We start from the raw sequence: 63,436 nt of genomic DNA, 5'->3' as shown, positions 1-63,436 counted from the left end.
GTATTTTTAACATATTATGAAAGAAATAAATGTAAAGAAAAAATATTTAAATCTAAGAAAGCAAAATTATTCAAATTGTTTTTAGTTTTTTCGAAGAATTTTTCACGTTTGATATATGTACTAACATATCCTTTTCAAATGTTCTGTATCTATCACTATTGCATGTACGAAAAGCAGATGTTCTCAGTAGGACATATGTCCATTTCACGATCAACTTTATTTCTTAAACGCGTTATTTTAAAAGATGTTCTCAATAGGACACGTCCATTTCACGATCAATTTTTTTTTATTTTTATAATAAACAATATTATCTAAATTAAAATGAAATAGACTAATAATTACATTTAACGAGAATCAAATCTAAGTAATGTTTTTTAAGGCGAAGGAGTAATTTAGGTTTCGCAAGGCGATGCAGAAGCTTTGAGGCATTGATGCGTAAATCTTTTTCTTATTTAAAAATAAAAGAGAACTCTAATTGGTATTCTAAAATTCTCATTTTGCACTTTAAAATTTTTATATTTAGAAAGAAAAATACACTCGTGAAGAGTAAATGAAATTTTTAGAGTGTTTCCCAAATTAAAATATAACATATAAGATATACAAATAAAAATGTAAAATTATACATTTTGAGTTTATCTAAACTACATACTAATAGAATCTTCTTTGTCAACCAAAAGAGGGTAAAATGATTATTTAGTCTTCTATCACAACAAAAAAATTAAAGACAGTAGTGTAATTTCACAAAATAAAATTTTTCTATTTTTTATTAAAACCTTACATACAAATGATTTTAACATCTTTAATTTTTAAAAATAAAAAAATAAATAATAAATAAAAATAAATCGCTCTCCCTCTCTCCTCACTCTCACGCTTTTCCTCTCTTCTTTAATTTCAAAAACAAAAATTAAAAATTTCACATACTTTGTATGTGGGCATATACTAGTTTTTAATAATTCTTTCAATTTTAACGGGCCCAAGTATATTTCTTCCTAATTTAAATCAGTTGTTTGGGAATTTTTATTAAAAAGGGAGGTGCATTTGAGTTTTCAGTAAAAGAAAGTCATTGAAACGGCAATGTTACACGCTACGGATCATCGTCTTCTTCACAACATCGTCTGCTTCTGCAACTCACTCCCTCTCCCACTCTTCAGATCTGGTGCGAGTGCCTTTGCGCTTTCTCGGTGAAAGCGTGCGCTTTTTCCGGAGTTACGCACGCCTGAACAGGTAAAGCATGTGCGTTTTCTGGCTGTGTCCAAGGCGTTCGGGACGCCTTGCCGCAAGGCGCACCTGAGCGCAATCGCATGCTAATAAAAACAATAAAAACTAATCGAAAATAGTTTGAAACCTTTGAGTTTTAACGATAATGATAAAATAAAGGGTAAAATGAATAGTACCATGATTGACCTTTTAGTGTAAAAATATGGGTTTCCGTTAAAATAAACAGTACCGAAAGCTTTTCGTTAAAATTCCCATAAAAATGTGGCATGCTAAGGAAATCATATTTTGTAAACCTATCATCAACTGCCACATCATATTTTTGGGCGCACCTTATTGTGGTGGTTGGTGGTGGAAATCTTTTGTTAATGATTTAAAGAAGAAGTCTAACTATTAACTGAAACATATGATTTACAAAATATAGTTCAAGTAGATCATCTCTCTAACATAACCCTAAAACAATTGTTTATCGAGACTACTTCAAGACTTCAACATTTCGCAAAAAGAGTTCCATTAATAGATATTTTAGATATGGAAATTCATATAGATACTGTTGAAGACGTGTAATTTTATCTTGCCATCATAATTTTGAATATTTTGTGGACCAAAGAAATTATTTGTGTTTTGGTCTTAAGTTTTAGGAGTGTTGCGTACACAACTAGTCACACGTAGTCGTTATAATAATTAGTCTTTGTGTTGTGGATCAAAATGCTTCCTATACTTCATAATACTTGTATTCATTACATATTAGTCTGTATCCAAACAAAATGATTGCCTACCAAAATAGACTTACGTTTCCTAATAGTCACCTCTCGACTCCCCGTAATGAGTTAATTGCAAATTACAAAAGTTCACGTATGTACTGAAATGAATTATCAACATCGGAAAAAGAAAATTTTATGTCCACTTATCAAACTATAGTTTGTCAGAAAAAGAAGAGTTAATTGCAAGTTTGCTGATTAAAAAGGTCAGCTACGATGCTCTAAAATTATCAGATAGACGGGCCAAAGATCTACTTCAAAAACATTGATATATTGTTCCCAACTTGGTAATTATCAACTACACAATCTATCAGGTATGAAATTTTATTACAAAAGGTCTTGGTATTAGTTGGAGTGTGGTTAAGATATTTAAACTCTTATTTTGTCAGAGATACGGTCAATGTGGGATATTTCAACACATCCCTTCATGTGGGATATAAAGAAAAGAAGCCAAGCCTCGTGGAGCCAAAGAGACTCACCCTACAAGCGGGGCCAAGAGACCCACTATTATCGCACAGAGCCAAGAGGACCCACCCATCGCGTGGCAGTACAGGGCGGCTCCCTGACTTTGATGCCATGTGAAATTATCAAAGAGATGGGCCAAAGGCCCACTCTAACAACATCAATATTGTCCCTTACTTGGTAATTGTCACCTACACAATCCATCAGGTGTGAGGTTTTATCACAAAATGTCTCGGTATGAGTTGGAGTGTGGATATTTAAACTCTTCTTTTCTTAAAGATACTATCGATATGAGATATTTCAACAGATGCTACATCCTACTTAATGGTATGAATTTTATGCTGGATTTGACTGTTGTAAAAAATCATTAAATCACTATATATAAAATCTAACAATTAGTTTTTTCGAACCACTCAGTATTACTTAGTGTAAAAAAAATATCGCGTATAATGATAGACTGATATTCCAGTCTGTTGTAAATATGGTGGATGTCCACACTAACCACTAATCCACTAAGCTACAAGTGGGAATAAGAGTTGTTTTCACTGTTTGCCGAAGCTTGCCTCATATGACTCCTATTTTCTATATAAATACAAACTCCACACAACATCAAAGAGATAAGTTCACGGAAGAGGAAGAGAGAGAAAAGAGGAAGAGGAGAGGAAATAATAGAGAGAGTTATTTTTGTACTCCCATTATTCTAAATCAAATTATAATGAAAGCACCCTTTCTGCCCCAAGGATGTACTTTAGTCACACTGACTGTAGAGTAACCTTGTAAATTTTGTGTCTTATTTATTTCTTCCACTCCACACACATAGTCGATTTTACAACATGTTATCAGCACGAAAAGCTCTCATGTCAGTAGACAGTACAACGCCATAAATCAGGTGAAGCACTATTTCCCTCTCACCTCCGTCAGCTAAAATCTCACAGAAAAAGGTATGTTCATTTTCCATCTCTCCCACCGCACCAGAAGCGTCCCACCGAATTTCGGTGAGAATTGAAATTTACAACCTGTAGTCGTTACGAAATGAGAAAACTTGTACTTGACAATTGGTTTCCAGAGATCCAGAAGAATCTCATCAAACTTAGAAACCCAGATCGCGTTGTTTTCAACGGATCTCGAGGACTCCCATGAATCCTCAGTTGTCTGAGATGGTGATGGCAGGACTAACTCCACACAAGCCTCCCTCTCTTGTGCCTCCATCAATCTCATTGTCATCTAGTATGGAGGTTCTTTCTTCGCGATGCCATGTTCCCTGGGCCATGCAAGAACAACGCCAATCTCTGATAGCCTTTTGGATTAAATTGAATTTGGGCGACCTCCACTACAACCCAGCTAGCCCTAGGATCAAGACTGGCAGAGACAGAGAAGGAAGAAAAATAATAAAAACAAATATAAAGGTTTCTGATGGTGCACGGAACCATGTGGAAAGAAATATATATATATATTTCATGTTATTGTTATGTGAATGGTGTTGGTTTAAAACACTTTCACAAGTTCTATTTACTTTAAAGCAATTTATTTATCATGGACGGTTTTACCGCCTACTGCTTTAAGTTTTGATTTTTGTGAATGGTGTTGAATTAAAGCCCTTGTCACAAGCTTTATTTACTTAAATGCAATTTATTCACTATGGTTGGAATTACCGCCTATTGCTTTAATTTACTTATTATACTTTCTTTTGTTACAATAAGTATATATAGGACCTAAAGTTCCCTCATCAGATCAAAACCTGCAGTTTCTTGATACTCATCATAAAAAAATGATTGGACCCGAAGTTCCATTATATAAAAAGATTGGGCATGAAGTCCCTAGATTCTCAGATTCGGACATGAAGTTCCTTAATGAGTACAATAAGTTTGAAGTGCCACAATGCCTTAACTTAACTGTAATAAAGGCTAGAAGAGTCTCAGTCCACACCAGAAGTTCCTTATATCCATACTCAAAATGGTTTAGCAGAAGCATTTATTAAGCGGATGAAATTGATTACCTGCGCTTGCTCATGAAAACAAAATTGCCAATTTTTACACGGGTACATGTTATTTTGCATGATGCAGTCGGTTGAAATTTGTTACCAACCATCAATACTTCTCAGTACAACTCGTGTTTGGGAACCAGCCAAACATTATACATTTACAAGTTTTTTGTTGTGTTATCTATGTGTCTATCGCACTGCCACAACGTACTGAAATGAGGCATCATCGCAGATTAGGCATTGGTGTTGAACACCATCTATCATTCAATATTTAGAACCCTTGACTGGGGATATGTTTACCACGTGGTTTGCAGACTATCATTTTGATAAGACAATTTTCTCGCTGTTTAGGGGAGAAAATAACATCATTCCAGAAGAACGATGAGAAAATATCATTCCAAAAGAATGATAAGAAAAGACCGTTCCAGAAAAATGAAGAGAATTTGTCTTGTTTTGATTCACGAAGCAATCAATGAGAAAATAAAGTAAGAATAATTGAATGATGCAATGATGTGTCAATCAAATGCCAGATGCATTTAATGATGCAACGAAAGTGATAAAATCACATATCGTTGCTGCAAATGTGCCTACAAGAATTAATATCCCAGTTGGACAAAATAATGATGCAGTAAATGATTTATCTGTTGCACGCCTGAAGTGTGGTAGACCCTTAGACTCAAAAGATTCAGTCATTCGAAAGAAAAAGAATATGACACTGCTGAACTATTGCAATCCCGAAGCATAACTGTTACATGCCGGAAGCATAACAGCGCTGCATGGATACACGTCCCAGAAAGGACAATCCGCCAACATGGGAATGTTGATGTCTTATGCATGAAGCATGATAGACATATAGGTTCCAATGACTCAACTCCCGAAGTGGAGATTAAAATCCAAGCTCTATAACGCTCAAGATCAGGTTATAATCTGCATTCTCCAAACTATGACTATCCTAGAAAAGATAGTATAATGCCCTTGAAAAGTCAATGGATATCCAAATAAATGAAAAGTTTTTATGCATGCGCATGCATTTGAGAATATGGGATCACAGATTGATGATAACCAATGGTAATGTTGGTTTTTTCAAGTAGCTACTAAATTCATCAATGAGCTATGTTGATATTGAGTCCCGTTCTTTTTCCGTCAACAAAATTATTGGCCAAAATGGAGAAAGGCAATTTCATTACAATTTTGTAAGAACATGGAAAAATAGACCTATATACTTGAATACAATACAAATAGTTAAAAGATGTTGAACCTAGAAGGTTACATATGGGCATTTGTAATATAGTGAAATATACTCACATGATATGACACAAGGTTGTAAACGAGTTCATATGAACGGAGAATTATATATGAAGGGTTGTAAGTCGCCCACATCATATCTCCATAAGTAAATCCCTCAAGTATACATGAGAGCAAATTGCTCTGTATAAATTCCAAAGGAAAAAGTGTCATAAAGTGTATGAAATCCCTGAAGGATTTAGATTGCTTGAAGTAAGCCCTGGAAGGGTAAAACATAAATTATGTACTCAATACCAATTAATGGTATAAATTGCCTTAATGAATACTATCATTATCATATTGTTGCAACATACTAAATCTCTTGCAAGAATTAATAATATTAGAATGGAACTCCTAAAGAGTTTAGAAAGATTATAAAGTGTTTAGAGAAATATTGTCTCAAACTGCAGATCGAACAATTTACCAACACTAATTTTATCCATGATGTTTATCATATTAAAGAATCAAATGGATTGAAGATTATGAGTTGAATACTCAAATGATTTAGACACTAAGAATGATCATTTATCTTCGAGAGGGTAATGATAAATTGATATTTGGTCCAGAAGCACCACATCTTAGTGAAGTATATGCTTTATTGTATTTAGCACAATACATTGAATGAAATAAAGCTTATCTATTGATATCTAAGAGAAATTACAGACATGTACATACACATGAGTTAAAACAAACAAGATGGAGCCTTCACAAAGGTTACTCATGTGACGCCTTAATACTCGGAAGTACCCCAATAAGGGGAGGCACCAAAGGTTGATTATTTGGAGCCTCTATACTTGGTAAAACTCCGGATGACAAAGGCAATCGATGCCATTGGAATAAAGCCTCGAACCTCTGATTATCACTTTGAGTCCAACTTTCGGATTCTAGTAGCTGGTTAAGCTTTCTTTTCATGCTCATTGAGTAAATATTTGTAAGTATGTGTAACACTCTATTCTCGTGCTTGAGTCCTCTGATCTCTTGTTTAAGACTTGCCACCTCAGCTATCAATGATTCAATTTGGCGAGTTTGAGCAAGTAGGAGTTGGCCCATATTGGAAACAGAGCTAGCACACCGAACACTGAAAGCCAAGGAATCTTGAACGGCTGACTCATCAGACCGTTTTGAAAGGATTCTATTATCCTTTGGAGTGAAAAGATTCTTAGCTACCACTGTAGCGGTTATGTTATTCCTCATCACAAAGTCTCCAACTGTAAGAGGGCCATTAGAAGATGAGAAAGACGGGCGCCATATATTATCCTGACGTGACTCGTCGGTATCCCTCTCGAGACTCAAATTTAAACAAAGGTTAGATGGGTAAGCCATTTTCAGAAAATGATGAAGGAGAAGAAGGTTAGATAAATTAAAATCTCAGAAATACAGTAAAGACAATTTTCACAGGTGGGAAATCTTCAAAGTGCAATTTGAATACAATCGATACCTCTATAAAAGAAAAGGCAACGTGGCCACCTGCTCAACAATAGAAGAGACACCGCTCTTCGAATTTCAAAAGCCGGATTTCCCTGCATAAAGTCAGTCAACATTTTTTAGACGCAATCTCAGCTTTTCAGATATCACATGCAACTTTGTCAAAAGATCTTTGACAGAGTTGAAAACGCGTGAATTTCACTATTCTAACTACAACACTATTGCCGACAAGTGTGGATGACAAAGCCACATCCACACCACTACCTGCTTTGGAAAATTCCTATGTATGTCGACTTTCATCCTCTATGGCAAGGCACACATCCAAAATGCCTAACTCTATCTCCTTGCCGAAAATGCATCTGCAACCAAACCTCTCAACGTACTCAGTTTTCTTCCTCTCCAAGAATACCTCTTCAACCAAGTCCCTAAAAATGCCAAACTCATTTCCTCAGCAAGAACCCCTTTCGATCAAAAAGGTTTACACCAACATCTAAATCTTATATTCCTTCCTACAAGAGCAAAAATATCCAATACCATCAGGGATGAAAGCAAGAGTATCTCATATCATGCAATCTCCCTATCCTTTCCTTTGCTCTTGCTCTTACCTACAAGACATGGAGAAAGAAAGCAATCAGTCATAACCTGAAATCAAACTTCCAGTCAGGAACCGACTGCCCAAAATCTTTCCTGATTGCTTACCTAGCATTGCTCTCAAGCAGCCATCTTCTCTTGTAGTATTTGTCACCAAGAAGTGATGGACCAACCAAATTCAAAGGTTGCACACCACTTCTACTATGAAAGAGATTGAAGCCGAAGAATCAACGATGAGCCCATGGAATCTAAAGGGAGAAAATTGGTGGTTGACTGAATGATTGAAAGGCCATGCCTTGCCGGCCCTTCAAGAAACCTTCCAACCCCAGTTCAAGATCAAGTTGTGGAAAGTCAACAACAAGTAAAACAAGTGAAAAAGGTATATCATCTTTGGGGGAAACATCAGCCTAAGGAATTCAAAATCAGGGGGAGAAACTCATCAGGGGGAGCACCCAAAACAGATTAAGATTTTAAGGCTTTCCAAAAGAAGATGCCACATCTTCCTGGGAAAACTAGAGAACATTCCAATTCTACCTGGGGATAGATAAGGCAAGTGAAAATGAGTAGAGTGGTAGCTAGCAGCGGCGTCACAGCTTATGGCCATCCAAGGGGGAGTGTTGTAAAGATGGTGGATGTCCACGCTAACCACTAATCCACTAAGCTACAAGTGGGAATAAGGGTTGTTTTCACTATTTGCCGAAGCTTGCCTCATATGACTCCTATTTTCTATATAAATACAAACTCCACACAACATCAAAGAGATAAGTTCACGGAAGAGGAAGAGAGAGAAAAGAGGAAGAGGAGAGGAAATAATAGAGAGAATTATTTTTGTACTTCCATTATTCTAAATTATAATGAAAGCACCACTGCTGTCCGGAGGATGTACTCCAGTCACACTAGCTGTAGAGGAACCTCTTAAATTTTACGTCTTGTTTATTTATTCCACTGCACACACCGTCCATTTTACAACAAAATATTTATAAAAATTTACGCATTCTTAAACACAGTAGTAAACTAAAGTAGCTATCATACGAACCAATTCCATGCGTTTGGTAAGCTGCCATCGCGTACCTTACTTATCTCCCAACGACAATCGCCTAAATAATACGGCCACAATTAAGAGTGGGCCTTGAGTTAGACAAACCCGACCGGTTGAAATTCAGACCACCTTTAAGTCAGTTTTGAATGATCAGGACGTTTGATAATTTAATATGTATTCAAAAAAATATTATGATTTTATTTGACAAAAAAAAAGTGTGTTTTATTTTACCATAAAAAATAAATAAAATAAAAAAAAGTCATGATTGTATTCTGATAGCAGTTTAATTTAAAAATCTTTGCTAGTTTAGTAACTATTGCAATTAAAGCACAAGGATTTCGGAAAAGGATCCTCGCCAGATCTTCTTTTTAAGGATTTTAGGGATTCTGCAATCATGTTCATTCATCGTAAATCGTGCAGTCAGAAATCATTTAAAATTTAAAATTTAAAATTCAAATATAAATAGTACTTAACAAAAACTAATCGCACGATATATGATGAATGGGCACGATTATTAAATCCCTAGAATCTCTAGGTAAAGGATCCTTGCAGGATCTTTTTCCAAGGATTTCTCTCTTTCCAACACAATTAGACACGTTTGCGGTGTTTTACACTTGTAAATGATCCAATTACCGTCACCTAGAGATGTTTCATTTTTAACTGTTTTTCATTGTGGGATGTTACTGACCTTTTTAATTGCAGTTTTCCGTTTTACCTTCTTGGCTCTCATTTTTATTCTGCATTTTTGCACAATGATCAGAACTGTTTACTTACTAAAATTCACCTTTTAAAGAATCAACCAATAAGAATTTATTTAACTGTAAAACTAACATTGTCAAATTTTTGTTTTTTATGCGAATACCATGATTTGTGTATTTATTAGATAATCGTTAGATGGCAAAACATTTTTGAATTTGATTGATTTTTGAGAGAATTAATCTTTAAAAAACAACAAAAATTGATGATTCTATCATCGTGAAACATTGCAAGATGAGGATGAGAGCTAACATTTCTCTTTTCAAACGGGAGGATATGAACTTGAAATCTCTTAAATATTTTTAAACTGAATAAATTTTTTAATTTTAAGGTAAATCCGTCCTAATCCATTTGAAGTTCTTGCTCCATATCTGAAATCTCTTAAATATGTCCACCATGTCTGATGTTCATCTCAATAATTTTGTAATTATCTCAACACTAACCTCAGTCATCTTTCCTGCTACATTCAATACTTCATTTTTTTTTTTTTGCTCGCCCAGATTTAATTTCACCATTTGTTTCTTCGTCATGGCAACCGTCTCAACCTCCAACTACCATCTCTAATGTCACCAGTATTTATCTGTCAAGTTGGATCGTATCAACTACCTCCTTTGCTTGCTCAGACTGTGCTGGTACCACCAATAAACCCATGAAATTGCGGCTGCGGAGAAGTGGTATGTAAAGTCTGGGCACTCCATAGAGGGTAGTTGGTACGATCCAAACTGAAAAATGGATCTATATATACAATTGGAGACTCTTGATATTGTGCTCGGGCAAGTGGGTTAACCAGAACTACGGATTTGCTTGCAATACGAGTACGAGGAATGGAACTCTTTTTCGAGAACTTGGGCTAGGTTAGCTATCTTGATATTGTGCTCGGGCAAGTGGGTTAACAAAGTGAATCCGAAGAAGATCCTCTTCCTACTTAAAATTCAGTTGCGCACACATACATATCTCTACTAATTAATGAAATCCTCTTTGTCAATCAAAAGAGAGTGAAAAGATAATTTAGTCTCCTATCGCACAAAAATAAATCTTGGGCAATAATGTAATTTCACAGATCCAAATTTTATTGTTTTTTTCTCTCTCTCTCTCTCTCTCATTTTCTAAAAAAATTTGTTCATACACACAAAATGTGTAAGCAAATACTAGTTATATATAAATGCTTCTTGTTTCAGTTAAAGTACTGCGTTAAGAAAACAAATAATCACGCATTTAACTGTATGCATTTCGCCTTGGTTAGAATTTCCCGTGAATCCATACACCACATAGATGTTTTAACCGTTTTACTTCAGAATTATTTTAGACGCACGCCCAAAATCACGTACAGCCATCAGGAAGCTTTGTGGAACTGCTGCTGCAGATTTTTGAAGCTGAAAACTTTTATTATTAACAATGTTGAATTTGAGATCATCATCGTCATCCTATGGTTTTTGGCTACTTTGTTGTCTTTTAGGTGGCCCGATGAACAAATCCGTCTCCACGTCCACATTTGGTGTCTGGGGCTGGAATACTTCACGATCATCTGCATGCTTGCTTTTTCCCGAAGGACCAAGTGGTTGCATGCCACACTGAAACAATTAATAGTCATATAAAATTTATGTATATATTCGAATTTCGATCCTTTCACAAATGTTATTTTTTACTATTCCCAAGTATAGTTAGATTAGATTTTGATTTTGATTAGGTTTATTATGCCTACAAAAAGTTAACCAAGAATATTGTACTTAATTACATACCAAAATTAACACCTACATATCCAACGTCAAGTTTTAATAATAATACTCATCCTATTCAAAGACGACAATGAATTTTCTAGTCAATTTATAACGCTATATATATATGGCATATAAGATGTTTATATTGTCAGATTACGAATCATGGCCATTTGAATTATGTTGATTTTCAATTGAATGCATGTATGATCAAATTTACAGTTCAACAATATAACTTAACCATGATAACAGTAGCCTTTATGCATATCCAAGTGATTCATTTGTAGATATTGGAGATCATGAACCCTAATTGAAAGTGGCCAAGAATCGCATTAACTATAGGAGCGTATACAGTATTGATGTTCAACATTGTTAAGAGAGAATCTGGAATATTACCATTTCCCGTAGCTTTGCATTTTGTTCCAATAGGTTTTTCTCCTGAACATGGCAAGGTTAAGAACATGGCATATCAGCACTTTCAGACAAATAGACATACACGACCGCAAGTAATAATATGTAGCAGAAACTTCTACTGGTGATTACCTCTTCCTTCAGCTTGTCTATTTGCTCCCTCAATAACTGATTCTGATAAAGGAAAAACAAAGTGCATTACATGTCAGTAAGTTTTAGTAATGATTCAAAATATATGACTCAACTCTCCCTTAATTTTCGATGTGAGATTCACTCTCAACACACTCTCTCATGGCACGTAAGAGGTCATTTTAAGATTAATATGTAGACAACACACATTGAAAGAATTTGAGGTTACACACCAAAACAAATTGACAGTAATAAAGGTGGCCCAACTCCTTATAAAATATGCAAGGTCGGTCAATTCACTGGTGTGAGATGATAAGCTCATATTGATGTATATTTTACATCAAAATCACTTGTCTTTTCTTAGTTAGATCCCTACATTTTCGAGCTATTTACTTTCTTTGTCTTTTTAAGGATTTTTCATGCTAAAAAGGAGAGAAAAAGAGCACAAGTAGGATTTTAAATAGCAAATTCGTCAAAACTGCCTGCGCAGATCAGCTGACTTTGTCAGTGAGTTGCGAACAGCTCATAATGAATCAAAGAATGAGCTTTATATGCTTGGAAAGCTACAGATGTCTATTTTCTGGAGCATTTTACGGCTTGTTAATATCATTTTTCTGGAAGAAGTTATGCTTGTTTTAACACTGAAAGGTTCCTAAGAAGCTGAGCAGTTTGTAACTGACAAGAAAGCAATGAAAGTAATAAGCACAATAAATCCTAGCAGCCAAAATTGATGTAGCTGATAAGCTCATATTTATATATATTTTAAATCAAATTCACTTGTCTTTTTTTAGTCAGTTACTTACATTTTTGAGCTATTCACTTTGTTATTTTGTTTTGTAGGATTTTTCAACCAAAGCAGAGGAAAAGAGCACAAGTGGGGCTTTAAATAGCAAATTCATCAAAACTGCATGTGCAGATCAGCTGACTTTGGCTGCGAGTTTCGAACAGCTCATAATAATTAGAGAATGAGCTTTATATGCTTGGAAAGTTACAGATGTCTGTTTTCTGGAGCACTTTACGGCTTGTTAATATTATTTTTCTAGAAGAAGTTTTGCCCGTTTTAACACTAAAAGGTTTCCAAAAAGCTGAGTAGTTTGTAACTAACAAGAAAGCAATGAAAGCAATAAACATAATAAATCCTAGCAACCACAATTGATGCAGCCAAAAAACCACAAGTCTCCATACTAACTAGCTTTAACTAGGATTGAATTGTCATGATGGTGGGAAACATAACACATTTAGAAGATTATGAAAAGAAAAGAGAGGAAGCTAAGTGTAGAGAGGAGGAAAAAAGGCAGCAAGAATGTGGAGAAAGCAAGGCAGCAGGGAGGAGAATCAAAGAAGAGAAGAGACCTCATTCTCTTCTTTCGGTTTTATCTCCTCAAACTCATGAATTTCTTTTAGTTTAATTTAAGAATTATATGTAACTAAATTTTCAAAAGTTAGGGGTTGTTTTGAAGCCTCGATTATGATTGCAAGTTTGTTATGACATTTTGTTTGAATTTCTTTAATGAAAGATGAAAATTAGTTCACTACCTATGTTAGTGATGAATTCTTTATGTGTTTTCTATGGATGCATACTTAGTAAACATATTTAGGATTCCAATGCTATAAATATGTGTGTGCCTACCGTTGCTAAATGAGGACCTCCATATGTTCTAGAGTAGTACTTGTTAATTGCGATTAACATGTAAACCAATTTCTAAGATAAGTAAGACAACGCATGTATTTACGATGCCTTGTGATGACTCAAACTCTTTTTGTTCTTAATGATTTCTACTTGTTAAATCTATGAACACATCATTCTAGATTGCATGCTAGGGACTAAGTTAAGTTGAAAACGTCATTCTTTTAGTACTACGTAAGAAATAGTAGTAAGTTGAGTTCTAACAGTGAGCCAACTTGAGCATCTTCATCCGGAAGTAAAAGGAATTTGAATGAAACATAACATATTTAAATGATTATTTGGTGGTGGATGGTAATTTCCCTAACTCGTTTTCTCAACTTGTGAACTACAATCTATTTTTATTATTTCTTTATCGTTTATACGTTTTTGTTGAATAATTAAAATATCAAATCAACTCCAAAAATCCCAAATATTTGTGAGTGTACCTCTATGTGTCTAGTATCTACATATGAAATTTCGTTGAATTTAGATAAGTGTAACTCGATCTTATAATTAGTTTTCGGTGGCTAGTCAGTAAGAGCAGCAACCCATTTTTTATGATACTTTAAGTAGTTAGGTTTCAATCTTCTACAGGAAAGATCTTTATTTTCATATGCTACAATTCACAAATCCTAGTGTTAATAAAGAAAATCAATAGGAGATATATGTGCTACTTTGTGGTGTGCTTTTAATTCTATCACTAACCAAGAATACGACAACTCTCACTACAAATTGTCTTTGATTAGAATTGAATAGTCATGATGGCGATAACTATAACACCTTTTGAAGGTTATGAAAAGGAAAGAAAACAAGTTGAACGTAGATATTGGGAGGAAAGGAAGCAAGTTAGCAAGGAGGTGAAAAAGGGAAGCATGCAAGACAGCAAGGATAACACTATTCTTTTGGTTTTATCTTCTCAAACTCATATCTTTCTTTGTGTTAATTTAAGATTATGTGTAACTAAATTTCTAGAAGTTAGAGACTGTTTTGAAGCCCAGAATATGATTGCAAGTTTGTTATGACATTTTGTTTGAATTTCTTTTATGAAAGATGAAAATTAGTTCACTACCTATATCAGTGATGCATTCTTTATGTGTTTTCTATGGATGCATACTTAGTAAGCATATCTAGGATTCTAATGCTATGAATATGTGCGTGCTTACCCTTATCGAATGAGAACCTACACATGTTCTAGAGTAGTACTTGTTAATTGTGATTAATATATGAACTAATTTCTAGGATAAGTAAGACAATGCCAGTACTTATGATGCCTCATGATGACTCAAGCTCCTTTTGCTCTTAATGATTTTTACTTGTTAAATTTATGAACACGTCATTCTAGATTGCATGCTAGAAACTAAGTTAAGTTGAAAACATCATTCTCTTAACATACTACGTAAGAGAGAGAGAGAGAGAGAGAGAGAGAGAGAGAGAGAGAGAGAGAGAGAGAGAGCGAGAGTAATAAGTTGAGTTCTAACAATGAGCCACCTTGAGCATCCTCATTCGGAAATAGAAGGAATTCTAACGAAACATTACACGTTTGCATGATTATTTGGTGGTAGATAGCACTACCCCTAACTCATTTTCTTAATTTGTGACTCAACTTTGTTTTCGTTGCACTACCCTTAACTCATTTTCTTAATTTGTGACTAAACTTTGTTTTCGTTATTTTATCATTGTTGTTGTTCTATTTTTGTTGGATTTAATTAAAATAGCAAATCAACTCCAAAAATCTCAAATAAATGTGTGAGTACCTCTGTGTGTTTAGTACCTACATATAAAATTTCATTGAATTTAGTTAAGTGTAATTTAGTCTAATAATTATTTTTCGGTGGCTAGTCAGTAGGAACAGCAGCCCAGTTTTTGTGATACTTTAAGTAGTTAAGTTTCAATCTTCTGAGGGAAAGACCCTTATTTTCATATACTACAATTGACAAATCCTACTGTTAATAAGGAAATTTAATAAGACAATTGTGCACTACTTTGTGGTGTGCTTTTATTCCTATCTTGAGATTCACACTTTCAACAAATAAAACATATATAACTTAAACGTTTGACATTTAGAACTACTAATTATATATTTTTTTCCTCTCCTATCCGAAATGATTGCTATATCAAGTACACTTAATTGGTGACCTATTATGTAAACTACAAAAGGTGAATAAAGTCAGCTTCAATATCTCTCTTTTGAAACCCTTATTGAAGAAAGTTGAGGTTTCATCATAAAATCAATTGACAATATAAGGAGTAGTCTAACTTATTTATAAGCTCATGCAAGGTTTGTTGGAACCAAATCATGCATATCCACAGATGGAAGCGTAATGTAGTCGGAATTGCCCATGAACTCTGACATGGAGAGAATGAGGTTGATTGGGTGGTGTGACTGAATCCAGATCAGATTGTCTACATATCTCTGAGCATGGAGAGTCAAATCACTAGTGTAGTTCTAAGAAAGGAACATGTATGATGTGTGCTACATCGGAATATATCCTCATCGAATGTGCCTTGCATTAGGTGCGTAGGAAATGCTCCTCCATGTCTACGCGAAGACGAACGTAGAGAGTATATATACATCCCTTGTAGAGAATGAGTTTATTGTGTCATCAAAGTTCCTTGGAGATGTTAGAGAGGGTCTTGGATCACAAAAGACTAAGAGAGATAAATACCCAAACTAAGGTATTTGTAGAGATCTTGAAAGGCGCAATCCTAATTAAATCGGAAGACTATCTAGGAAAGAATTTAGGACAAGATATACAATCCTCTTAAGATTATGATTACGTTGTCCAATCCCAAGGTATCCTAATTTTAACTTGAATTACGGTTTCCTTACTTGAGAGACAAGTGATATCTTTAATGTGCTTAGAGCTAATGGAGTTGTGCCGGACTCCCTTGGCCTATGGTAATCCGATCTGGAATACCCATGGAGCTCTAATCTCACTGAGGGTTTTTCCGGTCATTCTAACTACCCTGCGTGCCACCAAAAAATTATGGTCCCACAAATGCCTCTAGCTATACTTCTGAGAGTGTGTTCAGCTCAAAGATGGATAGTTACCAATGGACACGAGCAAATCATTCCAAAATGACCTTTTCTATAATACACACCGGAATGACCTTCGAACTTCAACAACTTAATGATCCAGAGCTAGCCAAGTCCAACTAGTCCCGCTTGCTTATCTCTCAAAGATCTGATCTTTCAGAGTTCCGAACCATATTGTAGAGCCCTGGGCGGAGTTTCAAATGCATAGCTAAAAAGCTGAATGCTAGGTGGAATGCACCGTTTTTTATTTGTCCCTAGGACTTAGATGCTTTTAGAGATATTTTGATAAGTTTATTTCACTCAAGCCTTTAATCTTGTTAGAGTAAAATACTTAAGAGCTTGTCATCATTTGCTTCCCTTTAATAGAATATAGTTTAATCTAATAATATATTCAGAGTTAATAGGTGGCGGAGTCAAACACAAATAAGTTTGTAGACTTAGGTAGCTTCAGACCCGCTTGATAACATTGAAAAAAAAAAAGTTATCCATAAACTTATAAAAGTTTATAAAGATTTCCACTGAGACAATCAAAGTACCACCTTCCTCCAACACCAAGTCTAAGGCCCACGAAAAATCTCTTACTCCGAAACTTTCTTTGATGCATTAATCGGATTAAGGATGAGAAAGTGACAAGTCTTGTTCAAAATGACCTCCAGATCTTGATGTCAATTGGATATGTTTCAATAACCTTGTTGGTTAAGTAATGATGATTGTTTTAACACTTACAAAAGATTAATCTAAGTGTTGTAAAAGAGGTTGACCATGACTTTGATTCTGTTTGTTCTTTAACTTTGCCCCATTCTAGGTCTGAGGATTTTAATAATAGCAACTTGTAACCAAGGAGTTTCCTTTCCAGCCCAAATTACATGTTTGCCTGTAATGAATCTTGAATCAAAAGTTCATTGGGGGCTTGGTCACTTGCACGTGGGATTGAAAAAACCTTCAGAATGACATACTCTATATGAGTCAAACCTAAGTGTTTTTTATCATATTACACTTAGCTGACTTTGCTAAGCTACTGCCTGGAATCAAGCTCCACTGGAATAAAATTCCACTAGAGGATTTCCTAATTTAGATGCCTCATTTGGACCTACTTTAGGCACAAGATCGCTGCAAAATGTACTTAACTTAGTACATGATCCTGGATAGAAGTATTCATACTTCAGGTTTGAGTGTGTAACCCACAATTCTTAGGTTGCATAAACTTTACAAAAGCCAGATGGTGCACTGTAAGCTTCCGGACAACAAGGCTATCTTCCAATGTTCATAGTTCGCCTAACGTAACCACGCTTAATATGACTCGAGTTTCCCAAGCTGGTAACCGGAACATCATGGAATAGGCTTTATCACACGAGACTCCTATGACATTATTACTTTGAATTTTTATACTTGCACTACTGCAAAGTTTCAAAGCTGTGTGATATTTGGGACATTGAGGGATGCTGTGTACGGCAAAAAGATGATGTAAGAAAGAACAAAGTCATGCGAGGAGCAAAACATGCACATTCATGCAAGAAGGGATGAGACTTGTTAGGTGGCAAGGATTCACATTCCTTAGGTCATCTGTAGCGACAATCTGAAAAGATCATTCTGTGATTTGAAGTTTCTATTCTAAATATGCAATTCCCGATGTTAGACCATGCTACGTGCCTGATTCATTCCATATGACATTATTTCTTTGACCAAGCTAACTTGCTTGTGGTGGATTGATGGAATATAGAATTGAACCAATCAGAGGTTGATTTGGTGGGAGCCACACATGATTGAGGCTAACTCAAGTTAAAGTGTAACTTATGCGCACGGCTCATTATGATTCCATGCCCCAATCTTTGTATGAGATCTTTAAATCATGTAAAATTCGACATTTAATTATGTATACAATTAAGTAATCAAAGGTACTTATCTCTTGGAGCACCACCATAGCTTGTGCCAAGGTTGTTCACTTGACAGATGGGCCTTCGAGTTATTTTCCACACCGCAGTTTGAACTTGAAAAGGTGAACTATGCAAATCCATAGAAAATCTTTGCTTGTGCTACTTATAGTTAAATGACAATATTTCTTCACTAGGGACTAGAATCATAAGCTGGAAAATGATATAGAAAGCTATTGGTAGCTTTCCAACGACATAAGCCTCTATGTCCAATTATGTTTGAGGAATTCCAGTTTAGTCCATGAAGTGGACTGATGTGCATAGGCAAATTGTTGATAGCCTTTTACTCCGCACAAGAGTTGGTTCATGTTCCGCGTTGAAACTATGCTTAGGGGGTCTACAGTTACAGACACTTTTCATGTTCTTGGGATAAGTCCCTCATTGCTCTACAGTTGCCAACACACCTTTCATGTCCTTCGAATTAACCAATACTTGCACTTTAGCTTGTGGAGAATGGCATGGTGTCCACGCTTCATTGCCACACTCATGAAAGCTAATTGTAGACTTCAGACAAGAGGTCTACGAGTTGGTTATGTGATGAGGTGTTGGTCCGCACAGAGCCAAACCTGCCTTTGCCTCCTATCATGTTGGCCCAGGAGTCTAGGATTGCCTAGGCTTATCATTCAATTTCTATGCACAAGAAGATCCTCTTGAAGAAAACAGAAATATTTAGTTGAATAAATAAAAAATTAAAAACTTGCTCGTTTGGCAACCAGACCCAAGCCACAAACTTCATAACAATACTATGTAAAACAAAAATCTTTCACTACAAAAGGTAAGAATTAAAGACTTAGCCATAATACGTAGCAGAACGCTATGTGGGAAAAGAGCCCTTGCTTCATTTCATGGAGCATTAATCAAAGCTCCATTGGGATTTTTAGGCTTTCATCGTTAGTCCTGGTAGAGGTTGTGTGTCAAAGGAATATGAGTTCATATCTCAATGAAAGCATCAATTTTTTCAACCAAAGTCGTGCACGTCCACGGCTGGAGGCGGAATTTCCCTTTAACTCATGCGAAGGGAGAATGGGGTTGAATTTTTTTTTTTGGGGGGCGGGGGGTGTTGATTGATCCAGATGGGACTGCCTACATATCTGCGGGGATGGAAATCTCTGGTGTAGTTCTAAGAAAGGAGTATGTATAATGTGTGCTACATCAAAATACATCCTTGGCAAAGGTGCATTGGCTTAGACGTGGAGGAGATGCTCATCCATTTCTATGTGTAGACGAACGGCGTGTAGAGAGAATATGTGCATCCCTTGTAGAGATTGAGTCTTGGATCATAACAAACTTAAGAGAGAATAATACTTAGGCTAGGGTATTTACCAGTGTTCTAAAAATCGGCCTAAGCGGCCGCCTAGGCGCTACAAGGTGGCCAGTTGCTCCGATTAGCCCATAATCGGGAGAAAAAACGGCAAGAGGATTAGGCGGGCGCGGAGGCAGCTTAGGCAGTGCTTGGGCGACCTAGGTGAGTGACTCAATGACCTAGGGGGTTTGGGCGTTTTAGACATTTTGTCGTTGCAGAGAGCTGGGTTCTTGTTCTGGTTCTACCTTCTGCATTTCAAGAAGATGAAAGGAAGAAGAAGACAAAAGGAAGAAGAAGAAGATAGAATAAATGAGTTTCTCTCTCTTCCCACTCCCCCACGTGACAAACATAAGTCACAAACCACTCCACTTTTTGTTTTATTTTTTTATTTTTAAATTAATTAACTTCTAATCCTAATAGACATTGAATATTGTGTGGTGTGCCCCACATCCTTTTTTGATGCAGTGTTCCCCACCTCCCATTTTACATTCTACAAATCACAACATTTACACCATTACTTTTTTTTTAAGTCCATTCACTATATAATAAATAATCTTTAAAAAAATATTTATTATACATATTTATTGTCATATGAACTTTCATCTTATGCCATCTAATTCATTAAAAAATAAAAAAAATCCTATCTATTGGAGAGACATTGTTTGATACTTTTTTTGTAATTTATCATTCTTTTATTATCTTATTCATGTATTTCATACAAGTATAATTTTTTGTAAGAGACAATATGCGCTTATTTACAAGATATACAATAAATTTACCTAAATCCGCCTAGCCGTCTAGAGGCTAGGCGCTAGCCCGCCGCCCGACTAGCTCCTAGCGTTTTTTAGAACCTTGGTATTTACAAAGGTCTTGGGAGACACAATCCCAATTATATCAGGAGACTATCTAGGAGGGAATCTTGAATAAGATATCCAATCCTCATAGGATTATGATTACGTTGCATAATCCCAAGATATCCTAATTTGACTTGAATTAGGGTTTCCTTACTTGGGAGATAAGTAATGAGTTTAGAGCTAATGCATCCGTGCCGGACTATCTTGGCATGTGGTTATCTGATCCAGAATACACATGTACCTCTGATCTCACTTCAAGGGCTTTTCAATCCTTTTAGCCACTCTTAAGTGTCAGGTGTCTTGGGCTTAGAAAATCATGGTCTCACAAGGTCTCTTCTCCCATCAATGTGAGGTTCATTCTCAACACGCCCTCGCATTTTCAAGCCTAACATGTGGGCAACACAAACAGGAAGACGTGAAACATGCGTGACGCTTGGGCTTTACACGTGAGATTTATTCTCAACACTACCCTCTTGCCCACCAACCCAAACCCTAGATCTGGTGCCTCCAACAACGACCCCTAGATCTGGTGCCTCCAAGAACGACCCCTTGCTCTGGCTAGGGTCGGTGAAAGCCCTCTCCCCTCTTCTCCTCAGCCTCCTCTCCTTCTTCACGTACATCACACACTCCTCCCGTGAGTTTTCCCCTCCACAATCCTCCCCCATAATCACTAGCTCCCTTCTTCTCCCTTTCACTCTCTCTTCGCCCTCGGTGTCGACCTTTCTGGGCGTAGATTTTAGTATTTTTGGTGTTTTTGTATTGTCCACCTGGTAGTTTTGTGCTCGCTTAGCCGAATTTTGTGGCCTCGCTGTTCAGTGGTGGCTTTGTGTGGGCTATGGATGCAGGCATTTGTCATCATCTTTGTGGTATATTTGCACCAGTGTCTAATAGTTATTGTAGTGGTTTGGTGGCCGCATAGGTGTTTGCTTTTATTGTTAATTGTTCGATACGACCTTCAGATTAGGAAAATGATCACTCAAGAATATGTACCCATTGGCACCATCTTGTGCTCGTTATGTTTGTATTAATGAAATCTGTATCACTTCTTGTAAAAAATTGATGACCTATATATTAATGATAATTATAAAGAAAACCAGATGTGTAGAGCATAAGAAGGAAAAAGAATGCATTATATAGAACTCATATAATCTGTACCTTTTTGGCCCTAATTTTTTTTAAGCTTCGCTCCAGTTGGTTCTCTGTCTGATGTAGTTCCTCCATGGAACATGATTCCAAATCATTACCTAACAGCTTCCTACACCATACGTATAGCATTTATCTATAATCTCCGACCAAAATGAAAATCTGACTGCAGTATATATAGTACATAACTAATTAAAACAAGCTTAAAATACATATTTCAAGGTAAGAAGCGAATTAAACCTTTTAGAAGCTTCAATAGACTCGATCTTTTTGGCCAAGGTTTGAGTGTCATTCGTCTCATGCTGCATACAGTCCAATAATAGTAAAAAATTTAGTAACGTTTATCATGCATGCAGATGCAGGTTTTAATGAAAAGGCATTGCCTTAGATAAAAGAAGGTATATAAGTAATAGCCCTTCCAGAAAGGATAACCATTTCCCCCGTGGAGTCAGGTGCGTTTTTCAGTTATGATTTGAACCGTCGAATTTTAAGTTTTTATATAAAGATAGTTCTTCAATAAAAGTTAGCCAATTATATAGCAGCAGAATTGATGTTTTTAAATTGTATGAAAGGATTGATAGAGAGACTGTGTAATGGCAGTTGACTCGAACTACCTCCATATCTTCTTGAAATGCTTTAGTAGTGAGCTGGCCTTGATCCTTCATTCTCATTTGGTAACGGTCTATTGTGCTTCTGATGCTGAAAGCACAAGAAGAGTTAAGAATACCACCAACAGTGCTAGTTAAATATGTTAACCAAGATTAACTAATTGCATGCACGTCCAGATGTGAGATTGATGATCCACTATTCATTTAATTCTTCAATTATATATGAAGATTTTTCAAAGTAATTCTTCAAAACTAAACCCAAATAAAAGTTTCAAGTTGGGCAATAGATTTATATGTATTCATAATTCATAAAACAGTGACAAGCCATGGACGTCGTGATTTGGAGTTTGAAATGAAAAGCTAATAAGATGACTAAGTACTACATATATAAGATTATGGATTGAGGATTGAGGATTGAGGATTGAGGATATATATATATATATATATATCGAGTATGGAAAGAGAGGATATATCATAATTCAGTGCGCCAAAGGCAAGTCAGGTCGGGCACAGTGTTAGCCCCTTAGTCAAGTTATGCAAAAGGTTTTTTTAACAAGGTGGAGGTACACTTACAATGATTTAAGAAAAGGGTAGATCGAGTTGAAGGCCACGGCGGGCACCCCTTACTCAAGTTATGCAAAAGGTTGTTTAACAAGGTGAAAGTACACTTACAAAGACTTAAGAAAAGGTTAGATCGAGTTGAAGGCCATGCTATAGTAGAGAAAGAATAAAAAACTAAATCTCTCTGGATATCAAGTCAACCAATTTATTGTTCTTATCTCCAGATTCTAACAACTCGTTTGGAATGTGTTTAAAAAAGCCATATTTACACTCAACTCAAGTCTTAATTCTATGAAATTCAAATCATGTCTCATTGTGCCCCTAACGTTAAGTTTACTAAGAAATTCGTTAAAATTGTTTACATTGCACAAATAGGACCAATTGTAGTTGATATATGTGTCATTTGTGACGGGTAAATAGTTTTGAATAATTTATTAATAAAATTGATGATATGGGCAAATTGAGACACGATGGAGTTAAGGCAAAAACATTTGAGTTTTAGAACGTTAAAATGAGACTTGAGTTAAGTTTTAGGAGTATAGATGTCAATTAAGTTGTTAGAAAAAATAGAGGTTGGGAGAGAGATCATGGCAAATGATTGTTTTTTTAGCATTAGTGAGTTAAATTGTTAAATGTTACAGGAGAGGGGATGGGTGGGTATTGAACCCACAACAGGCATTATTGTTTTTCGCTACTACAGTAAAGCGCAATCTGCATGGTAAATGATTGTTTAGTTATTATTTATTTGGATAATAATACTTACATTCCCCCTTGGAGAATGTTCTATGTTTTCTTAATGTGGAAATTTCATAATGGGAACCATTCAACTTCTTAATCTTCATTTGAACGGTTCATCAAGAATATGTTACTTAGTACCTACAACGTTGATTTTTTCTATACATTTGAATGACTAAATGATTTCCAACTCAAATAATTTGTTTGTAGTGGTGATCTTTAAATGAAGATTAAAAAAATTCACGATTACGATTAGAAAATTTGTATGGTTGGTATATATTATTTGCATAGGGAAAATGAGGTCATCCCTTCACGGGAGAATGCAAGTATTATCTAAAAGTATAGATATAACATATCTAAAAAGTACGGATATTTAAAAAACTAAACTATACATACGCCTAGTGCTAGTCTACTAGATGGAAACATCTTAACATGGTATAGTTTCTAGATGTTATTTATTTATAACCTAAAAGGACATTTTTCTGTTGATGAAAATAACAAAGAAACCTAGTACTCTTGTTTATATATTGAATGGGAAATGATAAACATACCCCATTTTTAGTCTTTCAAACACTCCTAATTAATTTTAACGGTTGAATTTTCTTGATTTATGCTTAGAAATAAAGAGGAGTGTGTGACAAGTTAGAAATGGAGTGTGAAGATCACTTTCCATATTGAACAACTTCTTAGTAGGCATGGTTAACAAAAATTATTGTTATGCAAAAAGATTGTAGCTCAAGTAGCTAAGAGCAATCACTCATGTACATGAGGTCTTGAGTTCAATCCTCCCTAACCCAGGATCGTCCTAACCAATATTTGAATACACCGGAATGATGATCTTAATTCTCTTGTCCTAATTAAGCATGCAATATGATAAAATGAAGCTAGCAAATGGTATATTTGCACTCATTTTAGTTGGAACACATTTGTATATCCATTATAGTCAAATTCTACTTTGGTTTTACTATAATGGCTTATATGCTATTTTGTTCGAACACATTCGTAATATTTTTTTTCTATTATTTCTCAATCACAAAGAAGATTCTCTTAGCACAAGTACTTTAGATATAATATTAAACATTTTAAATGAACAAATATTTTGGAGTGTGCTCTAGGGTATACGATGTCGATCAATCAGTTCTCAAGATTCATGCATTTCTCAACGCTACATTAAATCATTGTTGGTAACAAATCAACCTCATCTCATACTTCAAACAAGATTATTAATTTAACTTTACCAGATAGTATTTATTGAGTGGAGAAGAGATTCTCTCATACATCATTGATAATTTATTACGTCTCAATCGTTATTAAACATGTAGTGATTTTTTTTAAAATGTTATAAGCACTTATTAGACGACAACGTCATTAAAACTAAATCTTAATTCCATAATTAGAGAATCTCTTCTAGTAGAGATTATTAAAAGAGACCCCCTTATATATTTTTTGGTGAAGGGAAAACGATATTACGTCTCAATCATCATTAAACATGTAGTGATTTTTTTTAAAACATTATAAGTACTTATTAGACGACAACATCATTAAAACTAAGTCTTATTTGCATAATTAGAGAATCTCTTGCAGTAGAGATTATGAAAAGAGACCCCTTCATTTTAAGTACTAATCAATATATAAAATGGGGAGGCCAGGAACTAAAGCTATATGCACTGACATTTAATTTAAGAATTGAAATTAAGGTAATTGTATACTGATTTTTAAGACAAGTACAACCATTGCTCAGAGGTCCCTCAGATACAGTACTGAACAAAATTCCAAGATTATTTATTAGTTATTTCACCTTACATTATCAGTTGTTTTTCCACTGTTCGGGTTCATTTACACCATCTATTGTATATCACTGATTTAGATTCAATAAATTAAGATCTACAAACACAAAGATTCAGTAATTAACAAATCAAAACTGATGACAAATAGATATAGCAGAAACTACTGTACATATTTATGTCCTCAGATTCATACGGTAGAGAGAATTACATCCAAAAGATTTATTTTTTATTGTTCAATTAACCCAGAAATTTGCGGCCCTTGAATAAATATAGTGAGTGAAAGATCAGCAACAAAAGATAAAAAAGAAAACCCAATTAATTAAAACCCAGAAAACTTTCAACCCAAACGCAAAACAATGAAACAAAATTAGCACAAAAAAAAATTTGAATCAGAAAAGATCCTATACATCTAAAGCCTGATCAATATTTGGTATTATAGACCTTTTCCTATCTATTATCTGCTGCACGTACTACACAAGAAGCAGCTTTTATCCATCGATTACAGTCAAAAACTGAGATTCAACAAAATATAAATCGTAATAAAATGCCAGATTTAGTAAACAAAATAAAACATAAAATTATGGTTGTGTTCTAAACGTACCTGGTGCTCGAAAACTCATAGAGCTTCCCTCTTGCGGAGAAGATCACAAGTGCAACTTCAGCATCACACAGGACTGAAAGCTCAAAGGCTTTCTTCAGCAGCCCATTTCTTCTCTTGGAAAAAGTCACTTGCCTGCTCGCTGCATTTTCGATGCGCTTCATCTGAGTCTTCCCCCTCACCATTTTCTCACCTTTCCGAACACGAAAATCGAATTCCGGAAAACCCCAGTAGCCGATTTCCCGGAAAATCTCAAGCAACCGCAAGAAATAGGGTTTCTAAATATGGAAAGGGGGGCAGACCAGAGAAACCTGCAATCCTAGAAAATAATTTGAGGAGGAAGAAGATGAATTATTAGTAAAGATTAATAGAGACAGATTGATTTGCCCTACTTTCTTCTTTTCCTTTTTAGGTCTCAAAGTCTATGAGGAGAACCCTATGAACATATGTACACAAGTATATTTGAGGAAATATAAAAAGCATGGAATAAAATGAAAAGGGCAAGGAGGCCATCTGATTTGAACCTAATCCATCATCTCCCTTTCTTTTTTTGGTAATTAATGGACACCTCCCAAAAAAGTAAAAAACAAGGGAATAAATTGCACAGCCTACACATGTCACCCACTCACTATTTCTTCACCCAATGGTAAAAAAAAATTTGAAACCCCTTATTGGGGTGCACAGGAACTTGATGCCATCAAGTCTTTCGGTGACACGTGCAAAAAGTGACCGACAACCGTCGCCGGTACTGGCCGGCTCAGAGGTGACGAGCTTTAAAGCGAAAACAGCGAACATTCTTGTCTATTGCCAGTTATATCTGGACAATCGCTGTAACAAGGGGTTGCAGGTAAATTTGGAGCACCGAATGGGCACCGTAAAAATGGTTCGTTTTAAAAAAGTCTTTGTCCGTACGAGGGGCTGAGACATGAAATATCTCCGTGCCATTGGATAGAGTGATCAGCCAATAAGGTGTTGCCACGCGTCGACGGTTGTCAACATCACAAGGTCTGTCACGTGGCTTCCGCTTGAGAGGGGTGTGGAGCAGGGACCACACGAAGGAACTGCCGTGTGATGGGGAACTCCTCCCATCCGTTTAATTACAACAATCCTCTCTAAATCTGTTCTGTGGTTCATTTGCGTTTGTGACTCTATTCCCCCATAGTTAACCAAATTATGGACCAAGTTAACCTAAAGGACTACAATGTTAATCGAGAGTACATTTCAACATTTGTAAGAAAGAAAATAAAAGTTTGGAGTTAAAAATCGACACATGATGATGAGTTTAAAGACTATTACTGTAATAAGTCTTATCTTAGTTTTTCCACTTTATATCTTTTAGTACATTTTGGGGACAAGTTGTCTGGATAAAGTTTTGGGCAAAATTAGTAATACACTCGTAAAGAAAAGAAATTCTAGTGTATGCCAACTCTTGAATATGACATCATTCACACAATAGCGAGTCATCTGTAAGTTTACATTTCAAGTCCATCGCATTAACGTGTGTTGCCTTATGCGTCAGGTGAGACCTCACATCCCACATTTGTGTCCCACCTGCTTGATCCAAAACCCCTATGACCATGGAACCATGGGTATGGTACTGCCGTATAAGGTAGCTTCGGCCAAGAGTCCAAGACCTTCTAAAGTGGATGAGTGTTTGACTTGCTGGAGTTGATATTTTGAGATCTACCAAATCAAGGCCACACAAAAATAATGTTAAAATAAATGGTTAGGTAAAAGGTAACTAGTATGTGAAGAGACAGGGCATTCAATGCATGACATTATTGTGTAAAAGGTCTCCTCTGTTTGGGTTTTGCTTTTTTATTCTGTTTCTTTTTCTTTTCTGTTAAGGTCATCGCAGCTGGTAATGAAATATTGAAATGTTGTGTTTTTGGTTCGAGTCTTCTGGATTTCTGGTTGCTTTTTTCAACCTTCTCCTCTTATTCAACCTTCTCCTAGTAGCATCACCATTGCAATAGATAATTGTCATCTATTCAAATAATATATCATTCGTTCAATAAATATTTGTCGTATAGTGTCATCTATTACAAAGATTTTCTTATTTGTGGACGATGATTACTTGGAAGGTTGGCCTCTATTTTAAGTAAATTGGACTAGTATAAATGTTTGAGAAAATTAACTACAATAAATATATTTGACATTTGGTTGCAGAAATAATCAATGTTTATTATTTGTCATTATATCACCATTGTGTTGTTGTTATGTCATAGTTTCAGCATTGATATATGATTAATATGTGGTCATTACATATGGCTATTTTCCTTATTTTTTTATATATAATCAATCAGTTATAATTAGGTGTCGAACTTGTACTCTAAGTGAGTCAAATCTGGTATTATTTACTTATAAGTAGAGAGTAAAATTACTAAATTGTAATACTATATTTTGTATAGAAGCCTTATTTGGTACACCAAATAACAGAGACTGGCTTGACTAGGCCTAGTATACCACGTTTGGTGTAGCTGGTTCTTAGTTTAAGTGGTTCTTAGTTTAACGGAACAACTTCATCACTTGGCTTGGGTTCTTATTCTAAAGATTTCTTTTTCCTAGAAATTTTTTCCTTATCTTGAAATTTTTTGGGTTGGATTGTCATCCGTTTGTAACAACCTGAAAGAATTTCAAAGATTGATCGTCGGGTAAAAGCACGAGGGAGTTTTTTTGGAAAAAAAATTCATGTGGATTGTCATCCATTTGTAACAACCTGAAAGAATTTCAAAGATTGATCGTCAGGTAAAAGCACAAGGGAGTTTTTTTTGGAAAAAAATTTCGTGTCATGATTTTTTTAACTAAGTTAAAAGTATATGTGATAATTAAAATGTAATACAATCTTAATAATAGTCCAGAGTTCCAACAAACATACGTTAGCACTTAGGATTGACCTGGACAATAATCTAAAATATTGCGTAGTAAAATACACATTTTAAAGAGCATTACTTATTAAGGATTGACCTGGACTAGAGTCTAATGCCATCTAATTCTAACGACCAAATTAGCAGGGGTCTAATAAACTATTTGACTTTTTCACCAGAATGGGGAACGCCAGAACTACAGAAAGATGATGCTAACGTTCCAAAGGAACAAGCTGCTCAAACTGATTTTTCAGGGTAAGAAGAGGTAGAGAAAATGCATCGAGTCAATATTCGAGTATCAATCGCCACGACGTTAAAGTAACTCATGTCATACTCCCAATAAAAGCTTGAACAATCTTCAATAAAAGAGTATTTGTACCCGAAACCGACACATATAAGTAGGTAAAGAATACCTAGAGACGCGAGACAACTCTCTAAGTAACCTTCAGCGTTGTACATACATTGGCCAAATGGTCCTAAGTTCCTAACATTGTACCAAAACCTATATCTACTTCCCTTACTCTTTTGTTTTATTTTGTCAAAGGAATGGCAAGCATTAAGCAAGTTGCGGTCATAAAAGATTTTGAAAATTAAAATTGAGGCTACGCACGTAATTAAGCTAAGATGAGTTTTATATATTTGTGGATTAAGATCGTTGGACATATATTTGGTGGCTTACTTCGTAATATATTTTTACATTATTGAAACTCATTTTTACTCAAGAAAATGGGCAAATCAACTCACTCAAACAATTCTAATTTCTATGATGGGTTGGGTTGAACGGGTTTTGATTATTTATTTTCTTTCTTATTCCTAAAGAGAGTATAAGTGACAAATAATCTAAAATACATGTAGTAAAGTGAAGTCAAATTAGCACTCTAAAAATTCATGTAATAATGTAAGAAAAATGTTATTAGCATTTTAAAAATCTAATTTTACACTCTTTACAAGTGTATTTTTCTTTCTCATTATAGAAAGTTTGGAGCACAAAATGAGATTTTGGGAGTACCAATAACAATTCCCTAATGTAGCATTAAACTTATCTTATGAATTTGGTGTTGTAGAATCATTATTTATTACTTAATATTTAAATATCATAAATATAAATAAACCAAGTGTGTTTAATAACTATTATATTATGTATATGTGTATGTAAAATAGATGTATGTTTTAAAAATTGTTAATATTCGGATGCGTCAGATTCAATAGTAATAATACTTCAACCCAACACAACCTACTTACTGTACGGGTGGTGGTGTTTCTGCTCAAAAATAATTTTAAAAAATTTACAACCCAACCGAACCAAACAAATTTCGTTGAGCTGGTTTATAAACCCACGAATGTGCCCACCCTAATTTGCCGGGAGGCAGACCTGGATCCGGCCCGGAAGTCGTTGAACCACAAATATAGGCAGTGTGTAGACTAGTGGACTGACTGTATACTTTTATCTCAGCTCTCTCTCCTTCCCTGCTGTGCAGAGAGTCTGCACAAAAATGGCTTTGCAATTGCAAGTGCAACTGCATGCTCCTCTTAATAACAACTACCAATTACATATTCACCGACGTCTAAATCAACAACCCAGCTGCCAAATCTTTGTTCCATTATCCTAATCTCAGTCTCTGAGCTCCCTTCGTTCTCGGTCGATATCTCCGTGTGAGTAGCTATCTTCGCATGTTCTGCTCTTTTATTCGAATAAAAAATATAATCTTTTCATTTAGATTTATCATTTTTTGTTTGTTGTGTACAATGCGATTGCAAAACTTGTCGGATTCTTTTCATTCGCATTCGGGTCAATTATGCATCCGGACCATCGCAGGTGCATTTCTTTCTGTTACTGACTCTTTTTTTGTTCCAATATTGTTTTCTTTTTGTTTTGATACAAAGATATTCTACTCTAGATATAAGTTGGACTAAGCCATCATTATTTATTTGGTATTGAATTCATCTCACATGATTGTACTAGATAGAAGGCTCACATGAGCATTGGTTATGCAATGTGATGGGGTGAGAGTGGGAAGAGAGAATGCGGCACGTCGGGACGCGAATGGATTAGATTGAGGACAATACTTGCATTCCCAGTAGGAGACGAACCCATTCTTTCACTTGCAAATATCGGATCTTTACCATAGAAATTTCATAATCAAAACTATTCAATCTCTTAATCTTCATTTGTATCCCTACAAAAAATCATTTGAACAAGTAGCATATTCATGATGAACCATAGATTTATTTCATATATTTGGAGGACTAAATGATATCAGATGCCCTAGGGTTGATCTTCAAATGAAGATTAGAACATTAAAATAGTTCCGTTTGTGAAAGTTTTACAGTGAAGATACGTTATAAGTAACTGTGGGAATGAGCTCACATGCTTAATTGGAAGCATATAAAACTTGAGAGTAATCCAAGCAGACGATTTAATCTAGTATTAAGTGACATTATGATGGAGATTTAGTTGACATTCTTCGTTGGTTTTGTTTGTTTCTTGGTTACTACTTGGACAAAGATAGTTTTCACGTGCTTACATCAAATTTATCATCATTAGGATGATGCAAACATATATGTCTTGTAGTAATAATAGAAACTCAAATCTTTCTTTCAGGCTAGAAAATTGAATCTTGAATTGCGCTGAAATCAGGTGAAGAGATGCTGGCTAGAAAATTGAATCTTGAATTGCGCTGAAATCAGGTGAAGAGATGCTAAGAAAAGCTAACGGTATTATTGTCAACTTAAAGTTTTATGCTTTCGATAGACAGCGTTTTGATTTGCAACGGCTGCAATGCATTTAATGGTTTTTGTCAACTTAAACGTTTTGTGCTGTCGATAAAACAAGATTGTTTGCAACTACTGCAATGCATTTTTTTGGAGCACCAAAACCTGGGCTTGTTCCCTTAAACAAGTCGATCATGACTGCCATGGTGGCATGACAATGTGCTCATGCACATGTAACCCTTGCTGGTACATATTGGCTCTTGTCCTTCCACCTTTCACAAGGTTTACCAACAGGTTCTTGAACCTTGTTTAAATGAATTGGTTGGTCATCATTAAACCTTGTTTGGATGAAGAGTTTAGTGAAAGTGAGCTACTTCCACAGAAGGTTGAGTTTTAAACCGCTACACTTAAAACTGGAGCTTGTCTGAATGTAGTTGTTTAAGTGATTTACATGCCAAGACTTAAACAACCATATTGAGCCAATATTTTGTAGAATCCCCTTTCATCTTAATATTTTGTAGACTATGTTTTTTGGTAGGTGGAAAGATATGCATACAAAAGATGTGGATTCTTTTTCTCATTTTTAAAGTAACAAAAACCTTTTTCTACGGCCCAGGTACTATGCACCTGCATTAGGGTTTTTGATGTTTTCAGTCGGGGTTAATTCCAGCGAAAAGGATTTCCTCAAAGCTTTTAAGAGGCCGACATCTGTTTTAGCTGGTTATACTGGTCAATTTCTTGTCAAGCCGCTCCTTGGGTATGTTTTTGGATTTATCGCGGTAGCAATATTTGGTCTTCCAACTCAAGTAGGTAAGAAGATTCACCCTGCCTCCCTGTCAGAACACTAGAATGAAAGTGTGAACTTTTCTTATATCTGTGATCAGGTGCTGGGATTATATTGGTATCTTGTGTTAATGGTGCCTAGTCTCAAACTATGCTACTATTCTGACTGGACCCGACAGTGGCCCCTCTGAGCATTGTCATGGCATCATTATCTACTGCTTCTGCAGTATTTATCACACCATTCTTATCGTTATTGCTCATTGGAAAGTTGTTGACTTAAGGGGAATGGTGTCCAGCTAGCATTCTGCAGATTATAGTCACTGCCAGTAGCTGCAGGCTTGCTTTTGAATCCATGATACACCAACTCTGGATAATATCCATTTTAACACAATGTTCATTTGGAGAGATTCTGACTTGTCTTATATATTTCACCTTCAGGTTTCTTCTCCAAATATGTGATGCCATTCGGCCATTTTTGCCTCCGCTATGTGTGTGTTGGAGCACCACTTGCCATTAACATTGAGCCTGCTATGTCTTCTTTTGGACTAACCGTTTTGTTGCTCTTTATCGCATGTTATTTGACGGCTTTTATAGCTGGCTATTTTCTTACTGGCGTGGTCTTTCATACGACACCTGATGTTAAAGCTCTACAAAGAACACTATCCTATGAGACAGGTTCTAGCTTTCTCTCTTATCACTTATCAATACATAATATTTAGGAATTTATGACACTATTAATCATTCGCTTTTGCAGGAATGCAAAGAAGTCTTCTGGCCCTTGCAAATAGATTTTTCCAAGATCTGCAATCTCTATGAATCAATATCTTTGGCTTATATACCAATTTTGTTTTCTTTTTACACCAATTCAAATCATGTCACTTAACCTTACTGCAAGCAGAAGGGTTCTTCTGCAAGCACTAAACTTCTGCATTAAGTTTAAGATATTCACTATTTTTACTGCTGTCTACAGACTCTGATCATGTCTTTGATGGGCTTCTCCCTCGTCATGGTTTGCGCAAAAAAGAATGAACTATGACAAAGCGCATCTCAATTGTCGGAAGTTGGTTTGATGGCTTGCAGCATATGGAGAACTTTTTTTTATCGAAACGTATGGAGAACTACGACTGAAGTTTAAATAATTTTGTACTATTACACTATGTTTGGACGTGGGGAATAAATTTGGAATTTTGACGAAAGTCAGACTTTAACATGTACTAATTCCCTTGTTTTGACTTATAAATAAAGAAATTTAGAATTTTCACCCAAAAAGAAAAAGAAAAAAAACTTAAAATTTGGGACCTTCAATCTCAAAGTTTAAATTTCATATAATTAGGTGTCGCTTTCAAATTTCTACGAGTGAGTTTAAAAATAAAAAAAATTTGTATTCAAATTCTATTGTTCTCTTAGGTTAACTGAACAAGAAAATTCACAAATTATAGAAAATAAAATTACATTATTTTAAAATCTTTTAGTAATCTTAAATCTCCATATACAAACGCAGTGTTAGAGTCTTTATTTTTATACAACTGATAATGGGGAAGAGAATCAAACTTAGAACCTTTAGTCTAGAGGTAAATGTTTTTAATTAGTTCAGCTACACCAGCCCACCCCCTAGAAGAGCTAAAGTTTGTATAAACTCATTTTGTATATTTTGCCTCATGTAAAAATTATGAGTTTCAACATTTTGAATAAAATCAAACACACTCTCTCCCAATGTTAGCAAAAGAGAGATGGTAAGAAAATTACAATAACTCAGTTTGTTGCAAATAGTACTATTAATTACGAATGTGATTGTATAAATTTGAAAAATTCTGAAAAGATTTGGAGATCAAATTCTTATAGGTTTATATTACTTGCAATGTAAGAAAGTCTATCATGATTAAATAAAGGTATAGGCCAAGGGGTGAGGACACAATTTACATACTCCCGAGCTCTTCTCTATTGTGTCGTCCTCTGTTTTTCTCACCCACTTTAAAATTTAGTTTACAACACGTTATCATCATCACCTGTCTCTACGAGAAGGAGAGGATCCTTGAACGAAACCTTGCGAAAGCTTTTCACCATCTTCATCAACATCCAAGTAATCCTAAACCCTAAGCTATTTTATTTCAGTTTGATTTATGCCATGAATACTATGATTATTCTTCTATGCTATATGCATGTTATATGTTGATTATATGTGGGGGTATATTGAAAAATAAGGAAAAATGAAAGGATTCCAAAACCCTAAATTGCAGAAGTCGCATGTTGAAGCGACGCCTGCTTTCAAGTCGAGCTAAGTCGTTCAGCCGTGCCAGTCCTAAGCCCAGGTTGCATGACATGTCGTTTGACATGTCTTCTTCTTCCCCAACCTAGTCGCTGCCGTCCTGCCTTGTGTATTCGTGAAGGTTGCGATCCTGAGCTACCTCCAACGACTTTTGTTGTCATTAATGATGATGGCACCCATCTCTGACACATGTAGTTGTCGTGTTTGTGATTCGGGATTACCTCGGTTGACGAAATCAAGGAGATTCCTTTTGAATCTCATCAAAACCCTTGACCCAAATTTCGTTCAACCACTAGTGTGGATGCAAATTTTCACTTTCTCTTTCTTTAACAAAATTGCACCTACAAAACAATCAACACCTTTGGTCAAGGCCAAGAGCCTCATGCGCCCACGATGAAGGGAGGGGCTTTGCCCGAAGAACCTCCGATGCCAAAGTTAGAATTTAGAGAGAAAAGTGTTTGGAAAGTTTTTTGGGAGTTTTGCAAGAGTGTGTAACTTAGCTTTTTAGAGAAAATGGGGTCCAATTTATAGAGCATGGCCAACCCTCTTTGGGAGAGAGAGTGGCCGACCTTTGGGTGTTTTTTGGGGTGTAATGGGTGAGTTATTTGGCAATTAATGCATTAATTAGGTAATAAATCCATTAATTGGCCAATTAACTCAATTTATATGGAATGTTTTAAAGGTTATGGAGTAAATACCTTGTAGGGAATATAAGATGAGGATGGATGAAATAATTTTGAATTTGTTACCTATTTTGGGCACTTTTGGCTTGGTTGAGGGATGCTTGCTCGCTGCTCGTGCATAGGAAACCTGGTGTGCCTTGAGGGTAATTTTGTTATTTTTACCCAAAATTCCACGTGTCGCCTCTTGATTATTTTTGGCTCCACAAATGCCCCCACACCTACTGGGCTGCTCGTAGGAAAGGGCAGCAGGTGTAGAGATCTTGCTTTAGGAAACTTAGGACTGCTTCTTATTTTGATGTAGATTCCTTCTTTAATATGAAATTAGATCATTCTAGGAAAGGGAAATAAATTCCTCTCAAAGTCTATTTAAGTCCACCTTAAGTGGGTTGTTAAATCAACTTTAGAAACTGATTTATTCTACCCGACAAGATATAGAAAGCTTAGAGGATATTTGTTCCCCCTCCTCTAGCAATCTTCTACATCTTACCCGCACAAAAGATCGTCTTTCGTTGCTTACTTCGTCTCCGCGCTGCACCAATGTAAAAAATTTAATTTTCCTTGCCTTCTTCTTGGATAGTGCTGTCGCGGTGCAGCCGTCGGGGTGGTGCAACGCGTTGGTTGGCAGGGGCCAGGAGTCGACTTGGCATGAGCCAATGAGGTGGTGTGGCAGGGGCCATTGCTTGTGCTGCTCAGCTTGATTGAAGCCAAGGATTGGCTCGGCATGGGCTGAGGAAATGACGTGGCATGGGTTACGGTTTGGGCTGCTTGTCGGAAATGAGGAAACTGCTTGAGTTTGATTTCTCAGCTGCCATAGATGGAGCAGTCAAGGATGGAACTGCCAAGATCGGAGCTGCTGAATATGAAGTGTTAGATGATCGAATTGTTGAGTGCAAAAAGTGGCTGCTGCCCTCTGACCATTTTGCTTCCTACTCGATCTTCAAGCATTCGATCCTTTTAGCCATGTGGCTTTCTCGCACTGGAGAGCTTACCTAGATGGGTGTCGGGGAATTAGTTTACCCTTTCACACTGGAGAGCAATTAGTTTACCCTCTCGCACTAGAGAGCAATTAGTTTATCCTCTCGTACTGGAAAGCAAACCTATATGGATGTTGGGGAATTAGTTTACCCTCTCGCACTGAAGAGTAATTAGTTTATCCTCTTGCACTGGAAAGCAGACCCATATGGGTGTTAGGGAATTAGTTTACCCTCTCGAATTGGAGAGTAATTAGTTTATCCTCTTGCACTGGAGAACAAACCCAAAAAGGATTTTGAGCAGTTGTTGTAGACAGCAGTCGAGCCAGGCTTATGAATAACTTCTTGAATCTTTATTGAGAATAAAGAAACAAATCAACTATGCGGGAAAGTAGAAACTGCATAACAAACTGGATAATCCTCGGCTTGTGAGGCCTTGTTCGTCGAGCTGTTTAAGACTTCGAACTTATTTGGAAAAAAACCCTAACGGGGTTTAGGGGGTGATGGAAACTTCCCCTGTTTGTGTAGGCTGTTTTGTTGACATGTTAAGATATTCGTTGCACCGTCCCTCATTTGTCAGCTTCTCAAGATACTGCTTCCACTTCAGGCAGCCGTTGGTAGTGTGGCCCGGTCCTTGATGGAATACGCAATACTTTGTGTGATCCAGCCTGGTAAGATCGCCTTTCATGGGTGGTGGTAGTTTGAACCAAGGTTCGTTCTTGAGCTTACAGAGAATTTGGCCGCTTGGAACTGTGAACTTGGTGAATGTTTCAGCTGCTGAGTCTTCTCTGGTCGAGGAATATTCTATGTACATCTTTTTCAACTCGTTTTCGTTAGACTGCTTGGCCTCATCCCATAGTGTATGCTTTTCCGCCAAAGCATATGAAGCTGCTAGGGTCAGTTCTTCTCCCATGATCAGTTTTACGAATAAACGGTGTTCGGTAGGAAGGCCATTTTTGAATGCTGTCGTTGCTATGTCCTCATTGCAGCCAACAATCTTGGCCTTCTCCGCTTTGAACCTTTTGAGATAATTGCAAATTGTTTCCCAAGGGTCTTTTATGATGCTGAAGTGATGGTCGGATGTCCTCTTGATTGAGCGGTTAGACGATTACTCCTTAGTACAAACAAAGGAAAGTTTATTGAAACTTTGGATCCACTGCGGCGGTTAGAGTGTGAAACCAGTCTTGCGCCCCGCCTTGTAGAGTTGTGGCAAAAATTTTGCACATAAGCGCATCGTTATTCCTGTAAAGGATCATGGTACTGCAGTAATGCTTCAAATGTCGATCTGGATCTTCGTCTCCCTATTAACGGAATGAAGTGAGGCATAGTGAACCCGCGAAGGTGGATCTGTCCACTCGATCTCATTCATGAATGGTGACATACTTATGTTGGTCATGTCTCGTCGAAGTGCATCGTTAGCAGCCTCATCACGTTGGAAATTGTGCGATCGTTTAGTTAGGAACCTCTCAACTTATTCTTGAATTTGCATCTGTTGGGGCAGTGGAACTTTCGGCTGCCTCTAGTCGTGACATGTGGGTTTGGGCCACCTTTCCCTATGCTTGACTTGTCTATGTCGCAGCTGCAGTGCGTGTGGCACATTCCTAGCTGGCGAACAAGCTGCTCGCAAGCTGCCGATTGAACTTATGTTGGATTGAGTGATCGCTTCTCTTCGTCTGTCATGCTGCTTACTCCAATGTAAGGTGGATAATGTTTCTTGTGAGCCTAGTTGTGAATGAACAATTAGCCTAGAAGTTTGTCCATGTTGATAACCGGAGTGAGGCCTCAACCATGAACATATGCTCGTCCGTGGGCTTGATCGATAATGCACGCTCATTCGCGCGCTACAACGAGAGTATACGCTATCCCAAGGACCTAGGCGTGGCAGGTTAAGGGGCTACTTGCCGGGACACTGCTGGAGAGGTTTGTCTGCCCTTGTCCTACTTTAGGACTCTTCGTTCGAGGCATGTTGCATCTCAGTGTGCTGCAAGAGCTGATTCACCAAGGTCATTTGTTGTGCGAGGGCGCTCGTCAACTCTATGACTTGTTAAGACAAATGTTGTTCACCATTGGGATTGGAAAAGTCTGGAAGGAATGCAATTCCTTGAGCAGTGGAAGGGTGGTAGACTCTGGGCGTGAGATTTGAGTTGGGAAATGTCAAATTTGGGGAGAAATGTGGTAAAAATGCCCCCGATTCAATCGTAGGTCCTAAAACTTGAAGCTGGGATGTTTGAGCTAATCTTAGGCCGATTTGGGCTGCTTGGAAAGCCATGGGAGCAGGCTGGGCCACAGAAGCAGGCTGGGGCGCTAGAGCAGGCTGCTCACACACGTGATGCTCGCGAATGTGAGGCTTGGGCTTGGCTTGGTAATGTATTGGGCTTGCGTTGGGCATGGAGTGACATGGCTTGGGCCGTGGTGGTGGTGCCACTCCCCCTAAGATCACATTTAATCTCGTGGATCGCCGCGGTCCCATTTATTGAATATTGGAATTTTCACTTGTGGAATTTTCTAAATTTCTAGCCATTGTATTCCTCTTTTACGTTTTATCAAAGAATCTTTGCAAATAAAAATTCTAATAATAAGAACGTACAAAAAATACAAGTGGACTAGAAAAATAGAGAAAATAGAGAAAAAAAACTTTTTTGTGCGAGAGTTTTCTAAAAGTGTGAATCTTAGCTCTCAATGAAAGCACCAATTTGTGGATACAAATTTTCGCCTTCTCCTTCTTTGACAAAATTGCACCTACAAAACAATCAACACCTTTGGTCAAGGCCAAGAGCCTCACGCGCCCACGATGAATGGGGGGTGGGGGGGGCTTTGGCTGAAGAACCTCCAATGCCAAAGTTGGAATTTAAAGATAAAAGTGTTTGGAGAGTTTTTGGGAGTTTAGCAAGAGTGTGTAACTTAGTTTTTTAGAGAAAATAAGGTCCAATTTATAGAATATGGCCGGCCCTCTTTGGAGAGAGAGTGGCATTTTGGGTGTTTTTGGGGGTGTAATGGGTGAGTTACTTGGCAATTAATGGATTAATTAGGTGATAAATCCATTAATTGCCCAATTAACTCAATTTATATGAAATGTTTTGAAGGTTATGGAGTAAATACCTTGTAGGGAATATAAGATGAGGATGGATGAAATAATTTTGAATTTGTTACCTATTTTGGGCACTTTTGGCTTGGTTGACGGATGCTTGCCTGCTGCTCGCATGCAGGAAACCTGGTGTGCCTTAAGGGTAATTTTGTCATTTTCACCCAAAAATCCATGTGTCGCCTCTTGATTATTTTTGGCTCCACAACCACCATAATTCGTCAAGGACGTTGACAACCATGGGGATGAATCTACATACCCTAGAAGTAGATTGAGGACTGCTCGTTGAATTTTGATGTCGAGATTTCTCCATGGTGAAAGATCAGGTTCCACTGTGAGCCCAAGGTTGCCTGGAAAACACATCCCTCGATCAAATTAAGGTTGATGGTGAGGTTTGGAGCCTCTGTCTCAACCTTAGAAACCCAGATGCCACTTGGAACGGCGAGCCTTACAACCGCTACAAGAGCAAGGTTCTTCAGAGATTCAGTTGGGAGTCACCAAATAGTATAGACCATGCTTCGACAAGAGTTTAACAAAGGACCCTGACAACTTCGGTTGTAGTCCACCGAACAATATAGACCCTGCTTTGGCAGAAATCTATCAAATAACCCTGACAGCTTCGGCTGTGGTCCACAAAAGAGGAATGCCCTGCTTCGGCAAATGTGTATCGATCAAAATGCTATGCTTTGACATGAGCCTACCGAATCCCACGCCTAGTTTTGGATGGGGTTATGTCAAACTTGATCTTCCTGCTCGGTAGTAGGATGCCGAACATACCCCATATCCCCAGTTTTTTATGGGAACCTCTGAACCTTATTGGTTATGCGCCCCTTTGGTTTTGGAATGGGCTTGAAGTCTATACATACCCATGTCCCGATACTTGGGCCTGAAGCTCAAATATATCCGATGACGAGTCTAGAAGACTCCCCACACATATGATGTGAAGTTATCTGTTTTATGTGGTTTCATATACTATTGTAATATTATATCCACATGACGCCATAATTGTGGAGTGGGTGGTCATAATGTGCCATGTCAGCATACTAACATATTTTTTTAACAAAATACAGACAAAAGGATGATTGATCTGAAACATCCAAATTTAGGGACCAGTTGTGTAAAAAAACCCTTATAAAAATGGATGTGAGAGAGAGATGGCTCAGGTGTATAAGAATTGTGTCTTCATCCCTTGACCTTACAACTTTACTTATGCTAATCATGATGGACTTTTTTACATTACAAGTAATACAAAGCTTATATATGAGGATTTGATCTCCAAATCCTATTGAGATTTTACTTTAAATTTACACAATCACTAAAATACTATTGACAACATATACAAATATATATTATATACATTTTCATATCTTAATCGTTAAGACTGTGGCGACCAACGTATACTAAGTAATCCAATTTGGTAAGCTAAGCTGTGTTTCCCAATGATGCATGAAGACAAGACTACATTTAAGAGAAGCCGGATTCCTTTCCTACTATATGAATTCACTCTATGCCTTATAGTGAAAGGGTTATTTAACGACCAAATAAAGCCAACGAATTTGATGATTTTAACGTTATAAAATTATTCATGGTACAATTTTTTGTTAGGAAGATACCATTAGTTTTTTAAGGGTACTCTTATACGGTATTGTAGAAGTCCATACTATACGGAAAGAGATCATCCCCGGATCTCTTCCACCAAGGTCACCATATCAAATGATCTGAACCTTTGAAATTTGATCAAATGGCTAAAAATAGGGATCCATTTTAAAAGTTATAATAACTTTAACTGTTTGGTCAAATTTTAAGGATTCAGATCACTTGATCAGGTGACTTTGGTGGAAGAGATCCGGAAAGGATCTCTTTTCATAATATACCACCTTCTTCCAAAAATGTTAGTTACTAAAATTACGACATACCGTCATTTAATACTATGATTTAATGATATTATTTTTTATATGTAAGTGAGATGTTTTAAGTTCGATTCTATTTAATGATGAATTTGAAACACATTATTTCTAACGGTTTAGCCTAATCCCCCACCCCATCGTTTGTTCCACAAAAAAATATTTTGCAAGGGGGTTATCAACTGACTCTTTGCCTCTTATATTTTACATACACGGCTATCACGTCTTTGGACTTGGACCTAACACAATTGAAATTTTTTCTTTTTCATTTTCATTTTTAGACTCGAAATAAAAAAAATAGTGTCGCACGCTTATTTTTATTTTTAACACACATTCTAAATTTTAAAGTGCCGTATGAATTGAAGAAAATTAATGATATAAAATTAATAAATACGTGAAAATAGTGCTATTTATAAAAAAATTTAGGAGGTGTATTCAATTGAGATTTTGAGGGAGTTTAATTCTTTTAATGAATCTAGGGGTATTCAATTAAGATTTTAAATAATTATCTGAAATTCAAGGGATATTCAATTAAAATTTTAAGATAGTTTATTAAAATACTTATAAATCTAGATGTATTCAATTAGGATTTGAAAGAAGTTTAAAACATTCCAGGTATATTCAATTAGAAATTGATTTTAAAAAATTTAAGAAAGTTGATGAATTAGAGGGAAACGAAGAGATTTCGTTGTGTATTTTAAGCATCCATAAATCTCACATCTCCCCATGAGATTTCGAGGGAATTGAATTAAAATTTTATATGAAATCTCTATAAATCAATTAAATTTCATAAAAATCTATGAATTTTTAAATGTATTAAAATCTCTCCAATTCTCAATTAAATACGTCCCTTAAACCTTAAATACAAAGTTTCTAATAAAAATATTACCGAAGGACAAAAAATAATAGAACTTTAGCTCAGGCGGTTCCGTCGAACCAAAAAAATAATGCAAATGGTCTACCAGTCACATTCTCCTCTCTCTCACTATCTAACGAACAGAAGGGAAAACGAAAAACCGAGACGGTGGTGATCAAAATTCAATTAGAGCCATGGCGTCGTCGACTGAAGAATCGAATCCCGAGCAGCAGCAGCAGCAGCAGCAGCAACAACAATCAGTGAAAGAGTGCGTCCACAAGACCAAGCTCATCCAATTTTTGGGACGCTCCACGCCTATCGTCCTCCAGAACGACAATGGTCCCTGCCCGCTCCTCGCTATCTGTAATTCATCTCTCTCTCTCTCTCTCTCTCTTGTTCGCTTAGGCTTTCGCTTTCTGATTTTTCTTGCTTTTTGATTCGGATTGATTGGTTGCCAAGAAAGTAGAGGAAAATGATTAGGGATTGGTATTTTGACTCACAATCTGAAATTGGTTCGTGGATTTCTGTAAGTGTGAGTTGCAGGGTGTGTTAGTGTAGTCAGAAACTGAGATTCAAAATTTCTGTTATTTTTCATACGCTGATTTTTTGGCAAACAAACAAACATGGAGGAAAAATACCGACTTGATCACTCAATACCCTGAATTCTTCATTTGTTTGGTCTGTTTTTGAGTCTGAAATCGAGATTTGGTCCTTGCAAATATTGCTTAATCATGCTTCATATACTCAAGATTGGAGGGTTCTGTTATCAAATTTTCAGTTAATTTCTAGGGTTTTCTGATCGTCAATCGTGTCAATTAATTTCTAGGGTTTTCTGATCGTCAATCGTGTCAATTATTGAACCAAACTAAAAGAAACCAAGGAATTTAGGTTTTGAGCCTTAATCAAATGTGCATTGCTGTTAGGGTTCGTCCCCCTCCCCCCAAACTATTTTGCTAGTTAACGCCTGGAGTGATCATTTGAATTATGCTTGGGGAATAGTTATTAGCGCTTCAAAATAGTCATCATGCACTCCTCTCCTTTATTTTCGCTAGGGATGACTTTTTTGGAGTGGCAATAGCAGCTCCCTATGTTTTCCCATGTGCACAATTCTTTTTTTTTCCCTTCTCAGATTGACCGTTGAGAAAATGGTGACATATAACATATCTGATTAACTAGATTTGAATTTTGGATTGAATGACTACTCTATTTGGTTGTCAAGCTGAGAAGGAAAAATCGCGCTGTTTATTACTGTTTCTCTAATCAATCTTCAATTATTATTGTTATTATTTTTCGATTGTTATTTTCCTGTTTAGCTTTTTTGTTGCTGGGAGATCTGTGGATTAAATGGATAACTTTATGAATCTTAAGTGCCATTGCTATTTGATTTTAATTAAATGAATGGTTCAATTTAGCTATAAAAAATCTTTAATGAGGTCAGGCCTATGATAAATTACAGTGTTCTGGATGTATTCCTTATGTAGGAACAAAAATATCATGCATGCAAGTGAATTTGAACATGAATAATCCTGTGACCTACACCTAGGGAAAGATACGCATACTGCGATTATTATTTTATTGGGGAAATAGACTCGTGCCTTCTTTTTGTTGGTTTGAATTTGAGTTTCTTACAGGTAACGTTCTCTCGCTGAGGAATAGCTTGAATTTGAGTCCAGACTCGTCAGAAGTCTCACAGGAGAAACTACTTTCGCTCATTGCTGAAAGACTGATTGATTCTAACAGTAATATCGATGTAATTAACAACAATTTTCTTTCATTACCAATTCTGAGTTTCTCTCTTTCTTTTTGTAAGTTGATGCGAACTATGTTGTTATTGTGATTTAGAATAAAGATGCTGGATATGTAGAAAACCAACAGCAGAACATTGCTGATGCTATTGATCTTCTCCCTCGACTTGCAACGGGGATTGATGTAAATATAAAATTCAGAAGGTTGGCATTGTTTATTTCTTCCTGTAGTTTATTGTGATGTTCTGCATTGTGAGTTTTAATGGAAATTTAACTAATGATTGCAGGATAGATGATTTTGAGTTTACTCCAGAGTGTGCCATATTTGACCTGTTAGACATTCCACTATATCATGGTTGGATCGTTGATCCGCAGGTTTGCTTCTTTAGTTCTCAATCCTTACATAGCATGAGTAGAGTTATTCAAGCACTAATTTTACTTATTGCAAAAGTCTGACGTGTGCTGGAGGTTCATGCAATTGGGCCTGGTGTAGTAGGCTCCCTTAATGCTTATTTGCCTCACATAATATAGTAGTTAAGAAATTGGGAAGAGAATTATATGGACTAGTCATAAGCCTGAAGGTTTTAAATATAGTATAACTCTAGTCACAGATACACAATAAGATACTAAATCACAACCATACTATGCAAAGTAGAAACTACTTAACACCGTAAACAAATTAGGAAGGAAAATCTTCTTATTTCCCAATTATGGTATACTTTAATATACCCCCAAAGATGTAGCATATGGATATGGTTGATGATCATTCTCCTACCTGTTACATAATTTGAAATTTTAATTAATAACTTAGAAACATAAAAGAAACTGACATAATTAAATGAAAAGCATTAAAAAAAAAAAAATTAGATTTGTGCTTGTGCTGACGTAAAGACATCATGTGTCTGCACAAAACAACTATATTATATTTCACACACCTGACTGCTTAAACAACTTTGTGGTCATGTGTCTACATACTGGATGACAAGGTGTGCCTCCACAATATAAGATATCTTGTGCCTTCATAAAACGACTAAAACCTCACCACAAAGATGGGCCACAAACTTTTTGGCCGAAGAAAGAACATAGATTGTATATTGAGTTTATGGGTAGGAATAATCAATTGGATCTTACGCAGGCAAGCACAAGAGAGCCACACATCAAAATTGCTCTTGCATAATATGTACAGGCCCTGCACATTTGTATGCATGTGTCCATGTATGTTTTGCTAAGGTGGTATCTGGTTGATTTTGGGTACTTGTAGTTCGTGTGTGCCACATACAGCAGGCAATTAGTGGGATAAAGTTTATGTAGTGGCCACCAAAGGGGTTGTGATGGGATTTGAACTTAGGATTTGAGGTCTGTGTGCATACATATAATTACTCTCAACCAGCCCTTCTTATATATGGAAAATTCCAGTAACGAAGTGACATGTATCACATCACAACTGGGAACAAATTCAGAAAATCTGTTGCTTAGGTATTGAATTGGTCATCACTTGATTGGAATTTTGACATGCAGTTCATCTCTGCGAATTTCTAGAGTGGGAAAACAGCATATAGTTTGAAAATTCAGATGATTTTTCTGTGTTGGTGTAACTCGTTAGTCATTAATATGATTTAAGTTTTCCGGGAAACTTGTTACTGATACATTGTGCTATGGTTCTACTTTTTTATTTTATTATTTAAATTTTTATGTCGGGAAAATTCATGATATTCTGAGTAGGCTACCAGGCCACACATCCTTTATTCCCTGGTTTATAACATTATATGGTTTCTTTCATAATTTTTTCATTAGAATGTTGTTCTGTTTTTTGTTGAATAATTTGCCATCTGGTATTTACATCATGGTCTTTGTTTTTGTAATCAATTTGCTAGTGTATGCTAACCAGGATGATTGTACTGCGAATGCAATTGGGTCAAAGTCTTATAATGCTCTCATGGGGGAGCTTGTTGCACTGGAAGCACAGAATATGGAGAGTGAATGTAAGAGCACTCCAGAAGAAGATTGCGTTGATTTTGCTGCTGCAACAACTGCAACCCTGGGAGTCCCTTCACCATGCCTTTCTAAAACTAGATCTTTCGATGAGTCTCCATGTTCAGCTTCTGAAGAACCAAAGGCAAGAAAAGGTGACCGTGAAGAAGAAGAGGAGTTGATGAGGGCTTTACAAATGTCTGTGGCCGAATTGACAACCTCAGCGGGTGATCTGCTTGCAGTCGTCTATACTGAGTCTACTGACAGAGCCCCTCTGTCAATTAGCTCAGATGCAAGTACACATCCCGAGAAGGTTATGCCTGTAGATTCTGTAGATGAATCAGAGAATCATGCTGCTGTATACAATAATGTACATCAGTCAGAACTGTCTGTACCAGAAGATTGCAATGCCTCCAGGAATGAGAGTAGTAATGTGATATCTTTCAGTACTACTCCAGGACAAACAGCATTTTCTTTGTCAGAGACTGTTAAGGCAGAAAATGCTGATCAGCCAACTTATATGAAATCAGAAGAGCTTGTTTCTTCTGATCTGGTTGTGAAAAGCACTACAAATGAATCAATCAAGATCGAAGGTGGAAATTTTTTTTCTCCTGGGAAAGATACTGAGTCAGTGGAGAAAAACCTTACAGATGTGTCAATAGGGGGTGAAAAGATTGAGAGTCAGGCCAAGCTTACACCTGATGCTCATGGACATCTGGATAAGCAAAATAAGAGCAACGTGACAGAGGTATCTTGCTCATCTGCTTCAAATGTGGGTTTGAATTCATCTACTGGCGGAATGCAGCAACAGCAAAATGATGCTTCAGAAACTTTAGCATCAAGTGTTGAAGGCGGTGAGCCCATATATGAAGGAGAGGAGTGCATTCTGGATTCAAGAACTCCAGTTTTAGAAGACAGAGAGCCTGTATATGAAGGTGAGGTGGTACTTGCAAAACAAGACGACAAAAACCCCTTAGATGCAAGGCCCAGTGGTGAAATCACTCCACAACAAGGTGAGTACTATACCATATCAGAGCGGAAAAATGATTATTTGTGGATCTCGTTATTTCATTTGTAAATTTGGTGACTATTTGAGTTCAGTTAATGTTTGTAATGTTCTGATTAAACCATTCCCATTGCAATTGCCAACTGGGTTCAGGTGAACTGGTCAGGACTTTTTTGAAGAATAATGCTAGTCAGTTGACATTTTATGGGTATGCTGGTTTACTTTGACCTTTGTAGCCCTATAATCCTTTTGGATTAAAGTCATGCTCTCAATTAACTTATTGTTATTGTGGTTGTGCAGGCTTTTCTGCTTACAAGAGGGTCTTAAAGAGCGTGAGCTATGTGTTTTCTTTCGAAATAATCACTTCAGCACCCTGTTTAAGGTTAGTATGTATGGGAAGTTTAATGACTGATGTTGCTTTTCTTGAACTGCCAGGATACCTATTTGGGTGGGGAAAAAAAATTGAAATAAATGATTTAATTTCTTTTAGGGAAAAAATTTACCAGATCTCATTTCTTTTGCAGTTCAATGGTGAACTTTATCTTTTGGCCACTGATCAGGGTTACATAAATCAGCCTGATTTGGTGTGGGAAAAGCTAAATGAGGTACGATCTGTAATTCCTATGTTTTTAAGTAAAGGATATTGTTATCCATTACCCCTTTTTACTTATCATGATGGATTGGCTAAACAAATGAAAAATAAAAAAGAAATCGCATTGAAATATATTTTTATTGACAAATCAGAATTGCTCGGAGGTATTTAAAGCATTATCACTGGTTTTGATCTCAGTTAAAAGTAGATACATGCTGATGTTTTTTATATTAATATACTTATGGTGGAACCTAACCATTTTAAGGGAAATATTTAAACTGAGGAACTCCATTGGCCCAACCTGGTTAGTTTAAAGTTTCTTGTTAGCTGAAATGTTAGGTGAAGAAGTTCATTAACAATCCCGCTATTTTCTGCCATAGAAATATAAAAGTTCCAGTTGTAGAGAGATGTTCAAAATAGTAGGGTGCCTTGATGCTCAAACTTTTAAAGTGGTATTCTTACATTCACATTGTCAATCTCTCTCTCTCTCTCTCTCTCTCTCTCTCTCTCCTGCTTTCAGTATCCTAATGATGGTTCCCTACACATTTCAGGTCAATGGGGATACATTGTTTATGACAGGCAACTTCAAAGAGTTTAAGGTAGAAAATCATACAAATGACACGTGGGATGAAAACAATGCTGTCACCAGCACTGCGGTATGCATTACCTTTGGTACTATTGTATTTAGTCTGTGCACAGTTTTCTGGGATGCTAATATGAAATCAATGTTTCAGGACTATCTTGCTAGCATGGATAGTGCAGGACAAGCGGCATTTGATATGAAGTAACTATTTTACTTTGCTTCTACTTGCAGATTAGTAGTTGATTTACAATCTGTGGTTTAAAACCAGATGAGAAATGAAGTTTTAGGGATATTGCCCACTAAAATATGGTTTTGCCTGTTTCTGCAATTAGACTAGTTACAGCTTGCTAATTAAAATATGGTTTGGCCTATAGAGTTGAAAATGTACTAATAATGTTAAACTGTGTTCTGGCAGCTCTGATATGCAGTTGGCAATTGCTCTGCAGCAGCAAGAGTTTGAACAACAACCACAGCAGCGTCAAAACTCGCAGCAACCATCTATTAGTGGCAATTCAAGGATGGTTGTAGGTCCCCAGGTACAGTTTCTTGTTCAATACATGTTCTAATATTTCTTTTGATTTAGCCGTTTCAAAGTTTTGCGGCGAAAACTTGGGAAAATAATTGTAATGCTCCATCTTACAACAATTGAACTTCCTATTGTGTAGTCAGATACTAATTTTGTGTAAGCATATCCAATCACATATGTGCCAGGTCGTCCGACCCTCTAATTTTGATAAACACAGTGATCCATGTTTTATATTACATAGGTTTGGTGCAGCCAGTCGTAGCATGATGAAGTATTGTAGGTTTTTATTTTCGGTGGATGGCATATGAATTTGAAGAGCAAACTATTTAAATTTTGCAGGCGACAAGAAACAAAGCCCGAACTTCGTCATCATCCGCATCTGCAAGACCCGAAGCTAAAAAGGAGAAGTGTACTTTGATGTGACTTCCGGCAGGCAGCAGTCTTACAAGTTTGTATTGTAAATGGTGTTTGTCGTGGCCCCGATTTATTTACGACATGAATCAAACCCGTCCAACTTTTTATGTGATTTTTTAGATTAAAGTTTTTGACTGTATATAGTCAAGTAGATAACCAAATCGTTTGTCGGCCCTCCCCCAAGCGTGGCAGTTGTTCAAACCGGATGAACGAGGTCCGTGTTCTAACTCATCTGAGCGGTTCAGAGAAATATCGGATGACGGTGAAACTGGGCTCTTGTTCACTTAACATTCTGAGCTGATGTAGCGTGTTTTACTATCAATCTTAATGAAGTCCTTGGAGCCTGCATTTTCTGCCAAAATTCGTACCCTCTCACGCAATGCGAGGTTGAGTATCATTCAATATCACCACAATGGTAACACAAAACCACTTTTGTAATATCGACGGAAACGATCATCTTGCAAATTTCCATGGTTGAACGGATCAAAGTTCAGTATTGACGACGTATTGATCTGAATTGTTGAAAAGATCATTTCAACGATTGAAATTTTATTCGCAGTCAAATTTTCTATTTTCTTTTTAAATGTTGACAACAATCTCATATGCTGAGGTGATGGGAATTTATGGGTAGGTAAATGAATAACTTGACGGGAAATTGGCCCATGATGTTTTTTCAAATCTGTTGAAATGATTAGATTTTTTTAATTTGTCATCGATATCTAATTGTTATGTCGTCAATCTTTCTTTATCGTTTATATTTACTTTTTAGTAGTCAACAATAAAATTTTACTTCTGGTCTTTTTGACCCAGAAAACAAGTCAAATACCTTATCTTCTCTACCCACTCGACTAGACTAAACTAGACTAGGCTATACTAGACTTGGGCCACAACATAAATGATTAAACGTGGAAGGTATGATAATTTTATTAGAGAGAGAGAGGCCCCAAAAAAACCAATAATTGGCCAATTTGTTACTAGTAGGATCCACATCCACACACCAACCAACCAATGACAAGTTTGGCAACCCTCAAGATTCTTAATCAACTTGACCTTGCCCCTCAGGCTTAGTCATCATCATCCACTGCAAGGTTTTCCTACTCAACCATATTTGTTGACATTAATCAAAACAATCGAGTTGTGCTTGAGCCAATCCTTTTCTCCACAGCTGAATGAAAGTATTTTATATAGCATGATCTCCAAGGGCAATTTCATCCGTTCTACCATGGCAATGGGCGGAGGGAGGGCAGTTACTACTCATCTTGAATAGTAATTGTCCTAGTACAACTTCATCCCGTTTAAAAGTGGACATAAAAGAATGCACAATGAAATGTTAGCCTTGCTTCAACATTGCCCTTAGGGAGCAACTCAGGCTATAATTGCCTAGGCTCCAAGTAGTGGCGGATCTAGGAAATATTATTAGTGAGTCGGTAAGAATAGTGCACATAGCGGTATAACATGAAAAATTGACATTTCATCGAGTTTTAGTAGGCGTCAGGTCATTTGTTAATTCATATTGCAAGCTTGTTGACATATACCAACATCTTTTGAAAAAGCATGTCAATTGATGTCAATAGCTTTTGAGCAAGCATGTCTATCGAAAAGATGCCCATAGCAAAGCAAACACAGGCAAGAGGCTAGCAAATACCTTGCCCAGTGTCCATATAGGCCATAAGTCAAACAGTTGGAGAACAGCTTTTTAAGACATCTCAGATTTTTAAAATGCAGCACCCTGTTCTTCCATAAAAAATTCTGAGTTTGGGGGTTCAACTAACTCACCTTGTCCCAAGGTGGATTTGCCTCTGGCTCCAGGTCCGGCAAAGTAGGGCTCACTTTTTGGTACCGCTAGAGCCCTTTTATATTTTTTGGGTTTAAGGGCAACTTTTGCGCCTTGCCATGGTAATTTTGGCACGGGTGGCTCTAATAGTTGATCATGTATCAAAATGAACTATGCTAAAAGAGTGGTGCTATCTTACCTTTTTCAATTAGTTTAATTTTTGGTCATTGAATTGGATGTATTAAAGAGTATAAATGATAAAAATTATTATGAGCATGTAAAAGATAAAAATAAGTGTATGGATAGTACTATCCATGTTAAAATTGATCATTGTGCGTGTTTTAAGTAATTTCTGACCGTTAATGCATGTGAAAATTCACTATGTTTCTGAAATTGAAGATGATTAGACAATGGATTGACTTTTGGGGCAAATTTTTGATGAAGTGAATCGAACAAGACTTCGTTGCTGAAATTTCAGCAAAGGTCCTGTTTACATCCAATCTTGGGTAGACACGTGTCTAAGTTTTGATTTTTTTTAATCAAAACTTGAACACTTGTTCATCCGAGATTAGGTGTAAGCAGGAATTCTTGTTGAAATGTTGAGCAGGGAAGTTAATTCCAAGTGAATCGATGAAAGAGAAAAGACTGAAAAAAGATCATCGGCAGGGGGGAAGAAAAAGAAAGGTCAAGCATTCGTGGGGGTCTACCCTGATAGCGACCACACCGGATCATCTCTCTTTTATTTCTGGGCTGGCAGGACCACACTCTCAATTTATTTTTGTTTTTTTCCTCTAATTTTTGTTCCAAGTATTTTCTTTTTGCGAAATTAATTTTATATAGAAGATTGAGGACCACTCTAAAATCCTCAAATCCTAATATTATTTTTAAAAAGGTGTTGGAGATAAGAAAACGACAAAGTTACAGCTGTGATGGTGAACCCACTCCTACTACCTGTTTTCCCTTTCCTACCACCACCACCACCACCTCCACCGACGACGACGTTACGACCACAACTGATCAATAGAAGAGAGAGAGAGAGAGAGAGAGAGAGAGAGAGAGAGAGAGAGAGAGAGAGAGAGAGAGTAACATACCGTGAGGGTGCATCTGGCTTTCCTTGGCTTTCACGTTATCAATTTTTTCCCGGATGCAATCCAAACAATCCACCTCGAACGATCACATTTACCATGACAGTGGGAGTCCCGTACGTGTTAATGATATTACTATGTGTAAACATATTTTCACATCCTATTGTGTCATTGACCGAATCATGACAATCTTTCTCCTATCAGCTTAGGTTTCATTTCTTTTCGCTCGATGGGGATAACAGGTTGATGACTCCCATCACCTATGTAATGTCATTCATAACAGTATTGATCCATGTATTGGCTTTTTTCTTCTTACACAATTGAAACAATCTAACTTGAAAGAGAGCAATTTTTATAATACAATTACACCATCATCGTAGCGTTATGTGCTAATGTTACAATATTATGTATAATTTTTTTTACACATGGCCTTGTATCACTGACAATGGACACTTGGTCACACGCACACCACATTTCAAATGTAGACCATTATAAAAAAGTTCTTCTTTAAATTCTTGTGTACACAACATGTAAGATGAGGAGAGTACCAATTCAGGTGGACCGTCCGCACATGTTTCCAAAGGAACAAAAAAAAAAAAAAAAAAAAAAAAAAAAAACTATATGCGGACATTCCACCTCCTTGGTGCCAAATAGGCATCTGGTGATACCAATACTTTTTTGTTGTATGCATTTGTTTTGTTGAAATATTAGAAATGAGTGGTTACCTGTTAAACTATAGAAAATCAAATATGGATAAAATGCTTCCTTGCTACCTACTCAAACATAATGTTTACACGTAAAACAAAAGCAACATTTTATATATTTGTTATTGGTACAAATTCATGCATCCCCTCCAACCAAATAAGAACATATATTGACATCCTCAACCACCAAAGGAAAAAGAAAACTAAGCACTCAAAGATTAGATAATGAATGAATTACATGAAACGAGTGTAACGTCATCTAACGTTCTCGTTTGATAATACATAGAGGCGGTAAACTAGAACACTATAAGGGCGGTAAAATAAATAGTTTTATCAATCAAACATATTCTCCAACACAATATCCTAAATACTTCATAACCTTAGGTGTTCGTTTTAGGTGACTTCAAGTTTTGGGCCTAAAATTTATATATTTGTTATTGGTACAATTTCGTGCATTCCTCCAACCAAATAAGAACACATATATTAACATCCTCAACTACCAAAGGAAAAATGAAAACAAAGCACTCAAATATTAGACATAATCTTAAATAAGAGATAATGATTTATATGGAATGAGTCCCACGTCACCTCACGCCCTTGTTTAATAATATATTGTCATGTGTAAGTTACCCTGCAAATGACAATATATTATTAAACTAGAATGTTATAAAGGCGATAAACTAAATAATTTTAGGTACATCAATGAAACATATTCTCCAACACAGAATCCTAAATACTTCATAACTATAGGTGTTCGTCTTATGTGACTACAAATTTTGGGCCTAAAATACATATATATATATATATATATTTGTTATTGGTACAAATTCAAGCATCCCCTAGGGCCTAAATTTATATATTTGTTATTGGTACAAATTCATGCATCCCTCCAACCAAATGAGACCAAATATATTAACATCCTCAACCCAAAAGAAAAAAATAAAACAAAACACTCAAAGATTAGACATGGTCTCAAATAAGAGATAATAATAATTTATATGCAAAGAGTCCGTCGTCACCTGACGTTCTCATTAATAATGTATTGTTATGTGTGAAATTGTCGGCAAGCAACAGTATACATTATTAAACTAGAACATTATGGGGCAGTAAACTAAATCGTTTTAGGTAAGTCGTTTTTTTTTTTTTTTTTTTTAAAAAGTTTCAACAAACAAATTCGAAGGGTTGGCAACTCATCTCTTGGACCCACAATATGCCACGTAGATTGTATAGAAACAGTTGGTACTTGGTGGTGGGTCATTTTGTTTCCCAACAAACGAGTGCCTTAAGTTTTTCTATTGAGTTCTTTTTGTCCCAACAATAATCAAAATATTTGACAAATTGGGAGATAATATTAAAAAAAAATCAAATTTGAAAATATGAAAAGCATAATAATATTAATACAGCAGGGAAGGAAGCGTCAATAGTGACAGCTCAACCCTCAGCTGACTTTCTTAAATAACAAAACATAGAAAATGCAGACTTGCAAAGGATTTGGTACCAACAAACGGTGCCGATGTGTTGATTAATGGAGCGCCCACCCCCAACAATCACCCCCCTCCCCCCCCTCCCTCCCTCCCTCCCTCCCTCCCTTTCTTTTCAACTACTTAATTAGGTTGGTACTTGCAAACCTTTTCGTTTCGTAACAAAGTACATTTCACATTATCCAAGTTTAATTAGTTTCAATTAATCGGCTCTGAAGTTTGTTTTACGATAAGATAAGATACGAAGTTTTGCTTTTTCGTATTGCACTGCGATGTTTTGTTCAATTTTCAGTATTTGTTATGGATTTTTGTTATTTATTTTTGGGTTGTACATGTATATGGCATGTCCTTTTCCGGTGTCCTTTTTGACCACAAAGGCTACAATTGATCAGAATGTGTAAATTGGCTGGATTTTAAACACCACGGGTGTAACGTTAGAAAATTAGAACTTTTTGTGACGCGTTTTGAAAATATTTTAACTTCAACATGCTGAAGTCAGTTCCTTACGTTGATGTTAATTACACATGTTTTGGTCATTAATGCACACATGCTTCATAGGGCATGAACGATCAGAAATCACTTGCGCGTTGCTAATGGCAATATTATATTTCATAATTTTTATCAATTATACATGCGTTTCGATACACGATGATGAATTTAAATATGAAACCTTAAATATGAGCATGAGTACATATAAAAAAGGATGATGCTTGCATCCTTATGTGGCGATGAACATATGCACCCATTTGCAAATAATGTATCCTGATCGAATAAAATAACTATGGGAACCGTTCAATTTCTTAATCTTTATTTATAGGTCATCCTAACAAAAAATAATTAATCGAAGATCATTTAGACGTCATTCACATAGAACAAATCAACTATGTAGGTACTAAGTAACTTATTCATAATAAACTATCCATTTATTTGATACGTTTGAAGGATAAAACGATCTACAATTTGATGATTTTTTTAAAGAATGATCTTCAGATGAAAATTAATAAATTGAACAGCTCCGACTGTACACACATATACAACTTAGTATCATATTCATATGCTTATTATTTCATCGAATCCTTTAAAAGTTAATTTGCATTGTAAATTGTTTATTGTTCTACAACTTTATACTGTATGACCGCAGGAGCTAGATGGAAAGATCTGGTGTCCGTGTAGTGTTAATCAACAATAATCGGACAGTAGAGAGTGCTCGGTTTATTATCCTGTGAAGTGTCCAAATCACTTCTTTAAATAGATGGTTGAAGCCTACTTGTCATTTTGAAAAGGGCAAATTAAAAATAATTCATTTGTCTGTTGATGCATACCTAATCAAAATTCACTTTTGATAGCAAATAGTGTTTTATCACAGTGACGAAAAGACATAATGCTTCTGCGGTGTGAGTTTGATTCTCACCGATTTTTCTTTACCATAACAATTAACAAGTTAATTCATTGACGCTATCATTTATTCAAAAATAAAATAAACCCTAATAAACCAAAGATTAGTTATAATTAATTGTATTTAACCACCTCAATCAAACCCTTTTGCCAAAGTTGAATTAAAACCCAAAACAAAAATCAGAGGAAAAAAGAAGAAAAAAAATCAGAGGAAAATCTTTCATTTGTCAGGCCACAGAAGCAACCAGCTTTTATCTTCTTGTTCTTTTTACGAGCTCTCCTGCAGCCGCTTTCATGGTAATGATTCGTGCTATTGCCCCATATTTCTGAAATCTTCTCTCCCCCAAAAACCAAAACAAAACAAAACCTCGAAAACCTCACAACACCGAAGCTTTAAAATCTTTATTTCTCTATGTTCATGTAAAATCTTTGTTTCTCTCAGACGTGGTGCAGAAAGTTGTGTGCCTCAGATCCCAATACACGGCTATCTTCCCCCACGGCATCTTTCTTACACCACTAACGATTTTAAACTATACTCAAAGCCTGTATCAAGTACTTTCTCTTTCTTCCTTTCTCTCTCTAACACACTGTTATACACCATAACGGCATAAAAGCCCCACTCTCAAACCACAAGGGTTTCTACTTTCTCTGTGGTCCAAGCTCTGGATTACCCTTTATAATTCTCCTCTTTCCCTACAAAACCCATTTCTCAGAATCTCCGACGGATTTGAATCGGGTCGTCTAGAAATGCAAGAGTCCGGGTTGGGGATGATGGTTGGTGGCGGCGGCGACGGTCATCATGACCAGCATAACCGGCAGCTCAAGGCTGAGATAGCCACGCACCCTCTTTACGAGCAGCTCCTGTCTGCACACGTGTCCTGTCTCAGGGTGGCGACGCCAATCGATCAGTTGCCGCTCATAGACGCTCAGCTGTCTCAGTCGCACCACCTCCTGCGCTCTTACGCTTCTCAGCAGCAGCATGGCCAGTCAGTCTCCCCACACGAGCGCCAAGAGCTTGACAACTTTTTGGTTAGTCCATTTTATTAATTTGTTACTGTCTAATTAATATATTTGTATTTATGTTTTTTTTATTTATTTTAAATCTGGTTTAATTTGTTGAGTAATTGAATTTGTACTTGTTGGGTTTTATTAGCTAGTGATTTACTTTTTTTTTGGTTAATGGTGGTTTATTAATTGTTACTGCAGGCACAATATCTGATAATTTTGTGCTCTTTCAAAGAACATCTTCAACAACATGTCAGAGTCCATGCGGTTGAAGCTGTCATGGCCTGCCGTGAAATCGAAAGCAACTTGCAGGCTCTTACTGGTATGCCCTCCTCGCTTTTTCTCAAAACTTCACCTTCCTAGCTATTATTGTTAATTTTTCAGACTCTGAATTCCGACTATTCATCGTGTTGATATGTGGTTGAACTTGTATTTTTAACAATATAAACCTGACAAGGGAACATTAGATGTCGTAATATATGTTTGAGATGGAAACGTTTAGAATATATGAGTTACAAGTATAAATGTTGGCTTTATCATCATCTGGTGTTAGAAATGTTTAGAATATTTGTTTAGTTTTGTCAATGGGAATGAAATTTGCTTCTGTTATCTGTGCTGGGACGTTTTGTGATGTTTTAATGTGTTTGGAAGGCATAAAGATAAGAAGGACCTGGACCAGCTATTCTGGGGTTCTGGAGGTTTGAGTACTTTCCTTGTAAGAAGTGGGTGCGGTATGGGGTAGAGTCTACGAAAACTAATTAATCAAAGTTAAGTGGTGGATAGGGTTTGGCTAATTAGGTTCAACCGGTAATGAGGATAACGGTGAAGTGGTAATATTAATCGACTTATTATAATATGAGTAGATAAAAATATTGTTATATGATAAACTTAAAATATAATATCATCAATTATAGTTACATAATATACATGTTATAACATGAATAAATTGATAATTCTATGTAATGTTTAACGGGTCGACGACAAGACTAAGAAACTTTTGCATCCTCCCATGAGTAGTCTCCATGACCTAACTAACAATGTTGCAGTAGAATATTTGGTTTTGATGATTGCAGCGATTAATATTTTTTTTTTGGGAATATAAATATAGAATGCATGAACTTGTTTGTTTGTTGGATTATCCATATGTTGGAAGTTTGGTGATTAGTTTGGTGGTGGAGTATAACTAAGTGCATATAATTAACTAATCACATTACATTAGTTAATGATGATTATACAGAAGGGTTGGATTTGTGGGGGACCTGCTAGGTGGAGACGGTAGCTGAAACTGGTACAAGGTCTCTTCACTAAATTTATTAATACCAAAAGAATAAAATAAGATTTACGAAGCTTTAATAAATAATTAAGTTATGGAAAAATGCCTCTTAGTAGTATTTTAGCCAGTAAGAACCCTATATGATTTAGAAGATCATTTTTTTGTATGACTTGTATTACTTGAAGGGTAAATAAAATCCATAATGATTAGAATAAATAATAACACAAGAACAGAAAAAATACAATCAAATTAGACATCTGAGTCCCTTCTCCCATCTCTCTGTCGTCCCCCTCTCCTCTCGATCTCCCTCTAAATATTATTTACTACTACATTTTCGGATTTATATCCTGATTAATTGGTTGTTAGGGTTGGGGACACTGAATAAAAAGTAGAATACAAGTTGCACAAGATATTTTCAACAATGCTAGAGCCTAGAGACATCAAAGATAAACCCTAAAAGTTTTGATCTCACTCTGAAAATTTCATATATTCTTTGCAGTCTCTGTAGATTATAGTATTATTGGTTCAGTAATTACTTGTTTTCAAGCCAATTTTAGGGTTCATGACATCGAAGGCTGCATATACATGGTAATGGTAGCCTGGAATATTAATTTCTTTCTTTTTTTTTTTTTGCTTAAGAACAAAGACTCAAAGGCCACTGAGTTATAAAGCTGACTGGAATGGTCCAAATTAGACTTGTCTGTTTGCCTTAGTTTAAAGTGATGGTATGTTGACAAGGGTTTAATAAAAAAGAGTTTTAGTTGTTATCAAGGTAAAGTAAAAGACAAATTAGTAGCAAACATGGAAGATGACAAATTATTAGTGAAATATTCTATCAAACACTGACGAGTATATCTATTTAATTAACTATGTAATACAAATTTCGATCTAGCTAGGTTTTACCAAGACCTAAGAAAAAAAAGAAGAAGAATCCTACATTGTTGTTCTTTTCAATTCTTGCATGCATGCGGAATATCATAATGTATATGCCTTCTAGCTAGAACCAACTGGTGATTATATACATATACATATATATATATATAATATACATATGTATATAAGTGTATAGAGGGGGCGGGGAGGGATGGAGGAACCTATAATAACTTGACTTGTGGCCAACTTAGACAAAAATTTGGTGATATGTATTTTGTCATTTCAACGTACATAAAATTTAGTAAGTTATCTAGTTCAATTTTTGTCCACCAGTTGAATGTGACGTTCTTCTTACATAGAAATATATTCAAATTTACCAAGGGAAAAGATACCTTGCAATTAAAGAATAAAACTACAATTAATATTACCTTTATATATTATTGTTTTCCTTAAACCACTAACACAACAAACAATTCATGTGATGTAAACTTGAGATCTCGTAAAAATGACTATACATGGAATTTATATATGTTGCTTTCGATAAATGAAAAAACAGAAATATATATATATATATATATATATATATATATATATATATATGTTGCGAGAAGATTAGACTCAAGGACTTGACTGCTTTCTTGAGCCCAAATAATTAAGGATCTATTTGATAACCATTTGATTTTGGGTTTTTGGTATGAAGAAGGATGATGGGAGAAGGAAAAAAATTGAGGAAGAAATGAAAACAAAATCTTAAATGAAACAATTTTGTGTTTTAAAATTTTGTTTTGTGCTCCTTTTAACAACAACAAGCCTTATCCCATTAAGTGGGGTTGCTGTATGAATCTTAGAACGTCAGTGCGCTATGGTTTGCGTTAAGTCTTCCATTAGCTCCAAGCACTCCCTTTCTTTTCTTAAAGTTTCTTTCCAAGTCTTCCTAGGTCTTCCTCTACCTCTTTGTCTCAAGCCCTTGTCTCATAATCGCATTTCCTAACTGGAGCATCTATAGGTCTTTGTTTCACATGTACAAATCACCTTGACTGACTTTCTCTCATCTAATCTTCACTTGCAGCCACTCCTACTTTACCTCGGATATCCTCGTTCTTAATCACGTCCTTTATCATGTGGCTACACATCCAATGAAGCATTCTCATCTCATCTAGACTAATTTTCTGCACGTGTTGATGCTTGACCACCCAACATTCTGTATCATAAAGCATTTTTAGCCTTATTGTCGTCCTATAAATTTTTCCCTTGAGTTCTAATCGCATATGACGGTTGCAAAATACACCCGATGTCTTCTTCCACTTCATCGATCCAGCTTGTATTCTTTGGTTGAAATCTCCATCCAATCCTTCGTTCTTTTGCAAGATAATCTAAGATAACAAAAGTGTCACTCTTTGGTACTTTCTAATTCCAATCCTCACCCTGTCTCATTTGGGCCCTTGTTCAAACTGAACGTGCACTCTTAATACTTTGTATTTAACCTACTTAGGCAAAGACCTTTAGATTCCAACACTTCTGGCCAAAAGTTAAGTTCCAAAAGTTAAGTTTTGCATTTACTTCGTCTTGCATTTCATCGTTCAACATTATATCATCTGCAAAAAGCATACACCAAGAGATGCCATCTTGAATATGTCATTCATGAGTTCTTACGACAGTCATTTTCATCATACATATCCTTTATTTCTTGTACATTTTGTGCGTCTTTCCTTGTACATTTTTTCTACATTTTCCTTGTACATTTTGTCCCTATAGTTATGGGAAAGCTTTCATTTCGTGCATCTTTCCTTACACATTTTTCTACATCTCTCCCACCATCATTCATTCACTCTTCTTCATCCCTTACTTTCTCTACGTATTTCTGCTGTGTCTCTTAACACAAAAAGTGAAAATTAAAAACAAAATGGTTATCAAACGGTTCATGAAATTCTTAGTCAGTTGACTCATTTCCGTTAACCGTTTATTAGCATAACATTAGCTAAGCTAGGCTGAAGCCACCTGAGCCCAACCCAAATAAAAAGTAGAAATAATCACTGATATTTGGGGCTTAATTGCCTCTGTTTCATCTCTTTCAGGAGTGAGTCTGGGCGAAGTTTCGGGTGCAACAATGTCCGACGATGAGGATGACATGCCGATGGATTTCACAATGGATCAATCCGGCGGTGAAGGGCATGATATGATGGGATTTGGCCCCCTACTCCCAACTGAATCTGAACGATCGTTAATGGAAAGAGTTCGACAGGAATTGAAGATTGAGCTGAAGCAGGTAAAACATATACACACAAAAATTACACCATTGCTGCAATTAAGTTGTTTCGCTTTCGGGATGTGAACTGAGCTTTCTGTATCCCATATAACAAACGTGCATTGTTAAAAATTTGCAGGGATTTAAGTCAAGAATTGAAGATGTAAGAGAGGAAATTCTAAGAAAAAGAAGGGCAGGGAAATTACCTGGGGACACAACTACGGTGTTGAAGAATTGGTGGCAGCAACACTCTAAGTGGCCCTACCCAACTGTAAGCAAACAAATTCACCATTCATATATGATTTTATTACACTCCACACACACACACACACACACACACACACACACACACACACACATATGTATATGTATATGTATATACACACACACTTACCATTCTGCTTAGACTACAGCGTTAAGAAATGATGGCAGAAATCAAGGAGAAGCTCTTGAATAACACTAATACTATAGCGAATCAACAACATTGGCAAGATTGACAGCATATTGATAATTATTTGTGACATATCAAGACTATATGGCACTAGTTACTATCGTTGATTCGTTATAATGGGACTAATAGTGACATTATCGACATCATATCTCGATGATAACAGTATAATGAGACTTTTTGTTACGATAATAGTGCTTTTTGGGAATATTTCTACATCGTGTCGAGATGATAGCGATATAATTGGACTGTTTGCTATAACAATAGTGTCATTTGACTCCTCCTCGAAGAATTAATGAAAGATTCACATGATATATGCAGGAAGATGACAAGGCAAAGCTTGTGGAGGAGACAGGGTTGCAGCTGAAGCAGATAAACAACTGGTTCATTAACCAAAGGAAGCGGAACTGGCACAGCAACTCTCAATCAGTCACCTCCTTAAAGTCCAAGCGCAAAAGATAGACGACAACACCATAACCACCGTTGGATCTTGTTTGATAATCGGAGAAACTGATGAACTCATGACTTTTGTGTCTGCTGAATTGTGTGACATTGGGGAAGTATATATAGTCTAATTAGCCAACACTCTGAAAACAGAGAAATTAAGTAACAAATGGCCAACTAATTACATGTGAGAGGTTGTATAAATTCATGTTTTCGAAATTTCGATCGGTAATGGTACTTCATCTTTATGTACTATATTTCCATTTACTTTTGTCTGAGTTGATTTCTTCACTACTTACGATTCACAAATGTAGATTGGTTGTTGATTTGTTTCTGTGAAATTGCTGCAACATTTTCTAACATTTACATTGGAGCAACGTTTTGAAATTTACAAATATAAGGGCTACGCGATGCTTGTTGGTAGGGTAAAAACCCCTAGCGCCGATCTAGGACCAATTTCAAGCATCAAAAGGACTAGTTGTTTGGACCGAAATCAAGCAATGGGGGTGTTTGGGTTAATATTTGAATGTTGGGCTTAACAGAATAGAGGCCCAAAGACACCAAGACGAGATGAACTTGCTCGAAGCCCAGCTACGAAGCCCGAAGCCCATTGAAGCCTTCTCAGCCAAGGCATAGGCCATGTGCCTGTGGTTGAAATGACAAGTGACAGAGATCAGCTTACTACCAACCAAAAAACACTTTTTGATGGCATAAAGGTGTAAATACAAGATGACTCACTACCCCTGAAAGCCCTCGGCCAAGAACGAGGTTAAAGCAGTCGGGCCAAGGTGTCTATAAAAGCCAATGGAGACAACAGAGATAAGGACACTCAACCAATCAAACAAACAACATACAAACTCTGCTCTCAAGCCAGATTTGCATACAGAAAAGCTAAAACTCGCCTAGATTCAGTCATTTTAGCAATAGTTCCCTTAGAAAAGCTATCTTTTGTCTAAGTGTAATAGCTCTGCTACATTCCTTAGTGTTGTAGTATCGATTCCCTTGTGTAAAACTTGTTTACCATCCATACCTTTTTAGCATACAACCTCTGTAAACTTAAACAGAAGTGGATGCAAGAGGTTCGACCTTGCCAGACAAGGTGAAATCTTGCCTGAGTCTCTTTGTTCATCCTTTAATTTAGTAGATCTATCATTTTAATGTACTTTTTAGCATATATTCAAGTTATTCCCATCTGTTTTATACTCAATAGCCCCATCTGCATCCAGATCTGGTTAACTTAATAAACCTGTTTTCATTAAGAATAAACTGGAATCGAGGAAATGGTTTAAAAGGCTCTGGACTCCCTCTTTTTTGGACATATAAGATTGTGAACTAAAAGTCGTTGTTTACAAGGCAAGAAAAAGAACTTAATGCAGACTTAACCCATCTGTGACAATCCTTTGATAATAAGAAGTTTAAGTAACATGGGGCGCAAGTAATCGACTTAAATCATATCTATTCTACATCTGTTATACTGAGATAACAATGGCACGCCTAAATCTTGGTTAGTTTTGATTGTAAGCCTCAAGGCCTACACCAAAGGCCTTACAAAGACACCTCTCAGACTAACTTTGAACTCTTCTTGTAGCACACCAAACAAGCAAGAATTCGACTAACAACACACCAAGTGCCATTTACCCCAGGAGAGCTGTGCGAAGGGCCGACACCATCTTTGCCATGAACATAGTTTTGGCACGCCTGGTGGGACACATAGTCTTTTATGCCAAGAAGAAGAAAGGAGCGAACTTTCAGGTGG

The 63,436-nt window shown here is 36.4% G+C and overlaps 3 protein-coding genes and 1 pseudogene across 3 annotated transcripts; 3 read left to right on the top strand and 1 right to left on the bottom strand.

The window, feature by feature from the left end:
- Window positions 1-10,578: 10,578 nt before the first annotated feature.
- Window positions 10,579-26,580, bottom strand: LOC137721863 (agamous-like MADS-box protein AGL19). Its single transcript, XM_068460889.1, has 7 exons — window positions 25,996-26,580; window positions 22,318-22,402; window positions 21,944-22,005; window positions 21,716-21,815; window positions 11,773-11,814; window positions 11,626-11,667; window positions 10,579-11,085 (listed from the first exon to the last, which is right to left on the bottom strand). The coding sequence occupies exons 1-7, from the start codon at window positions 26,175-26,177 to the stop codon at window positions 10,939-10,941; spliced, it is 660 nt and encodes a 219-aa protein (XP_068316990.1). The 5' UTR covers window positions 26,178-26,580; the 3' UTR covers window positions 10,579-10,938.
- Window positions 26,581-31,788: 5,208 nt separating this feature from the next.
- LOC137721940 (probable sodium/metabolite cotransporter BASS6, chloroplastic) lies at window positions 31,789-33,254 on the top strand (annotated as a pseudogene).
- Window positions 33,255-42,173: 8,919 nt separating this feature from the next.
- Window positions 42,174-49,126, top strand: LOC137721862 (uncharacterized). The gene is made up of 12 exons (XM_068460888.1): window positions 42,174-42,479; window positions 43,748-43,866; window positions 43,959-44,065; window positions 44,149-44,236; window positions 45,750-46,845; window positions 46,992-47,046; window positions 47,139-47,220; window positions 47,363-47,443; window positions 47,982-48,086; window positions 48,165-48,214; window positions 48,429-48,549; window positions 48,879-49,126. Exons 1-12 carry the CDS (start codon window positions 42,311-42,313, stop codon window positions 48,960-48,962), a joined length of 2,157 nt encoding a protein of 718 aa, XP_068316989.1. The 5' UTR covers window positions 42,174-42,310; the 3' UTR covers window positions 48,963-49,126.
- A 6,876-nt stretch (window positions 49,127-56,002) lies between these two features.
- Window positions 56,003-61,932, top strand: LOC137722507 (homeobox protein HD1-like). The gene is made up of 5 exons (XM_068461522.1): window positions 56,003-56,421; window positions 56,599-56,719; window positions 60,619-60,809; window positions 60,928-61,059; window positions 61,558-61,932. Exons 1-5 carry the CDS (start codon window positions 56,140-56,142, stop codon window positions 61,696-61,698), a joined length of 867 nt encoding a protein of 288 aa, XP_068317623.1. The 5' UTR covers window positions 56,003-56,139; the 3' UTR covers window positions 61,699-61,932.
- The last annotated feature ends 1,504 nt before the right edge of the window (window positions 61,933-63,436 follow it).

Source organism: Pyrus communis, chromosome 17, assembly GCF_963583255.1.
Source record: "Pyrus communis chromosome 17, drPyrComm1.1, whole genome shotgun sequence".
Taxonomy (NCBI): Eukaryota; Viridiplantae; Streptophyta; class Magnoliopsida; order Rosales; family Rosaceae; genus Pyrus; species Pyrus communis.
The sequence above is the reverse complement of the archived record's forward strand: the minus strand, read 5'-3'. Positions and strand labels throughout refer to the sequence as shown.

Excerpts from the sequence above, each read along its gene's own strand:
- LOC137721863 (XM_068460889.1), bottom strand. The coding sequence starts at position 26,177 with ATGGTGAGGGGGAAGACTCAGATGAAGCGCATCGAAAATGCAGCGAGC. Across the intron at positions 22,006-22,317 it reads CATTTCAAGAAGATATGGAG|CATGAGACGAATGACACTCA; the intron begins GTAGTTCGAGTC and ends GACTGTATGCAG. Across the intron at positions 11,086-11,625 it reads ATGCAAAGCTACGGGAAATG|TGTGGCATGCAACCACTTGG; the intron begins GTAATATTCCAG and ends TAATTGTTTCAG.
- LOC137721862 (XM_068460888.1), top strand. The coding sequence starts at position 42,311 with ATGGCGTCGTCGACTGAAGAATCGAATCCCGAGCAGCAGCAGCAGCAG. Across the intron at positions 43,867-43,958 it reads ATTCTAACAGTAATATCGAT|AATAAAGATGCTGGATATGT; the intron begins GTAATTAACAAC and ends ATTGTGATTTAG. Across the intron at positions 44,237-45,749 it reads GTTGGATCGTTGATCCGCAG|GATGATTGTACTGCGAATGC; the intron begins GTTTGCTTCTTT and ends TATGCTAACCAG.
- LOC137722507 (XM_068461522.1), top strand. The coding sequence starts at position 56,140 with ATGCAAGAGTCCGGGTTGGGGATGATGGTTGGTGGCGGCGGCGACGGT. Across the intron at positions 56,720-60,618 it reads CAACTTGCAGGCTCTTACTG|GAGTGAGTCTGGGCGAAGTT; the intron begins GTATGCCCTCCT and ends CATCTCTTTCAG. Across the intron at positions 61,060-61,557 it reads CTAAGTGGCCCTACCCAACT|GAAGATGACAAGGCAAAGCT; the intron begins GTAAGCAAACAA and ends TGATATATGCAG.